At 50.4% G+C, this 66,461-nt stretch overlaps 4 protein-coding genes across 4 annotated transcripts; 1 reads left to right on the forward strand and 3 right to left on the reverse strand.

Annotated features, from left to right (window-relative positions):
- Positions 1-6,888: 6,888 nt before the first annotated feature.
- Pnma8c (PNMA family member 8C) lies at positions 6,889-7,500 on the reverse strand. The gene has a single exon (XM_051207247.1). The coding sequence runs from the start codon at positions 7,498-7,500 to the stop codon at positions 6,889-6,891; it is 612 nt and encodes a 203-aa protein (XP_051063204.1).
- An 11,752-nt stretch (positions 7,501-19,252) lies between these two features.
- Pnma8a (PNMA family member 8A) lies at positions 19,253-20,696 on the reverse strand. Its single transcript, XM_051207003.1, has one exon. It carries the CDS (start codon positions 20,566-20,568, stop codon positions 19,270-19,272), a length of 1,299 nt encoding a protein of 432 aa, XP_051062960.1. The 5' UTR covers positions 20,569-20,696; the 3' UTR covers positions 19,253-19,269.
- An 11,494-nt stretch (positions 20,697-32,190) lies between these two features.
- Positions 32,191-34,676, reverse strand: Pnma8b (PNMA family member 8B). Its single transcript, XM_051207186.1, has one exon. It carries the CDS (start codon positions 34,230-34,232, stop codon positions 32,220-32,222), a length of 2,013 nt encoding a protein of 670 aa, XP_051063143.1. The 5' UTR covers positions 34,233-34,676; the 3' UTR covers positions 32,191-32,219.
- An 18,873-nt stretch (positions 34,677-53,549) lies between these two features.
- Positions 53,550-60,455, forward strand: Calm3 (calmodulin 3). The gene is made up of 6 exons (XM_051207209.1): positions 53,550-53,697; positions 57,596-57,626; positions 59,534-59,677; positions 59,780-59,886; positions 60,059-60,194; positions 60,287-60,455. The coding sequence occupies exons 1-6, from the start codon at positions 53,695-53,697 to the stop codon at positions 60,313-60,315; spliced, it is 450 nt and encodes a 149-aa protein (XP_051063166.1). The 5' UTR covers positions 53,550-53,694; the 3' UTR covers positions 60,316-60,455.
- Positions 60,456-66,461: the final 6,006 nt, after the last annotated feature.

A 66,461-nucleotide genomic window follows, 5' to 3' on the forward strand; every position in this document is an offset into this window, starting at 1 on the left:
TCCACACTCGAAGACAAACACCTGAGGGTTTCCAAAGTTTACAAAGTATCTTAACTTCACTCCCTGCCTTCAGGGTTCCCTTCCTTACAAAGATCCCCCAGACTAAGACAAACACCTGAGGGTTTCCAAAGTTTACAAAGTATCTTAACTTCACTCCCTGCCTTCAGGGTTCCCTTTCTTACAAAGATCCTCCAGACTAAGACAAACACCTGAGGGTTTCCAAAGTTTACAAAGTATCTTAACTTCACTCCCTGCCTTCAGGGTTCCCTTTCTTACAAAGATCCTCCAGACTAAGACAAACACCTGAGGGTTTCCAAAGTTTACAAAGTATCTTACTTCACTCCCTGCCTTCAGGGTTCCCTTTCTTACAGAGATCCCCAGACTAAGACAAACACCTGAGGGTTTCCAAAGTTTACAAAGTATCTTAACTTCACTCCCTGCCTTCAGGGTTCCCTTCCTTACAAAGATCCCCTAGACTCATAATTCTAAGAAAAAGAAAAGTTAATTTCTTACTAGTTTGGTTCTGTAATAATTAGAGTCAGACTGAGTCCCGGAAAGAACCAAGGGCGTGGCTCACTGGGATTCCAGCTTTGGGAAGGCAGAGAAGATCAATTCCAGGTTATTAAGACCTTGATATATATATACATATGTGTGTGTGTGTGTGTGTATGTATGTGTATATGTGTATATATATTATAAATGTAATATTTATATTATATATATATATGATATATAATAAGGGCAGGCCAGACTGCTCAGCAGATAAAGGCACTTGACACTAACTCTGAGTTCAACCCAAGGATACACACCTTGGGAGGACAGAACCAACTCCCTGTCCTCTAATACACACACACACACACACACACACACACAAATGCAACAATATTTTTAAAAAAAAATAAAAAGAACAAAGTAGGAGAAAAATGGCTTCCCCTTTTCTCTTCAGGGACAGGTAAGGACAGTTTACCTGAAGAGCTATTTGGGGGTTTTGAGGGAGGTTTTTTGTTTATTTGTAGCACTGAGTGTCTTGGAACTCCTTATATTGATAGACCAGACTGGCCTTGAACTCACAGAGATCCTCCTGCATCCACCTCCCAAATTCTGGGATTAAAAGAATGTACCACCATGCCTAGCTTGAAGGATAGGACCTGTCACTGTTTTGTGGTTCAGTTAGGGTTTTTTTTTGGGGGGGGGTGTATCTTTTGTTTCATTTATTTTTATCAATTTCTAAACAAAATTTATTTTACATGTAGGTGTGTTCTGTCTGCATGTATGTATGCGCACCACTCGCCTACCTGGTAGGGTTGGGGGAGGATAGTTGGGGCAGTGGGTCCCCAGACACGGAGTAAGATGTAGTAAGTCTGGGGACTGAACATAGGCCTTCTGGGAGAGCATTGTGCTCTTCACTGCGGAGCCCTCTCCCAGCCCCTCATACGCAGCCAACTCAATGCATAGTCGAGATTGACCTTGACTTTCTGATTCTCCCGCCTCTTCCTCTCAAATGCTGGAATGAGGGGCACGTGCCTCCAAACCCAGTGTTTGCATCATTGAGGATCGGATCAGGGGCTTCTTTCGTGCAAGCTAGGCAAACAGGCACTCGATGGCAGAGCTACATAAACAGGGTTTTTAAAAAGAAAGCGGGGGGCGGGGGTTAAAGCAGGGTTTCATGTGGCCAAGACTGGCCTTAAACTCATCTGTCTCCTCCCAGGAGTGGGAATCACAGCCCAGCACACCCGTCCGTCCGTCTCTCCACCACTGTTTTTATTCTAAACAAATGGTCCCACCTTCCACCTCAGCCCTAGAAACCAGCCTGGGGCCCCGGGGAAGCCAGCCAGGTAGAAGAAAACTCGGTGTTCCCAGTTCTGTCCGCCTGTGGCATCAGATAACATCTCTCTTAAAAAAAAAAAAAAAAAAAAAAAAAAAAAAAACAATTATTAGGCAAAACTCATCAAAGGAGTTTCTGGAATTTAAAAAATAACGCCTTTGTGTGTGTGTGTGTGTGTGTGTGTGTGTGTGTGTGTGTGTGTGTGTGTGTGTGTAGGCCAGTTGCTGCGGATCCAGCTCAAGCCACCACGCTTGGCCAAAAGCATCTTTATCTCCCTAGCCAAAGTACTGACCCACTTTTTTTTTTTTTTTAAGCAACCAGATCATTTTCCCAGAGGAAGACGAATGTGGCTCCCCTTACCTCCCCAATATACTCAGGACACACTGGCTTCATCAGCACCATTTTTTTTATTAGTTTGTATTTACACAGTAGAGTATCAACCACAAAGAACAAAGAAGGGTAAACCCGCTTCTCTGATGGAGTTTGGGGGGAGGGGACGTTGTAATCTTCTACCTGACATCTGCAGCAGGGATGCAGGTAAGCACCAAATTGTTCCTGTCACACATCAGCCTGCAGGGCACCGTCGGGAAATGTCACCTGGTCCCAACAACCTCCCAAGGATTCACGGGCAGCATTTAATAGTGGTCCGCGCTGCCTGTCACGGGTACAGTGGCCATGTGAGAAATACCAGGAAACACATGCATGTCTCTGGCTGCAAAATGAGAAGAAAAAAAAAAGTGACATTGTCCTTTATTATGCAGCCATTGTGCCTTGATGTTAAACAGCACGCATCAAACAGACATGCTGGAGGCTGTGTGACATGTACGTAAGATCAGGCTAATGTAATAATTGACACAGACACACAGTGTTCTGGCAATGGGAACACCAGGGCAGCGACTGAAAAGTTAAATATGGAGTCAAGAACTTCTGTTTTTCTTTTTCTTTCTTTCTTTTTTTTGGGGGGGGGGGTGGGGGAGGAGTGGTTCTTTGGTTTTTCAAGATAGGCTTTCTCTGTGTATTCCTGTCTGTCCTAAAACTTTCTCTGTAGACCAGGCTGGCCTCTAACTCACAGAGATCTGACTGCTTCTGCGTGTGTGCGTGCGTGCGTGCGTGCTTGCGTGTGTGTGTGTGTGTGTGTGTGTGTGTGTGTGTGTTCATGCATGTGCATGCATGTGCTTGTATGCGTGTGCTGGGGTGGATGCTCATGCCATCCATGGCTCTCATGTGGAGGCCTTCCACCACATGGGACCTGGAGATCAAACTCAGGAGGTCAGGCTCTGCAGCAGACCTCTTTCCTGGCTTCAGCATCTCAATAGCCTAGAGAGCAAACAAGCTTCTCAACCATGGATTTGTAAGAAGTTCAAAAGTGTTTGTGGAGACAGCAAGGAAAGCTCTATCCCACTGCCGGCAGGTCACTGAACCAAAAAAAAAAGGATCTTGAGGCTGGTCCCAGAGAGAACCAGCTTGGGAAATGGATAGAAACCAGTGTCTCCGTTTGGGACTGAATTGGAAAATTGCCTTGGTGTCTTGATTTGCTGAGGACGTAAGAACAGAGACAGGTGTTTCCCATGGTATGGCTGCCCAGACGGGAATGTAGAGAGCCTTCGGCTGAGGAGGTAAGTAGTAACTTCCAAGAAATCGAAAAGGGGGATGGAAAAACCACAGATAGGTCTGCGCACACGTGGGTGTGATGGTGCACACCGTTAGTCCCAGCATTCGGGAAGTATTTGCAGATGGATCTCCCTGCTAATTCAAGGCCAGCCTGGTCTATATAATGAGTTCCAGGCCTTTCGGGGCTGGACACAGTTTAGTCTCAAAGCAAAATTAAAAAGATGTATCTGGTGCCCTTGGAAGTACAGCCCTGAGGGAAAGATGGAGGAGAGACTCCTACCTATAATGCCAGCACTTGGGAGGTGGAGGCCAGACAATTGAAGGAGTTTGATGCTAACAGAGAGCTACAGTATCCCCTACCCCCCCAAAAAAAAACAAGATATGGAAATCTCCATGTTAAAAGATAGTAGAAAACTCAACACAAATGCCTAGGTAATTCCAACCCTGGGGGCGTGGGGCAGGAGGATCATGAGCTAAATAGAGGCCAGTGTATACAGTTAAGTTTCCGACCAGCATAGGCTGCATAGCAAGACTCTGTCTCAAAATAGTAAACTTTTGTGTGTACACAAATTACATTTTTTAAAAAAGAGGGAGTTAATTTATTTATTTTATGTACATTGGTGGTTTTGCCTGTGTGTATGTATGAGAGTATCAGGTCTTGGAGTTACAGACAGTCATTGAGCTGCCTGGATGCTGGGAATTGAACCCTGGTCCTGTGGATGAGGAGCCAGTGCTTTTAACTTCTGAGCCATCTCTCCAGCCCCTATAAATTACATTTTTGAAAGGCACTTCTCCTGAAGCTGTCGTAGAGCCCTGAAGTAGTAGATGTTTGTAGGTGTCCCAAAAAGAGACATTATCTCCACCAATCCACAGCTGGATTTCACCGTTTGTTTTTCTGAGGGGGTCCCTGCAGATGTCATACAGGGAAAGGAACCGCTCGTAGAAATAGGAATGAAAAAGCTGGTGCAGATTGATTTCAGTCTGGATCAGATTTTGGGGAGTCTAAAAACAGGCAGTTTGTTTCCAATGTATTTATTTAAGCCCAGTATAATTTGGGGGAAAAAAGTTCTCTGGTGTAATACAATCCCTGTTGCACAAGGAAGTGTAATTGCATGCCATTTCTTCCAAGAAGATGGGTTCTGGAGATAAGCTACCTGTGCTAGCTGAAGGGCCTAAGGGTCTGGCCTGGTCTTATCATACAGACAGCAAAGGGGTCATTTGGGCTTTTAGTCGCCTCTGGCCATGGTTGTGGGAGCCTGGGGGAGCCTTTGGCTATCAGGGTCATTTAGATCACTAGCCACTTCTGGTCTTGGTTGTAGGAGCTTGGCCCAACAGGTAACACAGATCGATCGCCAGGCTGTCAATCACTTCCAATACTCAGCTTTCTGGAGGGAAGAACAAGTTTTTCCCCTTTCCCCTCGGAAAGACAACCCTGCTTGCTTAACATTCCAGGCGTCTCTGGAGATGTGTGAGCATAAGGACATTCCTGCTGTGCTCCTGACATTTTCCTTCATCTCTACCCTCAGTTCCTAGACTTCAGGACTCATTCTTTATTGAGACAGAATCCTCTGGAGCTCAGACTGCCCTCAAACTTGCTACACAGCCAACGCTGGCCTCAAACTTTTTTTTTCTTTAAATTTGAAAAGGTTGTTTTACATGTCAATCCCAATTCCCTCACCCTCCCATCTTCCCATATCACCCCCACCAAACCCTTTCTGCTCCCCAGGGAGGGTGAGGCCTTCCATGGGGAGTCTTCAAAGTCTGTCATATCATTTGGGACAAGACCTAGGCCCTCTTACATGTGTCTAGGCTGAGAGAGTATCCCTCTATGTGGGATGGGCTCCCGAAGTCCATTTGTATACTAGGGATAAATACTAGAGGCCCATAAACTGCCCTGTCCTCCTAACTAACACCACATTCAGGGAGTCTGGGTCGGTCCTATGCTGGTTTCCCAGCTCTCAGACTGAGTCCATGAACTCGCCCTTGTACAGGTCAGCTGATTCCGTGGGTTTCTCCAGCCTGGTCTTGACCCCTTTGCTCATCGCTCCTCCCTCTCTGTAACCTGGCCTCGAACTCTTGATCCTCCTGCTTTTAGCTCCCAAGTGCTGAGGTCCCATAAGCCATCATGGTTGGCTTGGTGACTTTCTCTCCCTCAGTGGGCTATTTTTTCTAGGAAAGAATGTCTCCCCTCTAAGACATGATTCCTGGGACTTAATTTGGGGAGACCTACATGCTTATCTCAGGAGCCAGTCGGGGTTGTAGAGTCTCACCCCTGACCCTCCCTTCAGTAAGGGAGAGTTGCCATGTATTGGACAGCCACAGCTCTTTAGGGACACATAAAAAACAGAACAGCAAACTCCTCAGTGGGGCCTGATGTGCCAGTCGTGGCTTATGAGCTGTCCTCAACATCAAGCCCCGGCAATGGCGGAAGAATAGTGATCTTTGTTCCCAGCAAAGATCTTCACCGGTTTGGGCAAGTCTAGTAAAAAACATTTCAAAAGCTTGCCATCATGGATCTTCTCTTCAGGCAACGGCTAGCAGGCACCTCTGTGGTCTCAATGGCAGCAGTTACAGGTACTGTTGTGTACTTGGCTCCCTATAAGGGGCTGGCCCTGCTGGCTTCCAAGTCGCTACACGCCTCTGGGACCCTTGTCAATCAGAAGTTGCTCTCCTTCACTCAGGCAATACCCTACCCACCCCCCCACACACACACACACTGTTCCTTTGACAGTCTCAAATGTTGCCCACGATTCCTCAAATACAGAATTAGAGCCATGAGGGTAAGGTTAAAAACCATCGCGTGTCCTGTACCTGGCACATTGTAGGTGCTCAGGAGAATTGTATTGGTTGGATGGATAAAGTGTCCCATACTCAGCCATGTATATGATCCCTCAATTTTATCTAAATTTACTTCGATGAAAACTTTGCTCACTTAGATGTATCCAAGTAACACGGTTACTACTCACGAGTGTCACAGACTGTTGGGGTTTTTTCACCCCTCTTTATTCCAAGTGTTATTCTAGGATTCAGCCAGTAATAAACAGACATATGTAGAGTGAACAGGAAAATAAAAATAAAAATAAAAAGAGATGACCCATACCCAACCGGATGTTAGCCATGCCACTCAGCTGTGGTCCGAAAGTTAACTCAGTACCAGGCTCACGCTGCAGCTATTGCTCATTAACAGTTTGCCTAGACTCTCCTAGTGAAGCGGCTGGGTGCATGGTTTCAAAACCCTAATACAATGCAATAGGTAGCATTCAAGTACCATACCCAACTCTCGTGTGATACTCATTCTGGTTCAAAGGTCACCCACTCACTAGTCCAGCGCTTACTCTCAAGTGCCAAAATGCAAGGTGCCCTTCCCACAGCCATCCCATACCCGCTCGGATGTCTCCCACCCTCCCTCCGCACACCCCGCCCCCCCTGCACACACACTAGTCCAACATCGCCTTACAGCTTATCAGAAGCCCGCTGTCGGCGCCGACTTCTCTTGTTTTTCTTTTTGCCCTTCTTGCCCTCGTCAGCCTTGCTCTCCTTCTTTGGGTCCTCTAGAGGGGGTGTCCCACCCCCCATGGCGGTGAACCCCTTGTCTGCATTCTCCTCCTGAGGAGACAGGCAGCACTTCCTGGAAAGTAGCTCTCCAGGACCTACTGTGGTGGGACAGAGCTCTCGCCTGAGGGTGCCGGCCAAGTCCTCTACCGTCCTGCCCTCTCTGCGCAGGAACAAATTGAGCTTGGTGAGGAATTCGATGTCCTGCCATTTGGGCATGTAGACCACTCTCCACATACCGCCCTTGCCCTTGATCTCCCTGGGAACCACGTCGTAATTAAGGTCCTCTGCCAACCTAATGATAGCTGCCTTGGATCTGTCTTCCTCTAGATAGGCCTTCCCAGCAACTTCGAACTTGCCCAGTGGTTTGAGGGGGGTGCGTATGATGTCTTCAAATTCCTGGTGGCTACAGGCCTCTGGGATCCCCAGGATCATCAAGGACTTGTAGCTGTCCACCTCCAAGGCCTTGCATCCATGTTCTAGCAATGCAATGTCCTGGACTCCAAATGCCATCTTGCCCAGCTCCTTGAGGCAGCTGTACGAGCGCTGTTGCGCGGTGGAGCTGTCTCGAGAACCCACGGAAGGATCCAGGGTGCGGAGAGCTGTTTCTGAGGAAGATGACAAAACAAAACAAAACTACGAGGCCTCGCAGGTGAGGAGGCTACTAATAGGCCCAGTTGCTCCAACTCAGTCAAAGGGCACTCAGCCTTCTGCAGCCTGCTCCCTCTGGGCTCACTCTTGGAAGTTCCTAGCAACTCACATCAGCCGTCAGCCACGGAATTGGAGCTCGGTGGTGGAAGCTCCCAGGTCCAGGGTAAGGCCCTTCCAAGGGGAGTTTGATGATGCAGAACGGTGGCCTTGATGATCTCTGTGGACCCGAGCCGCTGGTCTCCCTGCTGCTGTTGCCACCCTGAGTGTCGTGGGTGGCGACTTGGCAGGTCTCATTGCTGGCCCAGAGGTCGCCCTCACGTGCCCTGTGACAGAGTTAAAGACCAGGATGTGATGGTGGTGGCTGCACTTGCTCCGCAGCAGTGACGTCATTGCTTCTTTTGAGCTGCTGCTCTGCGGTCTCCATGGCAACCGATAGAGCATCGTCTTTGCCATTGGCGGGTACTGCGGCACTGAAATCAGAAACCAAGGCAAAGAGGGAAGAGAAGGGTCAGCTCCTCACTTCCATCCTCAGGCAGGGCGTGGGCAGGGAGGCAAGGAAGATACAAAGTAAGCCTGAAACGTGGTTTGGGTTCAGAAAGTTAGGGTATAGTTAAAGAATAATGACAAAACCGGTAAGGACACGGAAGCCAGCTTGAATTCTATCCACCGGCCAATTCAGAGAGTTTGAGCATCCCTTCGAGGATTCTTTCTTCTTCTTTCATCCTCTCTGTCTCTGTCTCTCCGTCTCTCTCTGTCTCCCCCCCTTCTCCCTCTCCCCTGCCCCCAGACATGACCTGATGTCTCCCAGGTTGGTCTTGAATTTGCTATATAACCAAAATTTTGGACTTCTGATCCTCTTGCCTCCCTCCACTTCTCAAGTTCCAGGGCTAGCTAGCTATTACATGTCTGCACTGAGCCTGGTTTATTCAGTGATGGGTATAGGACCCAGGACCCCTAGCTGCCAGGCAAGCTTTCTACCAACTGAGTTACAATCCAGCCAGAGCATTAATGTTAAAAGCAAGAGATTGTAACAGAATGATACTCCCCAAATACAGTAAGAACAGTTGGGTTCATGTAAATAGAAAGTTATTTTTTAAAGTCTTTCCTTTTTTAATTAGTGTGTGTGTGTGTGTGTGTGTGTGTGTGTTTATGGTTGTGTGTTCTGCCTGTGTATACGTCTGTGTACCACATGTGTGCCTGGTGCTATGGAGGTCAGAAGAGGAACTGGAAATACAGTTGTGACCCAACCCTCATGAAAGCTTCCAACTGAACTCAGGCCCTCTGGAAAAACAGGAAGTGGATATGGAGAGGTGGCTCAGTAGTTAAGATCACTGGCTGCTCTTGCAGAGGTCCTAAGTTTGGTCCCCAACATCCACATGGTGGCTTACAACTACTTGTAGCCAAGGGTGGGGGCATACACCTTTATTTCTAGCACTCAGGAGGAAGAGAAAGGTTGATCTCTGTGAGGTCAAAGCCAGTTTGTTATACATAGCCTGATCTACATGGTGAGTTCCAGTCCAGCCAAGGCTACATTGGCACTAAATAAACAAATACGTAAGCCAGGCAGTGGTGGTGCATGCCTTTAATCACAGCACTGGGGAGGCAGAGGCATGTGGATCTCTGTGAGTTCGAGGCCAGCCTGGTCTACAGAATGAGTACCAAGACAACCAAGGCTACACAGAGAAACCATGTCTTAAAAACCAAAAAATAATAAATAAATAAATAAATAAATAAATAACCTAATTACTTGTAATAATAATGCACTCCCTGGTCCCTTTAGGCACCCATACAGGTTCTCTGTCTCTCTCTCTCTCTTTTTAAAAAGATCTTTAAATATTTTAAACATAATTGTACATAAATCGATTGTTTATGCAACATGGGAAGCAGTGTGAATCTAACCCTGTGGGCACACTTCCTTTCTCAAATTCCCAAGACACTGGGCTGGGACAGGGCTCAGTTGAGCATTTGCTTAGTACCTTCCAGGCTCTGGCTTCCATCACATCACTGCAAAAGTCACATGGAAAGAGGGTAGGAAGGGGCTGGAGAGATGGCTTAGCAGCTAAGAACACTTGTTCTAGCAGAGGACCTGGGTTCAGTTCCCAGCACCCACATGGCACCTCACAACCATCTGTAACTCACATAAAACTATGTGTCTTTAAAATTAAGTAAAAATAAAAGCACACATACTCTTAAAAGAAGAGAGTTGGGGAGAGAGAAATCACCTTCAACGCTTCTATATAAGCTTTGTGTGGTGTGTGTGTGTGTGTGTGTGTGTGTGTGTGTGTGCTTGCACACGTGTGCACAGTTGCATGCAGGTCCTCTAGGAGGCCAGAAGAGGGCGTCAGGTTCCCTGAAGTTGCAGTTGCAGTTCAGGTGGTTGTGAGTTGTATGACCCGGATAATGGGAACTGAACTTGGGTCCTCAACAGGAGCAGGATTCATTCTTAACCCATAAGCCATCTCTCCAGCCCACTCCACGTCATGTCTATGCACAGCCTTGTGCGTTGTAACCCGGAGATGCGTTCTCCCTCAAAAGTGCAGTAAGAATGTTGACCCTTAATATTTGCTACTGGGTTTATGAGTCCTTGGCACTCTGCCGCATGTCCCTGGTTTTATTAGGCACATTCCAAACTGAGAAGCCGGCAACAGAAAGGCTCGTTTATTTGACAGACTAGTGTTTACTGAGAAACTACCTTTCACCCTGCTGTGGGATGTGCCAAGCATAGCTGAGTGTTCAGACTGGACAAACTATGCATTTAGAGCCCAGTCTCGCGGTTATGGCGGGCTTGCTGTGTCTGTTTACAGTTGGGGGGAGGAGGGCCACAGCGTGTTTGCCAGAAAGAGTCAAGGCCCTGGTATGGAGTGAATAGAATATACTGGTTGGGCTCAGTGAGCCTGGAACACATTTCGCTACCATTTAGGTGTTGGTGCTGGCTTCATTGCAGTTACTCTGGAGAAGTAAGAGCTTAGGACATTATTCTTATTCTTTCTAGTAGTTGATGAGTCCACTGTCTTTCCAAGCATACAATCTCCTCAGCTCTAGGCATCACAGACACGTCTCCTCCTTGCCAATGCTTACTACGCTCTTCTTTCTCAGGTCTAACTATGAGCCATGCTTCGTGAATCTTTACCGTTTGGTCCAAGGTTGGGATCTCTGACCATCCTGGAAACACACAGCCTACTGTATCCACACCATGATTATAGCCAAAGGTGCTGTGCTGGTCCGGTCTGTAAGGATTCAGGCATTATGCTGGCCTGCCCCTGTCACCTGGCAGAATGCACTCAGGCAGTGCCCTGGTCAGCCCAGGGTTCCAAGAGTGCTAGTCTGCAGGCAGGTGCAAAGGACCCTTTAAAAGTCAGACCCCGCCCACTTACACTTTCTTTACTCCTTGCTCTTTGCAGCTCCTTGTTCTCTTCTCTTCTGCTCCCAGTGTCTCTTCCCTTCTCCCTCCCTCCCCTTTGTAAATAAACTTCTCTCTTAAGCTCTGTCTGTCTGTTTGTCCCTCCGCCTTGGTCACCCTCAGCTGCTATGGAACCCCCTATGCCCTCCCGCGTGGTCCCTTAGCTTGGGACACCCCCCCCTTCTCCAGCTTTATCCTATAACTGTAACTAAAGAACAACAGTCTATGTTGCTGTGACAAAATACCTGCGGCGGGATGCTTACAGAGGAAAGAGGTTTTGCTGCTGTCATTTGACTGAGGCTGGAGAGACAGCTCTAGCGGTTAAGAGCACTGGCTGCTCTTCCAGAGGACCTGAGTTCATTTCCCAGAACCCACATGGTAGCTCACAGCTGTGTGTGATGAGATCTGGTGCCCTCTTCCGGCCTGAAGGGATAAATACATGGAGGCAGAACACTGTACATTATAAAAGAGGAAACAGAGGGAGATGGCTTGGGCTTGGGTTTAGGCTGAGATCACACAGTTGGCAAGGTCAGGACCATGAGACAGCAGAGCTGTAGACCCTCCACCTGCATGGCTTCCCCTTCCACTTCTCTGATCCTGGAGGAGCAACGCTTACAGATCAGCTCTTGAGGGTTGGGGCTGGCAGAGGTGCGTGTCGGTATGGCGAGAGAAGAGGCTCTGGGAGGTCTGAGGCTCTTGGAGGTGACTCCCAGATTCTGTCCGGGTTCTGGGCGCAGGACAGAGAATGGTTGTTGTGAGGGAGGGAAACACAGAGGCCGACAGGCCTCGCTGGCCCTTCCCCAGCCTCAGCTGCAGCAAGCACAGAGTTATGCAGGCCCCCTCAAAGCCCAAGGGGCCCGCCAGTCCGCTGCTGGGTGGCCCACGTGACCTTCCCAGCAGGCACCTGGTAAACCGGGCCCTCAAATGCAGCCTCTCCTGGGTGGAGAGAGAGCAGGTGGTTTCGGACTGGGGCCCAAATGACACTAGCTACTCACAGCAACTTCGGAGGCCTGGGGTGGGGGCACTGAGTGGGGTGGGGTTAAGCCCTTTTGGGCCTCGGATGCTGCTGGGGAGTTTTCAGCGGGTAAAGGGATGTTTTCCGGGTAAAGGGGTGTCTGCAGACTGGTTGAAGCTCGGGTATGGCAAGGGGAGTTGATTCTAGACTTTTTATCCCCGACAGTGTTATCACAAATATCCCTGGGAAGGCTTAAGGCAAGAGGGTTGTGTAAGGGGACCGGAAGTCGAAGGCCAGCCTGGGGTATTAGTGAGAGGGAGAGGGGAGTGGAGGACAGAGGAGGCGCTGCAGTGTGGGGGGATTGCCTAGCAGGCAGGGAGCCCGGGGTTCCATCTCCTCCTTGGGTTAACTGTGTGTGGAGGTGCACACCTGTAATCCCAGCTGCAGGAAGTGGAGGCAGGAGCATCGAGAGTTCAAGGCCTGACCCACAGCTAAGCACTGAGCCAAACTCCTGAAACCCAGTTACAGAGAGAGGAGTGATAAGCAAAGGGGTCAAGGCCAGGCTGGGAAACCCACAGAGACAGCTGACCTGAATGAGGGGGAGCTCATGGACCCCAGACTGACAGCTGGGGTGTGGCTCAGAGGTAGAGCCCCTGCCTAGAATCCCCAAGTGAGGGGCTGGGGTGTGGCTCAGTGGTAGAGCCCCTGCCTAGAATCCCCCAGTGAGGGGCTGGGGTGTGGCTCAGTGGTAAAGCATTTCAGAATGCCCTGAGTTCCAGCCCAGCACCATATATATATATATATATATATATATATATATATATATGAACTATATTTAACATATCATTATTTTATAACATTTCATTATTTCATGTGAGACATTTGTATTCCCATATGCAGAAACAGGCATAGACAGATACATGAAAACAAACATATTTATACTATGTACATACAGCCAAACATATATAGACACATAGATGCAGACATGCATCTCCAAAAAGGCATGCATATACACATAAATACAAAGAGATGCATGCTGGTATACACAAATATTTTTTTCTCTTGGAAGGAAAATGAGAACCACTGTGGTCACTGGTTTTAGGGGTTGGTAAGGGACAAGCTGTGGGGGTACCCGGTGCTTTTAGTTCTGTACTGTTCAGAGGCAGGCAGATCTCTGTGAGTTTGAGGCCAGCCTGGTCTACAAAGTGAGTTCCAGGACAGGAAGGGTCACTTCTTGTATTTGTCCTTATATGGCTCCTTTGAAAATAAAGACCAAAACACATGACCTAAAAATAAAACGTGTTAGAAGCCAGGACTGTATTATATGTCACAGGTATGATGAATCTCTCTATGTTTTGCTTTTTACTCCTCTTCCTCTGGGTCTAATATAAAACATTTCTTTCCTGTGATTTCTTCTTGGATATCTGCCACCAAATAAGACACATAGGACCTGGCCAGGACACTTTTCCCTCTGGCCCCACCCCCCTCTGCAGGAGCATGTCATTGCCTGTAAGGCTGCCCAAGCCAGCAGCTGCCACATGGTGTACATTTCTCCCTATCCAAGAATGGACCGAGGCTCTGCCAAGGATGTCCTTCCTCACCCTCGATGATGTAAGAATGTATAAACAGCATGGCATTGTGTAATGGGTGTGAACACACTGCTTACTGTTCTAGAGGTCTGGCCAGGGTGATTTCCCTTGTAAATGGTGGCGATGTTGTACTTCTACTGAGAAATACAATTTTTTTTTATTTTAATTCCCCATCATGCCACTCTTGAATTCCTCAGGATCTGTGGGAGCAAGCTGCAATCAGCACTTGTATGAAACCTGGAGCAAGGAAGAATGATACTGAAACAAAAAGTAACATCTTTCTTTTCAAAAACAAAGCCTTGGGGCTGGAGAAATGACCCAGCAGTTCAGAGCACTGGCTCCTCTAGCAAAGGACCTGGGTTCAAATCCCAGAACCCACAAGGCACTCAGCCATCTGTTAACTCCAAACCCCAGAGATTTGATGCTCTTTTCTGGCCTCTGTGATTACCAGGCATGTACAGAAATACATGCAGATGACACATCCACACACATTAAATAAATAAACAAAGAAATATTAAGGGCAGCATCTCACTGTGGAACACACGCTGGCTTCTAATGCACAGAGAGATCTTGCTGCCTCAGCCTCCCAAATGATGAAGCTGGGCAGGCATGGACCACTGTGCAGTGGGAATCTTCTAGAGTCACTGTATCTAGGGTAAACATTAGAACGAAACAGTTGTTTCTCTGTGTATCTAGTGTAACAATAGAATGTCTTAGTGTTTGCAGAAGGTACCTAGACCTTGAAGAAACTGAGTAAACAGCTATTCTCCTGCCTCAGATTCCCAAGTGTTAGGGTTATAGGTATAAACTCCCATGACCAGCTTAGGTTTTTCCATGCTGGAGTTTAGAACCTGGGACATGTTAGATGAGTGTTTTAGTACTAAGCTACATCCCTGGCCAATATCCGACCCTTCACACCTTTTGAGACAGGATCTCACATAGCCCAGGCTGGCCAGAATGTAACCCAGAATGACCTCGAACTTCAGATCCTCCTGTCCCTTGACTTTCTGAATGTTGAGAAGATGAATTCTAGTTTATGCAGGGCTGGGGATTGAACCCAGGACCTCGTACATGCTAGGCAAGCTTTCTTACCACTCAAAATCTAATCTTTTGTGATTATCTCCATACCAGGGAGAAAAAGAAATGTTTAAACTCGAATTAACTGTATGGAGATGTTAGGGAGAAGGACTTTTATTTTTTACACACACACAGACCCACCCCCACTGCCCATTAACACACATGGAGGGGGAGAGGCATCCCATAAGCAGGTATGGTGCTGTAGCAGTAACTGAGAGCTCACAGTTTGTTCTAAACAGTTCCACAATGTGGGGACCAAACATTCATGTATATGAGTCTATGGGGGGCATTCTCATTCCAGCCACCACACCCACTGGATTTTTTAATTTAATTTTTTTTGTTGCAATTCTTAAGATGTTTAACAACAGAGCTCACTGGAGGGCGAATCTCACCCAGTCGGTGAACTTCAGGGTCATTGAAAGATCTTATTAAAAACAAACAAAAAAAAAAAAAAAAAAAAAAAAAAAAAACCAGGTGGAGGGCATTTGAGGAAACCATCTAACGTCAACCTTTGAACTAAATGTGCATGCCCTCGCACACACGGGAATATCCCACATGAACATGTATCCACACACACTAAGGTGCACTCCACATGAACACGTGTGAATATGTAAACATAAATCCTTAAGATGCTATTTCTTTTTCTTTCTTTCATTTTCGAGACAGGGTTTCTCTGTGGCTTTTGAACCTGTCCTAGAACTCGCTCTGTAGACCAGGCTGGCCTAGAAATCAGAGATCCACCTGCCTCTGCCTCTTGCATGCTGGGATTAAAAGTGTTTGTCGCCACGGCCCAACTGAAAGACTTCTAAGGCTGGGCATGATAGTTCATATCATTAATCCCAGCACTTGAGAGGCATGTGGATCTCTGGGAGCTCCAGGCCCGCCAAGTCTACATAGCCAAGACCGTGGTCCAACACACACACTTCTCCCCTCCAAAAATAGGCTTCTGCCTCGGGACAGGAGAAGTGGCTCAGCAGGTTAAAAGTGCTTGCCTTAGAAGCCTGTAATAGATCCCAGGAACCCAATGTAAAGGCGGAAAGAGAAAACTGGTCCCAAAGCTGTTCTCTGAGCAGCATGGAGTGCATTGTCACACACACACACAAGCACACACACCACGCATACAGGCACATACAGTTTGTTTAAAGCCCTCTGCCTCTGCCAAGGGGTGGGAGGGAAGAAAGAGTTCTCACTTCCCAGGTACTTTCTAATAAAGTGGCATCGACCAGGCCTGATGATACAGGTCTATAATTTCATCTACTTGGGAGACTGAAGCAGAAAGGTCACAAGTTCAGCGCCAGCCTGAGCTACACTGAGCACACTGAAACCTAGCTTGAAAATAAAACATAAAAAGGCTAGTTATATGGCTCAGTGGTAGAGCCCTAGCCTAGAATCCCCCAGTGGGGGGGGCTAAAGGTGTGGCTCAGCAGTGGGGTGCTATGTAGTATGTGTCAGGTCCTAGATTCAATCCCTAGTACCAAAACGTAAGTAACTAAATAAACTAATACTTTCAGATCATTCAACATTATTTTATTACCTATTCTAGAAACCATAAGATCACTGAGGACATGGATGGCAGGCCACAACAACCAAGAAGAAATAGCTTCTTCTCTTAAGGGAAATTAACGGTGGTCACATGAATGAAGCTCTTACTGCTCATCAGGGAAGAGCTTCCTCCAAGCGGCCATCCTACATACACCTTCCTTCGACAAGACGACTACTCCGAGACTTGATTTGCACGACTTTATTTTACACTCACACATTTACATTCATTGATGGTTGCACTAATGCGCTACTTCAACAAAGGAGTCTCCAGGATAATCACAAGCAATGGGCCTGGTGGTTGACTGATTCACCAGCAATTGTGTAACAACCAGTCAGTTTCTGGATCAGGAAAACTGCAGTGACAGGAGAGCGTGAAAACTCGCAAGGGCTGAAGGAAGTCCAGCTGTGTACCAGGTTAGCCCAGATTAGCGAGGGACTCTGTTGTCAATCACAGCTCAACACACAGATGCGGACTCTGTCACGGAACACACAGGGAACCAACTCCCCTTCCACTCCCACCCTACCTTTCTCCTCAACGTTGGCATCTACAAGAAACTTAGAGTTAGGAAACTATTTCAAGAGCAAGCATCTGAATTTGGTTCCCAGAACCTGTGCAAACAAAACAAAACAAAACAAAGAGCCAACATTGTACAAAACAAAAAGCCAACATTGCAACGTTGTAGCACAGAGCACAGACTCTTGCTCCAGTGCTCCAAGGTCCCTGGGGTCCACAGCCCGGCCAGCCTCCTAGCCAGTTTCAGACCAGTGAAAAGTCTGTGTCTCATAAAAAGGTGGATGGTGGCTGTGGAGTAGCATAGAAGGCAACCTTCTGCCAAACACACACACACACACACACACACACACACACACACACACACACACACAGAGAGAGAGAGAGAGAGAGAGAGAATACAATTATATACAAAGGACAGTGCCAATGACTAGTTACAGTTATCCTATACACACAAAGGAATATTCCAGTATTTTGGATTATAACACAGTTGAGTCGTCTTTTTCCTACACTTAAAAAAATGTTCCTATTTACTTGTTTATTTTGAGACAGGGTCTTACTCTGTAGCCCAGGCTGGCCTGAAACTAGTAGTAATTCTCCTGCCTCAGCCTCCACATGCTGGGATTGCAGCTACATGTCACTAAACCTGCTTTATTTCAAAAGTCAAACTTTATTTATTTATTTACTGGCATGCTCGTGCCATGGAATGATTTTTGAGGGTCAGAGGGGAACTCTCGGAGTTCCTTCTCTCTTCCCCTCATGTGGGTACTGGGGATCAAACCCAGGGACTCGGGCTTGGTGGCAAGCCCTTTTCTCAATGAGTCATATCTCCAGCCTCTCTTTAATGCCTTTAAACACAAAAAAGGAATCCTCAGGACGTGGCTTAGAAACCACAGACAGTGGTGATGCCATCCTTGCCCCTTGCCATGGCAGCATGGTCTGATTTAATGGCACTAAATTCGGAGGACAGAAATCAGTCCATTTTAAAGAAGCTTTTGAAAAGGCAGAGATCTTCCCTTTCTTAGTAGTATGTGAGCAACTGACTTAAGCCTCAAAGACGGGGTCTTGTAGAAGTCAACAGAATTAGAACTAAAAACTGACTTTTCTCTACCAACCTCTCCTCTCCCCCACGGACTTCCTTGAGAGGGCATTACCCCAGTCAGGAACTAAAATGCCATTTGTATTCCATTTTGTTTTTTATTGATTCTAAAGATGGAACCCAGGACCTTGAATATGCTAGCAGGAGCTCTACCACTGAACCACACTCCTGGCCCCTCACTGGGGGATTTCCCCAGCCCAGAAGTTCACCATTTCAGATAGGTTGGCTGGCCAGCAAGTTGTTGGGATCTACTTGTCTCCAACACCCAATGCTGGTGTTACAGGTCAGGGCAGCCATGCCTGGCCTTTTTACACACCTCCTAAGGATTAGAACTCAGGTCCTTGTGTTTGTACTGCAAGCCCTCTTACCCACTGAGCCATCGCCCCTGCCTTTGGTTTTCTTTAAAGACTCTGAAATCTGAAAACTTCAAGGCCAAGCAAGATGTTTGTTTCGTTTTGTTTCCCCAGAACTAACTCTTGGGACCTAACCAACATCCAGTTAGGTTGCTGGAGGACAGAAGTTGAAGAATGAATGCACAGAGCAAGCTGACTTACCAAATGCTAACACAAGGGACAAAATGGCCACCCTGTCCTTCTGGACTTCAGGCTCTGTGGGTGGGCTGGGCCTCCAAAAGAAAAGGCAGGAAGTAGAGGAGAATAAGGGCTCAATATTGGTAGGCAAAACCATGAGCCTCCTCTGGGGAAAGAATGTTCTAGAATTCTCTGAAGCTACTCATGGCCTCTTCTGCCTGAGAAGAAGCCCAACTGAGCAAGAGACACAAAGAGAGTACCCACCTCCAACAATTCTCCCCTCCTAAGGCCTTGCATCTATTACCTGTGTGGGTCAGACATGCACACATATAACAGGCCCCCAGATAGTCCAAAAAATGTTTGCTCCCGACTTGAAATGTCTTCCTTGATACTCTTCCATCTCCTCAGGCACAGGGTTCCCCAAATCATAGGTTTCTGGGATCTGTGGATAAATCAGAGCATCCCAAGAAAGGAAGCAGGGACAGGCATAATTAGGTATTTACTGCCTGGGGACCTCCGGAGTCCATGACCATGGCCACACCCACCCCACCCCACCCAGCCAGGCCCTGGAAGCATCAGCCCTAGAGTCCTGCACCCTAACAAACAACAGAATCTCAAATCATAAAGTTTCACGTAGTCCAGGTTGATCTCAGACTCTCAACCCTCTGCTTCAGTCTTCCAAATGCTTACAAGTATGTGCCATGACTACATGCCCCCAAACCATTACATTGATAGGGAGGGAAGTGGGTGACGTAGTCATGGCTTGGCAGGGACCCCAATGATGCCTAGCAAAGGCTGTTGGAGGGATGCCCAGGCTCTCACAGACTAACCCTGACCTGGGCGAGTGTGAAAATTTCCCCTAATGCACTGGCATCCTGTGAGCCCTTCTGACCCCCTCCTACTGAACCCCTACTTTAACTGACCATTTCTATATCCACTCACCTTTGGAGACACGAGGGAAGCCTCCTGGCTTGGTCTTCCGAGCTCTGGATGTTGAAGCCAGTGTATCTGCAGGCTGGGCACCCCCAGGAGCCCTTTGAGCCGACATGGCCCTTCTAGAACCAAACCCTTTCTTGGAAATTACAGGTTTGTTCTTGGTGGCTTCAGAATCAACCAGAACATAAGAGAGCGAGCCCATGCTCAACTTCCTCTTCTTCCTCATGGAGGCAGGGATCTTGTTCCAGGCCCAAGTCATGGCTTTCTTCTTTGGAGGGCTCTTGGGACTACCACCTTGATCTGAGTCCTCCAGACTCCCAGAACTCTCTGCTGTGGCCATTGTATTCTGAGGAAGATCGTTAGGATCCTTCCAAACTCGTTCCTTCTTCCAAACTGTCTCCTCCTGCTTCACGGAGGGCTTTTTGCTGCTCTTGACAGACTCTGGGGTCTCTGAGCTTTGGACAGCTGCAGCTTCAACGCTTTCCAAATATACCTTGTTGTTGTAATTGGTACCTTGGGGTTTTCTCCAGCATATTGGTTCTTGCTTAGGATTTTTTTTCTGCTTCCTTCTCCTGGAGCGAATCTTACCTCCAGCCCTGCGAGCTAGAGGTTTTAGAGCATCACCGCGATCCTCCGCGCTCCTCCAATAGTTTTCATCCTCCATCTTGAAAGCCGATCCCACCTCTACGCCCAGCCCGGGTTCCTTCTTTACCCTCCTCTTCGCTGTAGAAGCCCACGTTGCCATCAACTCAGCTTCCTCAGACCTCGCTTCTTCCTCCCGATTACGGATTTCAGCATCCATGTAGAAGATAACCTGTACCACCGCACCCAGAAGCAGTCCCATAGCTTCTGCCCAGTTCGGTGGAGGCTGGTTTGAGTTCGGGAATGATGGGTGGTGGTTAAGCCTCAAGAGGCGTACCACATCCTCCCAAGTTCGTCCTTCAGCATCCAAGAATTCGTTCAGATTTTTTAAGAACTCGGCGTCCTGGGTAGGGTCCCTGCAGACCACTTTCCAGACACCGCCCCTCCCTGGAAACTCGCGGGGTATAGAGCTTAGATTCACACCTTCGCTGACCTCAACGAGAGCAGCCTTTACATTCTCTTGCCGCAAAAAAATTTTATTGAGCACACGGTACGTGCCCAGTGGCAAGAGGACCCCGTTCAAGGTTTCCTCGATTTCTGCGTGGCCACAGTGCTCAGGGATGCCAGTGACCAGCAGAGACCTGTGGATATCCAGTCCCATACCTCTGCACCAATCCTCCAGCAGGCTCATGGCCACAGGCTCCGACATCTTCCTGCTCTACCTGTGCTGGGAACAAAGGATCTATGAGGGAGGGGATGGAGGTGAGGTGGTCGCCAAATAAGAATTTCGCAGGTGACAAGACGGTGAGGTCAGGTTCCCTAAAGATGACCAGAAGCATAGATCGCTCTTGTCTTCTACGCAGCTGGTCTTGCAAGAGTCTTCTCCCTCCCCCCACTCCCCTCCCCCTCCCAAGACCCTCCTCCCTAACCTGGGCCCCAGATGCTCACGTGTTCGAAATATGATGCAATCAGCCCTAGCCTCTCCCTGGAGCCTGGAACTCCGCAGGTTCACAGGGATGGTTTGGCCACCCCTGCTTCTTTGCAGTCCAGGCAGGCCACGGACAGGGGCTGGAGAGCAGTTGCTTCCTGAGAGCAGGTCCCGGACCCAAAGAGCCAGGAAGTTGTGCCAGTCTGCACAGGTCACACGGCCTTGATCCCCTGAGCTCCACCAAGCTGATGTTGAAGAGCACTCATGCGCACTTACTTCCTGCACAAAGTCCTCAGATCTGCATCCCGGGCGGTCTCCATGGCAACTCGCCACTGGTTGCTAGGCATCCTAGCGGCCTGCCCTGGGCTCTGCAGTTGGGCTTAATAGGAAAGATGGACAAAACATGTGGGCATGCGACTGTTCAGATGTCCACTTAAACCTCTGGTAGAACAGACTGGTAGAACACTTTCCTAGCCCTGGAGTAAATCCCAGCACTGCTGAATAAGTAAACAAAGAAACGAAGAAAGAAAGAAAAAAAGCTACTTACCATATGAATTTTACTAAACTTGAGGTGGCTTAGATGAAAATTCCCATGACTGAGGTTGTGTTTGAATTTGACCAACCTTATCGCAAGACTCTACAAAGAAGGAAACTTATGTGACCCCAGAAACTGAGATTTACCCCATACACTAACAACAATTGGAAGACTCTGTCATCAAAAAATGAAACTGAGGGCCAGGCAGTGGTGGCTCACACCTTTAATTCCAGCACTCAGGAGAGAGAGGCAGATAGCTCTCTGAGAGTTCAAAGCCAGCCTGGTCTACAGAGTTCCAGGACAGCCAGGGCTACACAGAGAAACCCTGTCTCAGAAAACAAGAACAATCACCAAAATAGAAACTGAAAGTCTAGGATGGTGGCCATGTGAATAAAATACTTGTGTAAACAGGAGGACCTGAGCCAGGTGGTGGTGCCCGCCTTTAATCCTATTACTGGGGAGGCAGAGGCAGGCAGATCTCTGAGTTTGAGGCCAGCCTGGTTTACAGAACGAGGTCCAAGACAGGCTTCAAAACTACACAAAGAAACCCTGTCTTGGAAAACAAACAAACAAAAAAGTAAGGACCCGAGTTCAGATCCCCAACACTCATGAAAGAAGAAAAATGTGGCATCACAGGCCTTAATTCCAGTGCTGGAAACAGATATAGACAGTACTGTAGGAGCCCCCTGACCACAGAACATGATCCAGGCCAGTGAGAAATCCTGCCTCAAAAATTCATGGTAGTGCATGCCTGTAGTCCCAGCACTCAGGAGGTAGAGACAGGTAGGTAGATCTCTTGAGTTCAAGGCCAGCATGGTGTATATAGCAAGTTCCAGGCCAGCCATGGCTACATAATGAAACCCTGTTTCTTTTTTCTTTTTCTTTTTTTTGATTTTATTTATTTTATTACATATAGGAATGCTCTAGCTGCATGTACATCTTATGTATGGAAGAGGGCATCAAATCCTGCTATAGATGGTTGTGAGTATCTATGTGGGTGCTGGGAAATTGAACTCAGGACCTCTGGAAGAGCAGCCAGTGCTCTTAACCACTGAGCCATCTCTCCAGCCCTGAAACCCTGTTTCTAAATAAAAGGGGAGAACAATCTAGAAGGCACTGACATTGACCTCTGGCCACCACAGGGCACACACATGCAAGCAAACCCTCCTCCAAACACACAAACTCACAAATGATGCATTTTGATTATACAGTTTCGATGAAATGTAGGCTTGGAGAAAGTCATATTTCTAAAACTCTGCATTTCAGATTGATGTCGTTTGTGACTGTGTGTGTGTGTGTGTGTGTGTGTGTGTGATATTCATGCAAGATTGCATGTGGGCATGTACCGACGCACACATGTGGAGGTTGGAGGACAACTTGCTGGAGCCAGTCCTCTCCCCCCCACATGGATTGGATGAAGGCCCCAGGCTTGTATGGGGAACACTTTCACCCACTGAGCATCTTACCATCCCAAAACCTGTGCCCCATTTGTCATTCCTTGTGGTTGTCATATGTAAAAAAAGAAAAGGAATAACATTGAAACAATAAAAATGAGGTGTAAAAATATTTTAAAAGGCAAATGATGAACCAATATTATGTACACACACACAGATGTGATGGAATCCAAAATACTTAACAGATAATTATATTTAAGGGAAAAAAGTTAAAGTGTGTTTTATGGCCAGGTGTGGTGGCTCACACCTTTGGTCCTAGCACTCAGGAGGCAGAGGCAGGCAGATCTCTGAGTTCCAGGCCAGCCAGTGCTAGATAGTGAGACAGACTCTCACACTGGAGTGATGGCTCACTGGCTGCTCTTGAATAGGACCCAGGTTCCATCCCCAGCACCTGAAGGGTAATTCACAACCATCTCTAAGTCCAACTCCAAGGAATACTTGGTTACCAGGCACACACATGGAGCACATACATACACACATAAAATAAAAATAAAAACTGCGAATGTAGGATCTCTGAGCTCTAAGCCAGGCTGGTCTACATAGTGAGTTCTAGGACAGCAAGGGCTACACAAAGAAACCCTGTCTTGAAAAAAAAAAATACCAAAAAGGTAAGGGGGGAGGATATAAATGTAAATAAATTAAATTGAAATGTACTTATAAAGCCAGGCATAGTGGTGTGTACCTGGTACCCCAGCAGGAGGATCCCACAAAGTTCAAGGATTGCCAGGGCTGCAAATCAAGGACCAGGCCAAGTAGGGTTTCATAATGACTCTGTCTCAAAAATTAATTAAAAGCCAGTGCAGTGGTGCACACGTGGAATCCCTTGGTAGGTGGATTAAGAGTTCAAGGTCATCCTTACATGCATTTTGAATTTGAAGCCCAGCCTAGGCTTTGTGAGAACCTATCTCAATAAGATAAATAAATATAAATAAACCATGTTCGTGTAGGAAAAAATATTTAAATATATATGTCATGTGTTTATATACACACAGTGCTTAGTAGAATCAATTGTATGCCTGATCTCACATTAAGGAGCCACACTGGTTGCCAGAGGATTTAAAAATAGTTCTAAAGTACCCCTAATAGGAGTCCTGGTTTCCATGACGACTCATGGTCCTGCGGTTTCCATGACAACACTCTGCGAGCAGTTTCCAAGACAACACATCTCTGCAACACCAACCTCTCCATGCACCTCTGCTTTGTGTTTAGGGTTTTTCCCCCCACCTTCTTCCTCTCTTTAGCCTTTGGGTTTCTTTTGTGTTTAGTTGGTTTTTGTTTTTGCTTGGAGATGAGATGTTACATTGCCCGGGCTGGCCTCATACTTGCTATTTAGCCAAGGATGGCCTTGATCCTGACTGTGCCTCCCCAGGGCTATTGCAGACGTGAGTCAGCATGCCGGGCTCATTTCTTTTGCTTTGACTTCAAGGTCTTCCTGCATCAGTGCCCCGAGTCCTAGGATGGCAGGCCTGTGCCACCATAGCTGGCTAGACTTCAGGTTTCTTTGTTACCCTACTACGTATTTTAGTTGAGAATCCATCAAATTTCTGAAAATGCCAACTCCAGAGAAGGTTTAGGGCTTGCCTTAGTTTTTCTATTGCTGTGATACATACCATGATGAAAAAGCCACTTCAGGAGCAAAGGGTATATTTCAGCTTGCAGTTGTAGTCCCTCACTGAGAAGAAGCTGAGTCAAGAACCTAGAGCAGGGGCTTAGGCTGAGGCCACAGAGGGGCGCTGTTGACTGGCTTGCTCAGTTTGCTTTCCTATAAACTCAGAACCTTGAGCCCAGGGTTGGCACCGCCCACAGTGGGCTAAGCCCTCCTACGTCAATCAAGAAAAAGACCCAGAGGCTTGCCGACAGGCCGGCCTGATAGGGGGCTTTTCTCAGTGGAGCTTTCCTCTTCTTAGGTGAACCTGGCATGTGTCTGTCAAGTCAACAGTAACAAATAATAATCATAGGCACAATAAACAAAAGTAACCAAACCGTGGTGTATGGATGGATGCCTCCTAGATTCTCTTTTTCCAGTGTGCTATGCTAATGCACACATCTCAGGGACGGGGATGGTTGATGTTCAGCATCTCCTCCTCTGCTGTCAGGGTTTCCCCTTGCACTCAAGCTCTTCCATTCAACTTGGTTCCTCCCAAGCCCACTGTCCTCACCATAAAACACTCTGACCCAGAGCAACTTGGAGAGAGTCCTAGTTCGGGTTCCTATGGCTGCAATGAAACGCCACCACCATAAGGCGAGTTGGGCTTACATTCCAGCATCACTGTTCACCATGAACAAGTCAGGACAGGAACTCAAGCAGGGCAGGAACCTGGACGCAGGAGCTGATGCAGAGGCCATGGAGGATGCTGCTTATTGGCTTGTTCCCTGACTTGCTTTGTTATAGAACCCAGGACCAGCAGCCCAGGGATGGCCCCACCCACCATGGGCTGGGCCCTCCCCCACTGATCACTAATTGAGAAAATGCCTTATAGCTGGATCTCATAGAGGCATTTCCTCAGCTGAGGCTCCTTCCTCTGATGACGGTAGCTTGTGTCAAGTTGACACACAAAACCAGCCAGTACAAATTTATTGTGTGTGTTTGTATTCATACATGTGAGTGTGTACAAGGGTTTGTACATGTGTGTGCAAGCAGAAGCCAGGAGTTGACATGGGTGTGTCTTCCTTGAGGCCAGAAGGTAGTGTCTGAGCTCCCTGGAAAGGAAGTTACAGGCAGTTGAAAGCCACTTGGCGTGGGTGCTGGGAATGGAACCTGGATCCTCTAAAACATTTCCTAGAATGTTCCATGGGTGAAAACCTGAGCCCCAACAGTGTAAAAACACATTCTTAAGAGATTCATGGATGGGCTGGGGAGTGGTGGCGCAAGCCTTTAATCCCAGCACCCCAGAGGTAGAGGCAGGTGGATCTCTGTGAGTTTGAGACCAGCCTGGTCTACAAGAGCTAGTTCCAGGATAGGCTCCAAAGCTACACAGAGTAGCCCTGTCTCCAGGCTGGGGTGTGGCTCAGTGGTAGAGCCCCTGCCTAGAATCCCCCAGTGAGGGGCTGGGGGCGTGGCTTTGTGGTAGAATCCTAGGTTAGCAGGTATGAAGCCTTGCATTCTATTTGCTGCACCACAAATATATATAATCTTGGAATGTGAGCCATGGTTAAACTGATGACTCATTAGGTAATATGTATGCTTCACAAACATTTGGACCTAAGTTCAAATCCCCAGCACCCATGTAAAACCATGTGTGGTAGAACAGATCTGTAACCCCATCACAGGAAGAGAGATAAGGGGATCCTGGGGACTCACTGATTACAATTCTAGCTGGAACGTGGAGATGCAGGCTCAGAGAGAGGCCTGATCTCAAAAACACGAAGTGGAGAGCGATGAAGGAAGATGGCTGATGTGGACTTCTGGCTTCCACGGGAATGCACACATGCACAAACATGTATTGTATGCCAAAGATTTTTGCCAGCCCTGTACCTCACATTTTTTTTTTGAGACAGGGTATCTCTGTGGCTTTGGAGGGTGCTTTGAAACTCACCCTGTAGATCAGGCTGGGCTCAAACACACAGAGATCCCCCTGCCTCTGACTCCAGGGTGCTGGGATTAAAGGTGTGCACCACCTCCTGTCCTGTCCCTTACTTGGTATGGCAGGGTCTCCCATTAACCAGGAGCCTGTCAGTTTGGCTAGACTGGCTGGCCAGGACCAGGAACACAGCTGTCTCTATGTCTGCAGTGCTGGGAGTAAACTACATGCAGGACACACCCAACTTTTTGCTCCAAATGTTTGTATGGCCAACACTCTATCAACTGAGCCGTCTCCCTAGCCCTATGGCAGATGCAAATGAGGCCGTGAACTCGTGAGTTTCCTGCCTCCAGCTCTCCAGCATTAGCCTACTAGACAGTGCTTCCACCGAGGGTGTAAGGCTGTACAGCCTTTAGGAGGCAAGGTCTGGCTAGCAACAGTAGGTCACTGGAGACAGGTTTTTGAAGATCCTATCCCTCCATGTTCCATCACTAGTATCTCAGCTTCTTGGTTTGTCACCATGGCAACAGGCTCTGTTACTACTGCATGTTGCTATGCCTTCCCCGGCACTATGGACCAAGATCTCTCTGAAGCTATAAGTCAGTATAATGCATCCACCCTCCCCCCCCCCGCCACCCCGTAAATGTTTCCGGTAGATACTTTGTTACAACAACACAGAATAAACTAATACAGAAGGTGTTGAGTATGTTGGTCATCTAAGGAGGTGTAGGTGGTGCCTACAGACCAGTCCTAAACGTGGCTGGTTGATACCTCTGAACTTTTAGTTCTAAAGGAAAGGGGTGTCCAGGGAGGAAGTCCCAGAAGCCAGGCTCTAATTCAGCCTCTATCTGTACCCACCCCACTGCCTCTTGCTGTCACCAAAAGAGGAAAAACGGTACAGAACCCACCCACAAACGGACAAGCGCTGTCGCCCCAAATCATCGGAGACTTCCTGCATCCTCTAGTTTCCCCTTTTTGCCTGTATGCATTGGAGGAGCTTCCTCATACAAGCACACATAGCACTCCTGAATGAGGACACAGGGCGGACGGAGCTGAGCCACCTGCTCCCAGGATGCTCCTTCTGGGTGCAAAACAACCCAGTGTTTATATAGCTCCTGGAGTCAAGAAGGGCATGGCCCAGCGTGGCGGTGAGCGCCTTTAATTCCAGCACTCCGATATAGAAGCACCAGACCTCTGTGTGTTGGAGGCCACACTGGTCTACACACCTGGGCTACATAGAGCATCAGATCCCAAGGTACAGAGAGACACTCGGTCCCCAGAGTAGCCATTCTCAGACTGCCCATACCCTCACAGTCACCTGGGTAACAAAAACAAATTTAGGAAACCCATCCCCGAAATGGCTGGGTAGATGGGGGAATCAGGAATATGCATTTCTCGCAAATTCCCAGGAGCTGCTGAAGCAGCCAAGCTCAGGCCCTGATCCCATGTCAATGCCAATGTCACAGGAAACTGTAGTGAGCGTGTGGTTTGAACCCGTGATCCCTGATCGCCCCCCCCCCGTGGTACAAGGGGGCCCCTGCAGCTCTTGTGAGATGACGCCTCTGCGTACCAGAATGCTAAGGGGAGCAAGCATCATGAGGGAAGTGGAGGGTTCTGCACTAAGGATCTGGGTTCTCTGTGGGCACCAGACTTTGGATACCGGAAGGAGTGACGTCATAGTTCCCCAGAACCCCAGAACCCTCAGTTTCCCTTTGTTGCACCTACTCACGACCCCAGGAATCTACAGCACCGATGTCCTTGTCTGAGGCAGCATTAAGACAAGATAGATGAGGTCCCGGGCAAGGACACACATCCATAAAATCTGCCTGGACCACCGCACCCCCAGCTTTCTCTTCCTAAGCTCCAGTCTCTATAATTAATTCTACTGGCCAGCAACCCTTTTGTTTTTGGGTTTGTTGGTGGTGGTTGGTTGGTTGGTTTATTGAGACAAGGTTTCTCTGTGTAACAGCCCTGGCTCTCCTAGACCTCACTCTGTAGACCAGGCTGGCCTCGAACTCACAGAGATCCTCCTGCCTCTGCCTCCTGCGTGCTGCGTGCTGCAATTAAAGGCGCGCGCCACCACTGCCGGCCTCTTCTGGAATTTTTAGTGGTCTTTTTTCTTGAGTTTTTCATTTGGGGTTTTCGTTTGCTTACTTGTTCTTTTACTGTTGTTGGGGGCTTTTTGTTGTTTGGTGTGGAGTGTGTATTGGAAGAGGGGAGGTGTTTGGACATGCTCCTGCTGTGGTTGTGTGTAAGTCAGAGTTTAGCTGCGGGAGTCAGTTCCCTCCTTCCACAGCGAGTGCTGGAATAGAACTCAGGTTCTATCCTGCCGCCAAGCTCCTCCATCGAAGGCTGGGTCTTGCTTGGTAGCCCCTGCTCGCTTGGAATTCCTGCCCCCACCCCACCCCGCCTTGACTTCCTGAGTACCAAGCTAACTGATCTCTTGATGACGCTGCTTCCTCAAAGCCCAGCTCAGATCCTTGCGCAGAAGGCGCGGTGATTGCATGCTGATAGTCCTAAACTTGCTTTGTGGCTTCAGCTTTGCACTGCCTGGGGCCGGTCGGCCTGTGCTCCCTCGGGCATGTACCCGCCACAGGCCTCGGTCGCCCGTCATCCTCAGGCTTCTGCCTTAGGGGCCTTTTCTAGACAGCAGTCCTGGATATCTAACACATAAATCTTGCCCTTTTCTGTCCTTTTCTTGTCCTGTCGCCCCACCCAGGAACGCACCTGTTCCCAGGAACGCAGCCTGGAAGAATCCGCATTGCGCAAACTGCGCCGTGATTGCCTCTTCCGCCGCCAGGGGGCAGCCGTGCCCCACCCACCTACGCCAATTAGGGCTCCCTGCAGGTTGCACCCGCTCCTCCGAGCACGGACTATGGGTCTGACACCGCCTCCCCCCACCCCACTCCGCGAGGACCTCAGGGCCTCCTCCACAGTTCCTTCTGGTCTTTATTCGACCCTCGGCTCCCTCCAGAGACCATATCGCTCTGGAATGTTCCTTACCAAGCGCACTTAGAGTCCGGTTTACTCATCCCAAAAGAGTTAGTTCCCCGTTGAAACCAACTTCAGCCTAGCGGTACTACTCTGCTTGCTGCGCGCTGTGATAGGCGCTGGGAACAATGTGGGATATACCCCACTCCCGCTGCTGGGAGCTGACTCTAAGTGGCTCTGCTTCCTGTCCGAAGTTTTAGCCCCAGAGTTCTTTGCCAGGGGCTGTTGAGCTTGGATGATGCATTAGGGTTGGAAAGTTGGGGAGAAAGGCTGCTCGGTCCTGAAGCCAGCAGCAGAAACCTCACATGGACAGTACCAAAACCTCTGGACCATCTTCAGCAAAATGCCTCTGTTTGGGGTTTCCAGACTCCAGTGACCTGGGCTCCGGGGTATTGCTGGCTTTTCAGAGGGGTTACCTCCAACCCAGGGAGAGAGCTGTAGTTTCATCTCTGAGCCATGTACCCACCTTCTTGTTGCATCCCTGAAAGGGCCCATAAATGTGTCAAGGGACAGTCAGAGCTCTGACTACGGAAAGCGTCAGTTTTTAAGTGGGGTCATCGGGAGCCCTCCATGAGAATGCGGCATTTGAAGTGGGGAAGGGATTCCAGGCGGCAGGAACGGCCTCTTTGAAGGCCCTAAGGTAGGAGAAAGCAGGATTTCTTAGGATCTAGAGGACCGAAGCCACAAAACGACCCAGAAAGGGTTGTGAAAAACGAGGCAGCGATCGTGTATGGACCACAGTGACAGTGTGTGCCTAGGAGCAATGTGGTCACCGCTGGCCATGTGAAGTCCACGTAGATGGGACTGCCAAAATAATACGAATGTTTCGCTTTATTTCTTTCAGATTCTGTGTAAATTGAATTGCCCCTAGGTGGCCAGTAGTGACAGACACTATTGGACAAAGAGGGTCCACATGTCTGTAAAATATCTGGCTTGGAGCCAAGGTGCCATAGCAAGCTCTTCTAGGGTATGGAGAGAGGAGTGACCAGGTGTCAGATGTGGCCGCCAAGACCGTCCCCATAGGCCACCGTGTCCATTCCTGGCGTGAAATGCAGACCAGGCTAAAACCGAAAACTGTACTCACTGCAGGACGTCCCTGTGAGGTAGAGACCGGGCAAGGCTTGGGGAAAGGGGGCTGTGAGGACAAATGTGAACTTTGTGAGGGTCTAGGGGACTGAAGGGCTCAGGAAAAGTGGCAAGGTGAATTGGAGTGTGGACGGGTATTAGACTCCACAGAGAGCCATGGGATGGAGGGGAGCAGCAGCTGCCAGGGATGTGTGTGTCAGCCATGACAGCAAGGCTTGTCACGCAACTGGGTACGAACGCACAGCATTGTTCAGACCACAGAGGAAACAACAGCCCAAAGATGCTTCGTTATGTTTCACTGGAGGATCCCGGGTCACACAGCACACAAGGACAGGTACCTATAACTATGCAGGGAGAAGGGGCCCTCCCCAGCCACGTCATTCAGGAATTCCACCAGACCCCAAGTCCAACAGCCCACCCGAAGACAGACTTCCTCTCCAGCCGCAGGCCACTCTGGCCTGCTTCTCCATCTGTCCCTTCGTCATCACTGGTCATGAGAAGCAAGGAGAGGCTGATTCCGAGTACAAAGAGGTACCCACAGCCCTTGCAGTTTCTGTATGTCCCTGCCATGAGGTTGGACTGTCCAGTCTGGGCTGTGAGGACAGGTCAGGTCAGAACTTCTGTAGAGGGTCCAGGTACCACGAACCGTTCACTTCCTGGGGATAGAAACTTAGAGACACACACCACACCACACACACACACACACAGTTGAAAAGTGCTGTGCAAGGAAAAGCATTATCTACACAGCAAAACACAGGACTGCCTGAGCAGCCAGGGCTGCAGCACATAGCCCTACGGGAAAACACACGGCTGAAGTGGCTGCTCGGGGGGGACAGCAGAAGGCTGGAGCCTGGCCAGTGTCAGCCAGGCTTACTGGGGGATGGGTAGCAACACCAGGATGGGGTAGAGCAACTGCTTCCTACGATAGGGACACTTGACCCTTTAAGGGGATCTGGGGTATTTACTGCACGTGGTGGCTGGTGGGGATGGACAAGGGACTCGGTTGTCATATGAAGTCAAGAGTTACAAGGGCGAACAGCTGAGGAATGGCCAGGGACAGCTGGTGCCATGGAGCTGGGGTGCCACGCATAGTAGCTGGGGTAGGGCAGGGAGAAACCAGTAATCTGGATTTCCTGTAAATGTTCCAAATCAGAACACATTGGCAGTGTTACCAGTTCACCCTGTGGACAAGGGCTGGTGGAGGAGGCTTGGTCTCCACCCATTCCCACCTGCCCCTCTTCTCCCCCCTCCCTCTCCCTTTCCTCACACCCCTACCCGCTCCCCCCTCCCCTCCTTCCTCCCATTTCTATTCCTCCTCCTCCCAACCCCCTCAGACTTTTGCTTCTGGAGTACCTTCCCCTCAACACACACACACACACACACACACACACACACACACACACACAAAGGCCCTGAGCCCTTCCAAGCTCAGCTAATACTTATACTACCCGACACAGTCAGGCCAGAGGTGGCTCACAGTCGATTCCAGCTGTTTGGCCAGAAGCAGGTGCCTGGAAGGATGTGTGTGGGTGCCACACTGGGCCCTACAGATGTAGAGCAGAGCCCCTCGGGGTCTTCCAGGCCCACATCTCCTCTGCGCCCACCAGCGGCCACTGCATCCGAGGATCTTGTCTCTTTTCTTTGTGGGATCAAGGCTTCGGCCATCACGATCGCTCGCGCCATCTGTTCATGGAACTAAGAGGGAAGGCTGGGCACGGGTCATAGCCAGCCAGGCAGAACACAAAGCGAATGCACGCGGTTAAGCAAGAGGGGTTAGCAGGGGGGGAGAGAAATGGGGGGGGAGTCCACACACAAGAAACAGGGCTCGTAGCGACATCTGTGGCACTAACGGCATTTGGGTGCCCGCCTGGGGCCCCGACGTGCTTTCTTCCCGCGGGTAGACTTGGGAACGGCAGCTGGCTGCCCCTTGGCCTCGCCTGCCCTGGCACGGGCCCCCGCGCCTGCGGATCCCTTCTTCTGCTTCTTGTTGTTACCCGCGTGGTCTTCGGTTGTAGCCCCGCTCCCCACTTTCTTCTCTGGAGTGACGCCCCGGCCACGACCTCGGCCACCCCTGCGGGTTTTGCGTGCCCTGGATGCGGTGGCGCCAGCAGGAGCCAGGCTTTTGGAGCCGGTGCGCGCTCTCTTGGCGCGGGGCTTCTTGGACACGCTGTCTCCTGGTTCTGATTCTTCGCTGTCAGTGTCGTCGGAATCCCCCTCGGATTCTGTGTCTGAATCGTCGTCCGATTCCTCGTTGGATTCTAGATTCTCCTGGGAGGCCAGGAAAGCCAGGACATCGGATAAGCCACCTTGGCTGTGGTCACACTTCCTGCCGCCGCTGCCGCCGCTGCCCCCGCTGCCCCCGCTGCCCCCGCTGCCGCCGCTGCCCCCGCCGTTCCACCTGCTGGCTTCTTCCTCCTTCACAGCTTCTACCATGTCTTGCGCAGCCAGGAGGGCCACCAGCTCCAGGAGGCCACCCTGGTGGCCCTCAGCGGTCCAGCCTCGGAGGAGACCCAGCCCAGACTTCTTTCCCTTGGGGCAATTCTCGGCTTCGGCCAGAGTAGAAATACATTCCAGAAGGTTTCCGTCTTCCTCCGCCTTCCTCAGGACCATGGCGTCCACCTGGCGGCCTGCCTCCTCTACCTTCACTCTGGGCCCAGACGTGTCCTTGGACATGACGGACAGGACTTGAGGAAGGACATCTTTTTTTTCTTTTTTATCGCCCCAGCCTAGGGTCTCAATCACAGACGCGATTTTTAGCATTTCCTCTCGGGCAGAGGGGTCGGCAGGGTCGGTGTAAGCCACGATAGCCACAAACTCGGGGTTGTCCACCCCTCCTTTCACCCCCTCTCCGTTTTCCAGAGACTCGCCGTCGGAATCATCATCGTCATCGTCACCATCATCCTCTCCCTCCTCTCCCTCCTCTCCCTCCTCTCCCTCTTCCTCCTCTGCCTCGCTGTCTGCTTCCACCACCGGGGTATCCCTTACAGCCAGGAGCGCGACTAAGTCAGGGACACCGCTCTTCTCATCTTTGATGTTCAAGCAGATGGACTCTGTCCCAGGGAGGTCTTTCTCGATCTCTTCCTTCTTAGCTTTGTCGGTGACAGTGACAAGCGCCAAAAACTCTCGGGGGCCCTCTCCTTCGTCCTGGTCTCCCCGGAAGGCCCACTTTTTGGTGAGCTCTTTGGCAGCTGCTTGGAGCGTGGCATACAGGGCCCTCTGGTCCTCATCTACGCTCAGGTCCTCTGCATAGATCTCCTCTATGACAATGCCCAGGCTGTCATCGGATGAGTCGTCCGACTCACTCCTGGCTCGGCGCCCTCCCCGGCCCCTCTTCTTGCCCTTCTGAACTGTGAACTTGTGGCTTCTAGATCTGCGCTTGCCTCCCCGACGGCCCCGACGGTTTCTGGCTGCCCCTTCGGAGGAGCCAGCCTTCTTGGCCTCCTTCCCCAACCCCTTGGCCTGGGCCTGGGCCTCCAATACCAGAGGGATGGCTATTTCTCTGAAGTCATCCATGGGCCTTTCATCCAGCAACAGGCGCCTCATCTGCCTCAGGACCCGCGCATCTTGTCCGCGGTCCTTACTTAGGATCTTCCAGATCCCATTATCACCCCGGATGTGGATGGGGATAGCAGAGTGATCGATATCTGCCCCAAACTCCACCAAGGCGGCCTGAGCCTTCTCCTTGGTCACAGCTCTCACAGTCCGAAGCCTGTAGCTGCCCAGGGGTTGCAAGCTGGGCCTCAGAGTGTCTTCGATGTCCGCCTGCTGCAGGCGCTCAGGGATGCCCGTGATCAGCAGGGCCCTGTGGACCTCCACTTCCAGCTCCTTGCACCAATCTTGCAGAAGGTTCATGGTCATGGCGCTGCCGGGTGAAGGCTAATCTTGGGGCGGGAGGGAGCCCGAGGAAGGGGTGGACTGCGAAACACAGGTTGGGTCAATCCTACTCTGGAAGGGCCACCCGCAGGGTTAGAGTTCAGGCTCGGGTTTGGGGGCTCCGGGCTCTAGCTACCTGCTGCCTAACAGACGCAATGATCTTCCCCCGGGGCAATCCGAGGGTCCGCAGGGGGCTTACGTGTCCGGTCTTCCGGCTGGCCCGAGCTCCTTTGTCCCTGACAGCCTGGGTGACTGGCTATCGATGGTGGGGTGCAGGAGGGCGACGATCAACGCACCTGGTGGGCGTGAGGGGTGGGAGCGGCAGCTCGCCTGCGCTCCGGCGGAGTCTGGAGCGAAGCGCGCACCCTGGTCTAGACGCTCAGCGGGGCCGCTGCAGCACGGCAGCCTCAGACTGCGCCTGCGCAGACCCAGTCCCCTTCCCCCGCCCCCTCCTGCTAGTCCCGTCTCCATAGTAACACTGCAGGCAGCTGCTGGGGTCTGCGCTGTTGTGATCGCAGCAGCTGCTCTTAAAGGGCCAGGTGGGAAGGAGGGCTTAGGGACTGAAGCGGAAACACACGGATCAAGTCACGGGGCTACACACCACAGAGGGGGATCGGGCTATCTTAAGGGGATGGAGACCTCCTTGGAAGCCATGCTTCCACAAGGGGTGTTTACTTTGGTTTTGTTTTTTGAGGCAAGGGTCTCCTATAGACAAGGCTAACCTTGAACTTGCCAAGTAGCCACCACAAATGACCTTGAACTTCTGATCCTCCTGCTTCCGCCCTCCCCGCTAAATACTGAGATTGCCAGCCGCCAGCCGTGTGTAATCGACTTCTTGCCTGCGTTATTTTTTTAATGCCTTTCTGGGGGTTCAGGCCAGGGTTCCATGCATTCTATGCAGGCACTCTACCAGCGGAACTACATCCCCATCCCCCTGGGGACAGAGGCAACTCTGATTTACAAAGCTTTAACTTAAATTGTTCTTTGGAGGGTGACCTTACACTGGCTCTTTTTTGATGGCATAGAGGTCTCACTAGCAGCCAGGATGCCAAGCTGTTCTTTATGAGCCCAGGGCCATCATTTAGGGTATGTGGTACTCAGTAAATGGGTATCAGACTCACCTAGGGAGACTACTTTCATTCATGAATGTTCCTATATTCTGTTTTTGAAACAGGATCTCACTTTGGAGCCCAGGTTTGCCTGGAACTATGTAGCCTGGGCCAGCCTCAAACCCACAGGTCTGTCTGCCTCTGCTTCTTTTCCTGAGTGCTGAAATTAAAATCAGAATCATATGCCAATACACCCAAATCCTTTTGTTTTGTTTTGTGTTTTTGAGACGGCATCACTATGTAGCCCAGGCTGGACTCAAACTCCTGGCACACTCCTCCTGCCTCAGCTTACAAAATGCTGGGATCATAGGTGTGAAACACTATTCTCAGATCTTCCAAATTCTTTTAAATCTTTGTTTTATTTAGTGTGTGTGTGTGTGTGTGTGTGTGCGCGCGATGCACATGTGTGCCCCAGCACATGTAATTGAGAAAAGAGGAAAACTTCCAGGAAGTCAGCTCCCTCCTTCTATCATGTAGACCCAGAAACTGAACTCTGGGGTACCCACTGATCCATCCTCACGGCTCAGTCCCTTAAAGACTCTTGAGCTTCCTGTCCCCATACTCTGTAGGGTCTAGTGGGCTAGCTGTTGGATTTATACACTATCCTTATCGCTTTTCCAGCTGCGGCTCTGAGAATCTTCTAGAACTTCTCCAGGCCTGTTTGCTCCTCTGTGAAAGGTGACAGCCATTGTTGTCCCTCCTAAGGGTCCTTCTAGGGACCCTAACCCATGAGAGGGCAGGGGGAGGGGGCTGGCTTACACTGCCCCTCCTTGAATAACGGCTGTGTGTATTGTTTATTGAAGCTTGCCATTACATAAGCAATAGAGAAATGAACGGAACAGAACTACCTCAGGTTCCCACCCTCCTCTGGCTTTTGTTATTTGCTTTTTCTGTAGAAAGAAGGTTGATGGCACTGTTCCCATGGCAACCGGGTGCTGTGCAAACCGCTCACCTACCCTTTATTTTCCCTGCTTTTCATCTTCCTGATCCTAAAATGGATGTCCCTAGGACGGAAACGCCATGCCAGCCTCAAACGCAAAATATCTGCATGATGTGACATTTTACAGTGGCCATCATCACTAAATAAAACATGAATTTTATGAATAGATATCATTTATCACTAAAAAATATTTATTTGTGTGTGTGTGCGCACAAATACCTATGAGCCTCTGCAAGGGTAGAGATTCAACTCTCTTCCCTCCACCACATGGGGCAGGGTTAAGCTAAGGTCTTCAGGCGTGGTTATCAAGCACCTTTACCCACTAAGTCATCTTGCGGTCCCCTAGTTCGAGTTTTGTTCATCTGTTTTGAAACAGGCTTTCACTCTGTAGCCCAGGAGGCTGTTCTTGAACTTTCAGCAATCCTCCTGCCTCAGCCAACCACTGCTGGAGTTATACAAAGTGGCCCACAGCATCTGGCTGTAGGCTGTGTCACCAAGCACACGTGTCCTCACACAAAGCTACGAGACGGCCATTGTACATTCTCTTGTCCATAATGAGTCTCTTTGGAACAGCCACAGATGGCTTCCAGGAATTCATTCCGAGGAACTCACTGGGGATGTGTGTGTGTGAGGAGCTCATGTAGGCACCGGAGTGATTTGCACCCACAGGACAAGATGAGAATCCTAAGTTGGTGCTTTTTCACATCTGCCGTAAACAGCTTTGGGTAAAGCTCACATGAAAATGAGATCCATACAACAAATAAATTCACCCATCTCTGTATATGATTCAGGGCAGGGGAGATGGCTCAGCAGGTAAAGGAACCTGCTGACAAGCCTGAGGACCCAGGTTCAATTCCTGGGACCCACAGTGAAGGAAACCATTTGGGGGGGGGGTCAAACTTTCCTTTGACTCCTGCATACATGTGACAGGCATTTGTACACACTCACAGACACATAGTAACAGTAAATAAAATTAAAAATTTTTTTTTCCGAGACAGGGTTTCTCTGTATAGCTTTGGAGCCTGTCCTGGAACTAGCTCTTGTAGACTAGACTAGTCTGGAACTCACAGAGATCCACCTGCCTCTGCCTCTTGAGTGCTGGGATTAAAGTTGTTTGCCACCACCACCAGGCAAAATTAAAAAATGTTAATCAAATAAATGAGCCTTTGAGATGACTCAGCAGATTAAGGCATTTGTCACCAAGCCTGAGCTCCATGCTCAGGACCCACAGAGTGGAAGGAGAGAAATCTGCTACAAGCTATCCTTTGACCCTGCCTCCCCCAGTATCCCCAAGCACACACAAAATAAATCAATGAGTGACTAAACAAATAAATGTAATGAATTTTTAACTAAGAGGTGTAAAGTGTACAAGTCATTGCTCCCACGGTGATACTTATCTGTCAATCTGTCTGTACACTAGCTTGAAATCTGTAGGAGAAGGAGCAACATTAAGAAGTTTTATTACACAGCCCTTGCTGGCCTGGAACCCTGCTACTTCAGCTTCCCCAGAGCTAGGATTGCAGATATGCACATCTATACCCAGCCTGAGCCTCCAGGATTTCCAGTTGTTTTGTTTTGTTTGAGGTACAGTGTTGCTGTGTAGCCCAGGCTATCCTTGAACTCAGGCTCTTCCTGCCTTGGCTCCCAAGTTCTGGGAATACTGGTGTGTCCTACCATGGCTGGGGTTGGGTCTTTTTGTTTTTCTTAAGTAAGTTTGGTGGAGAATTAGGGACTCAGAAACTCCCAGGAGGTAGGCTGTGGTCCTGAAGAAGCGGAAGCCCCTTCGTGTGCAAAAAGCTCCAGAGCATCCAATGAGGATGGACTTGAACCCTGATCCCTCTAAGCAGAAGATCAAGGGGGACCATCCGGGGACATCCAGTGCCACACAAATGTCCTTTCCAGCCCTCCCCTGGGCACTTCCACTAGAGTCAAAGCCTCTGGATTTAAGAAGGACTTATGCCTGGCCTAGCAACAGCTCCTCAAGTTCCCATGGAAACAGCTGGAAGAAAGGAGCATATAAAATGTTTTATGAAATTCTCTCCTGATTCCTGTGTTTGAGGGGAAAAAACCAAGCTAGGTATGAGACTGCAGGCCTGGCATGCTAACACCTAGAACCCTGGCACCCCAGGACAACTGACGGAGGAGTGAGCAATGCCAGTCCAGCCTGAGCTACATGAGGCTGGCATTGAGATGACTTAGTCAACACAACACTTACTGCATAGGCACAATGAACTGAGTTTGGTCCCACAGCACCCACACAAAAACTAGCAAGACTGTGCACACCTGTGCTGAAGATGTAGAACCTGCGGGGGGGGGGAGGGGGGAGGATCCCGGGGGATCTCTGGGCTGAGTCAGTGAGTTCCAGCTTCAGCAAAAGGCCTTGTGCTGGCTTAATGGGTGGTGATGCTTGCTGCCGAGCCTGAGGACCTGTGTTCGATACCTCAGAAAAGGCGAGAGAACAAACTCCTGCAAGCTATCTTCTAACTTCTGCTTTCACGTGGCGCACACACAGATACACACACACATACACACAAATGAAATGATTTTCTTAACATTTTTGTTTGTTTGTTTACTTGTTTTTTTGTTTTGTTTTTGTTCAGTTCATTGGTTGGTTTTTCAAAACAGGGTTTTTACTGCATAACAGCTTTGGCTGTCCTGGAACTCGTAGACCAGGCTGGCCTCAAACTCACAGAGATCTGCCTGCCTCAGGGTGCTGGGATTAAAGATGTGCACCACCAGGATGTTTATCTTTTTTTGGTTTTTAATTGAGGTGGAGAACGATTTGAGGAAGAAACGTGATGCCAACCTTTGGCCTACACACACACACACACACACACACACACACACACACACAGGGTTGGGGTGGGGTGGGCTGTGCATGCTCTAGCCATGGTGGAGTGAGAATTCTAAAACAAAAGCATTAGCTGTCCTTTTCACTGCCGTTCTCTTCCCAGGGCTCAGTGGAATTTTCCAGAGCCTGTGTGGTATTTGCTATTGCAACTCCAAGGAGGGAGTAAGTGGGCGGGCTGTGGGGTGACACATGAATGAGATTTGCAAAAGCATCATAGGAAAAATTCCCCTCCCAGGCCCAGGGAAAGGCACATAAGGGGGTGGGAAGGTTGTAGGAGCAGGAGAGCTGGGAAGAGTGCCCAAAAACTCTGCCTTTCGGGTATGACGCAGCACACGCGCTCCCAAACCCACAGCACAGCAGCTGTGGCTGTGTGCTCAGGGCCTGCACACACTCAAACACACACACTCACACACACATGCACACTCACACACACACTCACACACAACACTCACACACACATACACACATACACACACACTCACACACACACTCACACACACACTCACACACTCACACACACACTCACACACAACACTCACACACACATACACACACACTCACACACACATACACACACACAACACTCACACACTCACACACACATTCACACACACACTCACACACACATACACATACACACACATTCACACAAACACTCACACACTCACTCACACACTCACACACAACACTCATACACACATACACACACTCACACACACATACACACACTCACACACATTCACACACACTCACTCACACACTCACACACACTCACACACTCACACACAACACTCACACACTCACATACACACACTCACACACTCACACACACTCACACACTCACACACAACACTCACACACTCACACACACTCACACACAACACTCACACACTCACACACTCACACACACTCACTCACACACACACATACACACACACTCACACACACTCACACACACTAACACACAACACTCACACACATACACACACACTCACACACTCACACACACTCACACACACTCACTCACACACACACTCACACACACACATTCACACAGAGTCATGAGAGTAGGGGGAACTAATTGGAAAGAAGTAGGTTCTCCAGGAATGAGAGGGGGGTAAGAAAGGCAAGTAATAGGTAGCCTGATCACAACACATCAAACCCACGAAATTGCCAAATTAAATTTAAAAACAAAAAGAAATAAAACACACTTTAAGTAAGAAGTAATGAAGTTTGTTGGAGGGCCTTCATCATTTTTCACCCAGTCAAAAATGCAAGAACAAGTGTAACTTATTTGAGACACGTCTCTCTGCATAGCCCAGACTGACCTCAAACTCAGTCCCTTCAGCTTCCTAGGAATTGGGATGGCATGGATAGCTGCTGGGTTTCTTTCTTGAATTTATGATCCTGTCTCTACCTCCAAGGACTAGGATTGAAGGGCTTCCTGGAAAAAGGTCAAACATATTTGGATTGGTTTATTTAGTTTTTGTTTTGGTTTTTCAAGACAGGGTTTCTCTGTGTAGCCCTGGCTGTCCTGGGACTCACTCTGTTGACCAGGCTGGCTTCAAACTCACAGTCCACCTGCCTCTGCCTCTCCAGTGCTGGGATTAAAGTCTTGCACAGCCATCCAGCTTGTTTTGCTTTTATGACAGTTTATTCATTTTGTCTGTCCATCTAGGCAAGCTTGCACAGAGGTCAAAGGACAACTTGAAGGGGCCACTTCTCTTCCACCCTGTGGTCCCTGGGATTAAACTCGGGTAGCCAGGCTCCTCAGTGAGCACCTTTATTTACTGGGTCATCTCCTGGCATTTGTTTCAATAGCGTAATCATAAAGCCTTCTACAGAACAGCTACCCACAAAGAAAACGTATTTAAGCAGGGCTATGTGCGGTGAGACTCGACTTTAATCCCAGTACTGGGGAGACAGAGGCAGGAGGATGGCTGTGAGTTCCAGGCCAGCCTGGTCTGCAGAGGGGGGGGGGATGGGAGCGGGCCTGGGGCGTGCCTCAAGGGTTGAGAGCACTTGTTGCTCTTGCAGTGGACCCCGGTTGGGTTCCCAGCACCCTCATTGTGTCTCACAATCGCCCCTTAACCAGCTTAACCAGGAAGCCTGATGCTGTCTTCTGACCGCTGAGGGTACCAAGCACACATGTGCTTATAGATACATGCATGCAAGCAAAACATTCACACACATGAAATGAAATAAATTAAAAAAAAAAAAGACTGTTGATGTAGCTCCATGGGCAGACTGCTTGCCTAGCACACCTAAAGCCCCGGGTACCACCCAACATCACAGACAAGGTATGGTGATACACATCTGTAATCTACACTCCAGTGGTAGAGCCAGGAGGATCTGAAGGTTCAGCTCTTCCTCAGCCGCTCCTGGAGTCTCAGGCCAGCCTGGCCTACATGGGAACCCATCTCCAAAGTAATGAAAATACTTAGGGATGGGTGATTTGGCTTCTTAGGTAAAGGTTCTTGCCCCTAACTGTTCCATCCCCAAACCCACATGAAGGAAGAAGAAAACTGACTCCTGCAAGTGTCTCCTGACCTACACACACACACACACACACACTCACACAGTCACACACTCACGCACACTCACACAGTCACACACACACACACGCTGTGGCACACTCCCTTGCAAGAGAATACATACACAATAAACAAACAAATAAAAAAGAGGGCTGTAGGTGATGGGGAACGTCTTTAATTCCAGCACTTGGGAGGTAGAGGCAGCAGATCTCTGAGTTCCGGGCCAGCCTGGTCTACAGAGTGAGTTCCAGAACAGTTAGGGCTACACAGAGAAATCTTGTCTCAAAAAAAGAAAGAGAGAGAAAGGGAGAGAGAGAGGGAGAGGGAGAGGGAGGGAGGGAGAGAGGAAGGGAGGGAGAGAGGGAGGGAGGGAGGGAGAGAGGAAGGGAGGGAGGGGGAAAGAAGGAAGGGAAGGAGGGAGGAAGGAAGGAAGAAAATAAATAAATATATGGCCATCTCTGACAGCTAAAAGAAAATGAAAAAGACAAATCTAGAATTTTCTCAGAGTCAGAGGCGGCACTGCATTAGAGACGACGTCACACTGTTCCCTGCGCCCCCAGATAAGCAAATGATTGCGGGCTTGTTTTCCCGCAGCAGGCTGTGACTGAGAGTGTGGGCGTGTGGGCGCCCAGAGCACACAGGTTGGGCCTCTGCCGCCTCTTCCTGCTGTCTCTTCAGCCCCACCGGCACCGTTACCCTGGCAACCAGATTAGAGCAAAATCAATTTAACCTCCTCGCTTCTGAGTCCTGGTGGAGGAAATGCCCCCCCTCCTCCAGAATGCGTATATAGAAAAGCTGTTTCTTTTTCAATTAGTTAATAATAGTTTATTAAAAATTAATTAATTAAAACAAAGAACTGTTGATCTCGCCTGCCTCCGTGCATTTAAAATGACACACACTCTCCTGTTTGTTTGTTTGTTTGCTTATTGATGTTTTGAGACAGGGTCTCATGTGAGTCTTAGATCCCTGATCTTTTCCGGAGGAACGTGCCCCACGGTGTCCAGTAACGGTGTCCAGTAAAACACTCCTTTAAAAATCAAGCAAGTAAACAAACAAAACGGTTCTTTTTTTTTTTTTTTTTATGCCAATGCTTTATTTTTCACATGCTCTTGGAAAGTGGGCATCGCTGCCAGAGAACAGTACACGCTTGTGGAAGCTGAGGCAGGAGGCTCTAGGCTATATACATCAAGACTTTGACTCAAAATACAGTAAGTAAATAAATATATACATTTAAAAATATGTGTGTGTGTCTCATGTGTATGCGTGAGTGCAGTGCTGGAGATCCTGGTACCTGTGAACCAGCTGACTCTCGGGTACTGGCACCTGAACTCAGGTCCTCTGGAGGAGTAGCAAATGCTCTGCTCTTAACTACTCAACCATCTCTCCAGCCCCTCCCCCCCTTTTCTTTTTAAATTGTAAAGATTTGGTTTTTTGTCAGGCAGTGATGGATTTCTGGAGTTCAAGGCTAGCCTGGTCTACAGAGTGAGTTCCAGGACAGCCATTGTGGTTATACAGAGAAAGAAAAAAGAAGGGAAGGAAAGGAAGGAAGGAAGGAAGGAAGGAAGGAAGGAAGGAAGGAAGGAAGCAGGGATTGTGGGACTCGCTGAGGAGCAGGTTCTGGGAAATATGGAGGAAGGAAGAAAGGAAAGGAGAGAAGGGGGAGGAGAGAGCCTTCCAAAATTCAAGCCAGGCATGGTGGCTCATATCTGTAATCGTAGAACTAGGGAAGCAGAAGCAGACAGATCTCTATGAGTTACAGTCCAGCCTGGTCTACAGGGCGAGTTCCAGGACAGGCTCCAATGGTACAGAGAAACCCTGTCTTGAAAACAAAACAAGATGAAAACCAAACAACAACATTAAAGACAAAAATAAACTTTGAAAAAACACAAGGGGTTTATGTAATCCATAACCAAAGCACTGTGCAAGCCCTGGAGAGAAGTGAGCATCGGAGGACAGGGCTGGGACTCCAGGAGGGACAGGAAAGGATGCTCCAGCATTCTAGGGCTTGGCACCATCATTAGTATCAGGCCCCAAGGCTTTTCGACTGTTGGATCCCTAGGTCTCTTGTCAATAGGGAACATGGTCTTACTGCCCCTGAAGGAAAATCATCCTACAGGCATATTCCCAGTCACAGTGCTTGGAGGACACACATGTGCTGGCAAGGTCCAAGGTCCATGGGCTCAGCCCAAGATAGACTCAGGGTAAAGAAGTCCCTAGCTTTAGTTCTGTTTTTGTTGTTTTGTTTTTCGAGACAGGGTTTCTCTGCGTAGCTTTGGAGCCTGTCCTGGAACTCCCTCTGTAGACCAGGCTGGCCTCGAACTCACAGAGATCCTCCCTGCCTCTGCCTCCCGAGTGCTGGGATTAAAGGCGTGCGCTGACTTTGTTCACTTCTGATGCAGTTTTTAGTGTTCAGCCCATTTATTGTTGCCCATATGTCTATGCTTTTTAGGACTGACCACTTGTATTGAATAATCAATTAGTTCATCCCTGGGGAAGACTAGAATTCTCTCCCTCCGTCAGCAATTATTAATTGTCTAGAGTTCTTCGGGGTGTGGGAGCCTCCGGAAGTTTTCCTCCACCCACGGTGGCATGTCAACTGACGTCTGTTCAGGTCTTGCTCAGGTGGCTGTGTTGTTGAGATTTCATGGGTGCAGCTCCTCTGTCATCTACAGAACGCACAGGGATTGTGCGTTGTCATGGACACAATCTCAGAGCCCCAGCCTGGCATGACAGGGACCGTTACAGCAGCCCACCACTGTTATAATACAGAGAGCAGATGGCCATGGGGTGTCCAGCCTCCACTGCTACAAGACAAGCCCTACAGCTAAGGCTCGGGAAACATCAAGGAAGATTTTGCTCAAACACAAGGAGGGGTTTGACTGGCTTATCAGAGATTTAGTAGCCCGAGATTCTACCAGCAGAGGGAAAGTACAGTGCCCAGGATATCTCAAGAGGAGTCATCGAGACTTTGGAGCATCTGGGGGTCATACTTCAGGTGTTGGAGGGGCCGTTATTAACACACCAATAAAGAACTTTCTGCACCAGGCCTTGAATCCCAGCACTTGGGTGGGAGTCAGAGGCAGGCCTCTGTGAGTTTGAGGCCAGCTTGGTCTATAGAGTGAGTTCCAGGACAGCCAGGGCAATTAAGAGAAAAACAAAATAACAACAAAATAAACAGCAAACAAAAGACCTTTCTGGATGCCAGGAAATGAAGCAAACCGTTAAATTAGCACCATTCCATCTGGCAGTTCAAACAAAATCAAGGACTAGGGTGTAGCTTTGTTGATAGGATGCCTGCTTAGCATGATGAAACCCTGGATGTGATCCCCAGCAGCACATGAAGCCAGGTGTATTGGTTCACGCCTGTCGTTTCAGAACTCCTCAAGTAGAAGTAGGAGGATCGGGAGTTTGCAGCCAGGAGGATGGGGAGTTCGAGGCCAGCCCGGCTACCTGAGACCCTGTCTCGAAAAGATAGCAATCAAGCAAATAAATAAAACCCAAAAGTGGGGAGAAGGAGGTGTGTTTGCCCCTGCGTGTGTTTGGGGGGAAGGTACCATTTTGCAGAACGCAGTCAGCCTGAGGACTGTTTATGTAAGTCTGTCCTTGAAAGGATAATTTGAACAAAAGAACCTGAGAGTCTCTCAGAAGCTGCTGCCAGCTCTGAACAAAAAGAATCCCCCAAAGAAGCCCGACTGCTGATTGGTTGCTTCCCTTATTATCTGTTGCTATGGTGACACAGTGGTTTAACCCTCACCTCGGTTTTGTAAAGAATAAATACATGACGGTTTCTCTATAAAATCGGAAAATGGTTGTTCCTCTTCTTCGGTGGAAATGAGGAAAAGAGAGTACTACGCATTTCGAGATTTAGATTTTTAACAAGAAAATAGAGGTTCTTGTCTTACATAAATGAGCAGAAACACAAACTCGATGTGGCGTAGATTTAAATCCTGGTGATGGCTCCCAAATGCAGAGCGCCATCTGGCGGTCCATAGTAGAATACCATGAGGGTATGTGTTAAAAGAAGACTGACTCTCCTCTTTAAAAGTGTGCCTCCCCTCTTTAAAAGTGTGTGTGTGTGTGTGCGTGCGTGTGTGTGCGTGTGCGTGCGTGTAGAACAGAGAACAGCTTGTTTTCAGAAGCTGGTTCTGGTTTTCCATCATGGATTCTAGGGCCCAAACTCAGGTAGTCAGGCTTGACTGCAAGTGAGTGACAATTAACCAACTTCTTGATACCCTTTTAACCTTCATGTTTACATAAATAAACTCAGCAGTAGAGTCGTCCCTGCCTAGAATCCCCTAGTGAGGGGCTGGGGGTGTGGCTCATTGGTAGAGCACTTGCCTAGAATCCATTAGATTCTGGATTTTATCCCCATCCCCATAAACAAACAAAAAAGCAACCAAGTAACAATTAACATCTTTTATTTCCTTCATTTGTTTGATTTGGTTTTGGCTTTTTTCACAGAGTCTCACTCTGTAGCTCAGGCTTTGCTAGAACTCGCTATGTAGCCGAGGTTGGCCTCAAAATCAGGTGATTCTCCTGCCTCTGCCTCCTGAGTATTGTCATGACAGGTATGAGATCCCATGCCCAGCTTCATCCCCTGGTTTTAGGGTAACTAGGTGTCTGTGGCTCTCACCAGAGGACTTCTGGGGCTGCAGGTACCTCAGTGTGGACCTCCGATTCCAAACACCCCTTGCAGAAGGATGTCCTCAGGTCTTAACTGGCTGTGTGCTGGAGATGGTTCCCTCCCTCCCTTCCCCCCTCCACACTCCCTCCCCCAGTGACTCTCCCTAGTAATCTCTTACAACAGCAGTCAGAAAATGGGTGGCACAGCCAGATTCTTCTTGGATTCTCATCCGACTCCTGATCACCCTCCCTGTTTGCTATATTTTTTTCCCTCTCTCTCTCTCTCTCTCTCTCTCTCTCTCTCTCTCTCTCTCTCTCCCCCTGGACATTGTCATTCCAAGCTACATTCAAAGATCACGGAGGGACCTAAACACTAGGAGGCACGTTATCATAATTGTGCCCATAGCGCCACCTGGTGGACCATGGCGGCTAACGGTAAGGGAGAGGGGACATTTATGCCATTGGGTTCTATGGCTCAGTCAGTACCTATCATCTCAATCACTCAGGATGTTGAGGCAGGAGGTGGGATACAAGGCCCACCTGACCTACATAGGTAGTGAATGCAAGGTCTGCCTGCACCTCTTGTGAAGATGCAACCTCAAAACTAATAATGAAGTTGAGCACTCAGGAGGCACAGGCAGGTGGATCTCCATGAGTTCGAGGCCAGCCTGGTCCACAGAGTGGGTTCCAGGACAGCCAGGGTTATGTAGAAAGACCCTGCCTCAAAAACAAACAAACAACAACAACAAAAAACAGGATCGGAGCCTCCTGGTGGCTCAGTGGGTTAGGGGATTTGCTGTGCAATTCCGATGGCATAAAATTAGAACCTATAGTGAAAGGAGAGAACTGACTTCAGCAAGTTGTCTTGTCCTCTGCACATTTTCTATGACCCACACAAAGATAGATAGACAGACAGATAGACAGAGAGATAGACAGACAGATAGACAGAGAGATAGACAGACAGATAGACAGACAGATATAGAAGTGAAAACAAACTACTTAAAAAAAAAATAAGCCAGCTGGGCGGTGGTGGTGCACACCTTTAATGGCAGCACTTGGGAGGCAGAGGCATCTGGATCTCTGAGTTTGAGTCCAGCCTGGTCTCCAAGGGAGTTCCAGGACAACCAGGGCTACACAGAGAAACTCTGTCTAAAAAACAAACAAACAAACAAGCAAAAAAATGTAAATAAATAAAAGTAAAGATACTGGAGATATATGGCTTAGTGGTGGAGTGCTTATACTAGGTTCTGGGTTCAATTCCCAGAATCTGAAAAAAAAACTGAAATAAATGAAGACAATTCTTGGAATTATAGTTAAAGGAGTCTTGTGAAGTTCCAGCATAAAACGTTACTATACCCTGAGGTAAATCGCTGCCCTGAATAAACCAGTGGTTCTGATTGGCTGTCTGCCTTCCTCTGTGGCCATGGTGATAACCTCTGATGTTGTTAAAAGAAACACGTACTTGCAGATTTTTCTCGTTGATTATATTATCCCACAAACAGAACAGAAACCAAGGTCTATGTTTTTGCCCTCCTTGAGGGTCAGGGTTCCATCAACCCTGGTAGCGACGGGTTAGGAAAGATAGTAAGAATCTTTACTAGAGCCTTCTGGTGGCAGGTGTGCGAACTGCAAGACACCTTTTGGACTTCTCAGCCTATGCCCTTCCGGTTCTTCACCCATCCTTCCCTGTAGTTCCTAACACAGAGGTTAAGTCTTCTGCCTGAAATCACACAGCTAGGAAACAAATGAGTGACTATTTTTAAATTTAAAGCCAGGTCTCGGGGCTGGAGAGATGGCTCAGCAGTTAAGAGCACTGGCAGCTCTCCCAGAGGACCCTGGTTCAAGTCCCAGCACCCACCTGGTGGCTCACCACTGCCTGTAGCTCCAGTCTCAGGAGATCGGAAGCTTTCTTCTGGCCTCCAAGGGGACCAGGCAGGCACGTAGTGCACAGTCATATATTCAGGCAAAACAGCCACACAGATGGAATAAAAATAAGAATGCAAATAAATAAAGATGTTGATTTTAAAAAGCAAACAAACAAGAAACCCAGGTCTCTCTGACAGAGCACTTCACACACATACTTTACAGGGACCACAGCAGACAAATCGGCAAGGAGACACTCAACAGCCAGACATCTGAGATTGTCGTAACTCATGTTCTGAAGTGTTGACGTCCTATGCTCCAGGAGCACAGCCCCCACTACACCCTCCTGATAATTTTTTGAAGAAAATTTTCAGAGAGGAAGAGACTGAGGTTCAGAGATGCCCATGAAATCACTGACGATCACACAACCAACAAGGATGGGAACCTGAGCTGGGAACTTGCCAGAAACTTCTGCACTCCCTAACACTGTTTAGGAAGGGATGTAGATGGCAAGCTAAGTGTGAGCCTGACTCAGCGCAAGAAGTGATCTCTGGGCTGAGAGCTGTGGCTGAGGCAGGGGGACTGCCATGGGTTCAAGGACCACATGGGCCACAGGAAGAAAAGGAGGAGAGGAAGGAATGGAGGAGAACACTGCAGGATGAGTGACTTTCTCACATGTAGTTTGCATGTATCTAACTGCAGCATACTATCAATATGTAACGGAAAACTGGAGAGGTAAAGAGGCAAGAGGGTCTCTGTGAGTTCGAGGCCAGCTAGGGCCACAAAGTGAGAATACATACATACATACATACATACATACATACATACATACATAGGTAAAAAGAACATATTGGGGGCAGGAGAAATGTGCAGTGGTTAAGAGCATTTACTCTTTCTTCAGAGGACCAACTTCAGTCTCCAGAGCCCACAATTACCTGTAACTCCAGCTCCAGGGGATGCGGTGCCCTCCTTTAATACCAGAACATACATGACATATACACACAGTAACACACGTACAAATTAAAATAAAAAAAAACTGTAATTCACTCTTATGTTAATGTACATTAGCATTTTGCCTGCTTGTGGTTCTGTCTGAGGGTGTCATATTCTCTGGAACAGGAGTTACAGACAGCTGTGAGCCATCTCATGGGTGCTGGGAATTGAACCTGGATCCTCGGGAAGAACAGTCAGTACTTTTTACCTCTGAGACATCTCTCCAGCCCCCTTTGTTTTGTTTTGTGAGACAGGGTCTCACTATGTAGTCCTGGCTGGCTTCGAACTCACTATATAGACCAGGCTGGCCTCCCACTCAGAGATCCAGCTGCCTCTGCCTCCTGAGTGCTGGGATCAAAGGCAAGTGCCACCATGCCTGGAACGTTTGAAGAAAACAAATCAACACCTTATTTTTAAAATGGGCAAGAAGTTGGAGTCAACCTTCTCCAATGTACACATACAAGGTGTGGCCATTACCATTAGTTATTAAGGAAATGAAATACAAACCACAATGGGAGGCTGTGCCATACCCTCTAAGAAGGCTGTAATTAACAGGAGAGATAAGGCCTGAGGATGTACCGTGGTTTGTAGAAAAACAAGGCTCCCAGGTTGAGAGAGAAACCTTGCCTCAAAGGAATAGACAGAGGGTCAGTGGACACAGGACACTCTCTTCTGGTGTCATCCAGCAGCACAGGTACTCACACACTCGGACACACTTGCACACATAACCACACAGACACGTGCACACATAGAAAGAAATAATCTGTGACATCTGCTTAAAGAAACTGCCTTTGGGGGCTGGAGAGATGGCTCAGTGGTTAGGAGAACTGGCTGCTCTTCTTGAGGATCTGAGTTCAACTCCCAGAACCCACATGGCAGCTCACAACCATCTGTAACTCCAGTCCTACGAGATCCAAATCCCTCTTCTGGTCTCCCCAAGAACCTGGCATGAACACTGTGCACAGACATACATGCAGGCCATATACTCACAGACATAAAAATAAAAATTAAAAAAAGAGAGAAAGGAAGGAAGGAAGGAAGGAACTTCCCTTTGGCACAGGGTCTGACTACATAGCCCAGACTCAGATTTTCAAGCTTCCTGTCTCAAAACCAAACAACAGCTGGTCCCAGGGGTGCATATAATTTCCACTTGCATACTTTGGTAGAATTCAGACTAGGAGCCACACCTAACTGGCAGGTCATTTGGGAAATACTGTTTTAACTCTGATTGGCAGTGCAGCTAGTAAAAACAGCAATTATTCTGGAAGATGGGAAGGCCAGAGAACATCATAGAATATAATGTGTGTGCTGCTGGGATCCTTCACAACATCTTCCAAGCACCGGCAGCTCAGAGTAGTGCTGGAATGCAGGCTTAGGGCTTTGGTAGTGTTTGCCTAGCATATAGAAAGTTCTGAGTTCAATCCCAGCCCCGATTAAACCAGGCATGGTGGTGCATATCTATAATCTTAGCACTCATTTATAGAGGCAGGAGCTTGAGAAGATTAAGAACATCCTTGGTATGTTGTGAGTTAGAGGCTACCCTGGGGTACATGAGACCCTGTCATTCATATATATATATATATCTAGGAGATGGTGGACATACCCCTTAATCCCAGAACCCCAGAGGCAGAGACAGATGTATCTCTGTGAGTTCCAGGCCAGCCTGGTCTACAGAGCTGTTGTGGAATATTTGCACACTGTGTGAAGATATGCTGTGTTGTGTTATTGGTGTAACAAATAGCTGGACAGCCAATAGCTAGAAGGAGGTACAGGCAGGGAGCCTCAATTGAGAAAATTCCCCCATCAGACTGGTCTGCGGGCAAGCATTTGGGGAATCTTCTTCGTTGATGACCAGTGTGGGAGGGCTCAGGCCAGGCGCCACCCCTGAGCGTGTGGTCCTGAATGGTATAAGAAGGCAGGCTGGGAATGCCATAAGGACAAGCCAGGACACAGGGTTTCTCCATGGCCCCGACTTCAGTTCCTGCCCTGACTTGGGGCTTTGACTTCCAGGACTGTGTGAACATTTTTTTTTTTTTTTCTGTTAAGCTTAGCCTTTAACGGCTGAGCCATGTCCAGCCCAGGAGGACACATTTTAATGTCGTGTGTCAGTGGGTCTCAAGCTTCCGCCGAATGACCCCTGAAATACAGTGCCCCATGTTGTGGTGACCCCCAACCATACAATTGTTTTCATTACAAATTGTAATGCAAATATCTGATGTGACCCCAAAGGGGGTGGAGGCCCTCGTGTTGAGAGCCACTGTCACATGTAGTAATTCTTGCATTATGGGCTGCAGTTCAAATCAACGTCAACTACATCTTTCCTTCTCTCTGTCTCTGCTCTGTGTCAGTTTTATTCCCTTCTGCTCTAGACACATTTTCTTTCCTAAAATGAGAGCAGATTTGGGAGATGGCCACAGGCAGCATCCACAAAAATAAAGAATTCTCCCACCACAGCCTCTCTCTCCTTCTCTCCCTCAAAAGAAGGTTTTCTGATCCAGAAGCTCCAGATCCAAAAACCCAGGGAAGGGCTCTCACGGGTTCAGCCTACATCCTGTTCTGGATAGGCCATCATTACTCCAAATCAATCACGGTGTCGAGGAGGCGATGCACAAGAGAATGTCAGCCCGTGGCGCACATCCCAGCACTTGGGAGGCAAGCAGATATGACTTTGAGGCTTGCCTGATCTACAGAGTGAACAGGGCAGCCAGAGCTACACAAGAGAACTCCTGTCTCAGAAGAGGAGAGAGCAGGAAGGAGAGAGAGAATAGAATGTCCGCTCAAACGAGGGAATTGTACAGTAGTTAGGTGTACAATACTATATACTGTCTTGGAATTCACACTGTAGACCAGGCTGGCCTCGAACTCATAGAGATCTACCTGCCTCTGCCTCTGCCTCCCGAGTGCTGGGATTAAAGGCGTGCGCCACCACGCCCAGCTAATACAGTAGTCTTAGTTGCCCTTAGTATCAGTTCTTTCTCTTCCCAAGTCCTGAATCCTAAAATAAGAAGTGAGTCTAGAGGATCAGAGAATGACTTAGTGTGGTGTCCCCAGCCCAGCCAAGTACCAAATCTCTGCATACGGCGATGCCAAACGTTTTTTAAATGAGTGAATGAAGAGCAGGTTCTGCATCCAGAGATCGTTCTGGGTACAGATCCTGAGAAATCAAGAGTCAAGTGGAGACTCCTACATACTGCTCTAGTGCACCCGTTTAGATTCACATTTGTTTGTTTACGTTTATGTAGCGTGCATACGGAGGTCAGAGGGCAACTACTTGTGGGAGTCTGTTTACCCTTCCACCCTGCGAGTCCTCAGGGTCGAGCTCAGACCGCGGCCCTTGAGTCAGTCATCCCAGAATACTGTACGGGTAGAGAGAGGGTGGAACCTTCAGGAGACTGACCGAACCTACAAGACGCGGCCACTGCGATGAGCCGGGCCAGGCGCGCGGCTCCCAGGCCCCAAGGGTTTGGATTAAACCATCTTGCTCAAGGGGAGAGGGAAGGAAGTCCTGCGTCTTTCTCCAGCCCCTTGGCGACTTCCAAGCCGCAGAGACAAGGCACTTGCGTCTCTAACACCCATACCGTTTCCGTCTTCGCCTCTTAGTGCCCCTCATAGCCACACACAGCTCGTGCAGCCTCCCCCTACACACACACACCCATACACACACACACACACCCATACATACACACACCCATACACACACACACACCCATACACACACACACCCATACACACACACACCCATACACACACACATACACCCATACACACACACCCATACACACACACACCCATACACACACACATACACACACACACACCCATACACACACACACATACATACACACAACACAGCTCGTGCAGCCTCCCCCTACACACACACACATTCACACACACACCCATACACACACACCCATACACACACACCCATACACACATACACACACACACCCATACACACATACACACATACACCCATACACACACACACACACACACACAAACACGCACACACACACACACCCGCGCCCCGCGCAGTGGCTCGCCCCAGTTTTTGACGCATTGCAGGGAAGGCCGGACCAATCGGAGCTGCGTTCTCATTTCCGCCCCCGAGGCGGGTCCAATAGCGGCGTGGCTCACAGAGGGACGCGCGGCGCTCTCCGCCGACCGGTGCCCCTCCGCCGAAAGTAGTCCTCGAGGCCGGGAGCGCGCGCGCGCGCGGCCCCGGCGCCAAGCCTCGGTGAAAGGGGCGGGCTGCGCGGCCCCGGCGCGGAGGGATCCGGAGGCAGCCGCAGTGCCGCGGGGGCGCGCGCGCGGGCGGGGCGGGGCCGGGCGGGGCGGGGCGCGCGGCTGCCGTTGAGGGACCGTTGGGGCGGGCGGACGGGCCGGCGGGCGGGCGGGCGGACGGGCGGCGGCGGCGGCGGCGCGCGCTGCGGGTAAAGAGTGTGGAGGCGCGGACGCGCGGCGGAGCTCGAGCTGCTGCAGCTGCTGCCGCCGCCAGAGTAACCTCGAGCTCCGGACACCCGGCGCCTCGCCATGGTGAGTGAGGCGGCCGAGCTTGGGAGGGGACCCCCCCACACACACACACCCCGAGATGGCGAGGCAGGCACAGGCCGGGCCCCTCGGGATCTCCCAAGCGGCCCTTGAGACTTCGAGAAGCTACTTTACCGTAATCAGGTTGAACTGGTGGGACGCCCCCTCCTCCCCCAAACAGACAATCTGAGGCATGGGGAGCACTGGGACACCCCACCACCACCCCCAAAGCAGCATTCGGATCCATCACGGGGACGATTGGTGTCAGAATCGCGTCCTTACCCCGACCCCGGGAGGAGAAAATAGGAAACACCGGCGATGCAGGTTTTGGTTCCTGGGAGGATGAGGGAGGCTCTTCTTGGAGGGGTGGCCGTGGGTAGCGGAGCCTGAGTGGGAGAGAAGGGGGATGCCCATCGGTTCCTAGGGGGTGTTCTGCAGAGGAGAGGCTAGATGGGGTCCGGGGTCGCGTCTGCACACTAGACCCCGGTGGGGGAGGGGTCTTTGAGGACGAGCATCGCCGAGGAGCAGGGTCAGGTGCAGGCTGAGGCGAGGAGCCCCAGGTGGGTGGCAGCAGAGGTTAAAGGATGCTTTTGGAGCCTGCGGGGACCCAGAAGGAAGAGCGAGGAGGATTTGAGTCCTAGAGGTGTTTTAAAGGAATCGGGATGTGATCATGGGCCGTGGGGGAACCGGGGAGCCTTGTGGAGAACTTGGCTAGGAAAGATTCTGGGGTTAGGGCTGTTTCACTAGGAAGAGAGATTGAAGGGAGGGATGGTGAGGCGTGTCTTGTTTGGGCCGGTGAAGAAACGGGTTTCCAAGGTGAGGGATGGGGGAGGACTTGAGTTTGGGTGGTGGGGGTGAGATTGGACAGGCTTCTCGGGGAGTGATGGAGGAGACAATGAATGGTAAACTGGGGTAGGCCTGGCTTTGGAGGTGAGTGTCCCCGGGGAAAGGTCCCTGCACAAAGGCTGATGAGTCTGGGTTGGTAATGGGCTACCGCATCGGATCTGAGGGACGCTGTGAGGGCCCCTTTCCCTGGGAAGAATGGGGCTAGGCCAGGCTGAAGGCACCACGGCAGTACCAGCAGGTGGGCGGAGCTGTTCCTGTCCTTACTGCAGGAAATGGGAGTGGGGTCAGAGTTTGGGATGCACCAGATGAGCTAGTGTGCTGAAGCCAGGAACCCTAGGCCCCTTCGCTGTCCCTTTCAAGCCAGGAGAGCGCCTTGCTCCTCCAGTTCCATGCCCTTGTTGCTCCTTGCTGTGACAAATGACAGTGCAGTACAGTGTGGTGTCGGTGACAGAAGCCTGGTCCCATCCCCTGAGGGTGGGGGCTGAGCACTTCTCCGGAGAAGACCTCCAAGGGACCCTCCCGTTGGTTTTTAAAGGCCTCTTCCCCAGCTCCCCACAGCTAGAGCTTCTAGAGGCAAGACTGCTGAGTACTTCTCCCTGGTCCTGCCACCCACAACCCCCCCAACCCCCCAGGCTCAGCCTGAGAACCGTGTGCACCACCCTCCCTGGCAAAGCTGGGGAGGACAGGCAGCCGCCACCATGTATCGAATCTCATACTGCTGACACAGACTCTTGACACCACCCATTTTCCTTGCCAAAGGGGCCCGGCAGCTTGGGCAGCTGCCAGCAGCCCCCACTCCCCACCCCCAAGGAGGGTCCCAGCTTTGTCCCTGACCAGTTTTTCTGTTTGTAATCAGCAAGGTATGGGAGGGAAGAGTCCCTGTAACTGGCCTTGGACTTCGGCCTGAGCTCTGTGGCTCCTCATTGGCCCGGGTGAGGGGCCCTGGCCTTGGTTTCTCAGCTCACTTAAGGCAGTTTTCTGGCACCTGCTGGGGCCAGGGGCAAGGCAGAGAAATAATCCCCTCTTCCCTCCCCTCCTCATGCTGCTTTTCCTCGTCCAGCCCCTCTCTGGAGCCTGATATGACTAGCCGGGTTATTCTACAGTGAAAGCTAACAATCTGGGCTGGGAAAGGCCTCCAGCAATAGTCAGCCTGACTTCTTGGGCCATTAGTTTTCCAGGCCAGCAGCCCTGCCTTGATATCTGTGGCCTCTCCTTGATGGAGCAGGGGAAAGGGCTCCCGGATGTCAGGGAGTGTCTGACAGGCCCTCCACAGAGCCAGAGCCACGCCTGTTTGCAGCAACCCTGACAGTGCCTCCCCTGCAGCTTCCATAGCGGCCTCCAGAGCCACCCTTGCCATTCCGCCACCCTTGCCATTCCGCCACCTGGTTGGCCTTGCCCCACCCCCCTTTTAGTGTCTCCAAAGGGAGAAGAGAGCAGGGCTCCTTGCAGACAGTGCCCTGTGATGGGAAGGTCCCTGAGGGGGCTGGCTTTTCCCATACTAGGCTCATGGAAGAGAATGAAAAGCAGCTGGGCTCTGTAGCTGTCCTCTCCGTCCTCCCCGCTGCTCCTCAGTGCTCCCTCCTCCCCTCCCCCAGCCCAGGCTGGCCTCCAAAACCAGAAGCCCACTCTCTTCTCACTTCTGGGAGCAGCCAGCAGCAGTGTCCTCAGGTGTCAGAGCCAAGGGGTGGGCCCAGGCGCCTTCTCCCGCCCTCGCCCGCAGCTCAGGAGGGCAGTTAGAACGAGGGCTGGTTGCCCCCGGCCACCCGGTCAGGGTTAGGAAGCCCACCACTGTGAGTCACTTGCTAGCTGTGCAGAAGAGTATCCATTTGGCCTTTGCTGTGGATACCTTCCTTCTCTTCCTATCCTCCTCTGCAGGCCTGTCCCCATCTCCTTAATTCTCCAGTATTTCACGGCCAGGGCTTGATGTCAAGACCCTCTTCCTCAAGATCCAACAGGACCCAGATGTGTATCATCTATGATTATGGAGGAGGGCAGAGTCAAGGGTTAAGGGCAGGCAGTGGTTTTTGACCCCTGATGGAAGCTCCAGAGCCTTAGTGAACCATGGGCGTGCCTGCCATAGTTCACTTCCGTTCCAAGGGCCAGGACCCTGCTGTGCCCTTGGTACCCCTTGGAAAAGGAAAGGAAGCATCATGGACTACAGTGGCCCAAGGATGGTGGAAATTTCGGCAGGATTCATACACCAGATAAAGAAAGTTGGCCTTATAACTGTTCAAAGTTGGGATCCAGCCCCCATATCGCTCCTCCCTCTAGGACCTCCACACCCCAAATAACCAGGGCTCCAGTGAAGGAAGAGCTGAGTGCTTTATCTCCTCCACACAACCCTAGGTATGGGGGGGGGGCTGTCTGCCATGGCTGGGCAGGCCTCAAGTAGCCCGGACTGAAAAGGGTTAAAAACTGCAGCACCAAATCAGGAAGGCAGACTTCTTTGCCACCATGGCTGCCTGCTGCTTGCCCAAAAGTAACAGAACAGAATGGGGCCCTGCACCTACCCTGCGCATGGCTTGGCATGACGGGGTAGGGCAGACCCCCCCGACCAGGGTTCTTTCAAGCCCTGCAGCAGCTTGGAGACACCAGTTAAAAAGGAGATGTTGCAACTTACAGTCTAGCTGCCTGGGCCTGGTGCCCCCAAATAGGTGATGGGAGAAACTAGCAAAGATACCCCAGATAGCCTCCTTCCTCCCTAGTCAAGGACCGGCCTGTTTTGCTTTGGAGTCTTCTAGAGCACTTGATGAGGCCTCTAGGGCAGCTGCTTCTTGCCTCAGCCTTTGGGGCTCCGGGAACGAAAGTTTGGCACAGCGTGTACCCGGCCAGGTTGGGCTTGGGCAGCCCTGCTCCCGGGGCTGAGGGGCTCCCTCACCCGCCTGTGGTTACAGCCCGTCCTGTCTCCTGACCCACGTGTGTGCATCCTGACTGCCGCAGGCCCTCCCCTCACCCGGCAGGGGCACCTTAGGAAACTGGCCTCAGCAGGGGGGGCCACATGCCGGGCGGGGCAGCGGGTGGGTAGCCCAGTGACTTCCTCTCCTTGCTCCTTTTCCAGGCTGACCAGCTGACAGAAGAGCAGATTGCAGGTGAGTGTGCCACTCTCCGAAGCTGGATCTTAGCTAGCCCCTGCCTGATGAAATGTGTGTCCAGGTCACCTATGCCAGCCTGTACCTAGGATGTTGGTGGATGTGCTCAGCGGGGCGCTGCCACAGTCCTCAGTCAGGCTGTGGGGGCTGTCTCTCCTCCGCAGACAGCTCACTGGGGCCTTGAAGTGAACCTCTGCAGGACCCACCCAGGTGGCCCTCCCAGTTCTGACTAGCCGACTGACGCGGTGTACCAAGCCTGCCTTGCGGTGGGCCGGCCGCTCTCTGGCTCCCTTTTCCCTCTTCCAGCCCTGTCTTTGGGCAGTGGAGCTTCCCAGACCCCACCTGGAGCAGGCTGCCCCTCTGTCTCCATCACTGCCTGCCTGTGTGGTACAGGCCTGACGGCCGGCCGGGCCGGGCCTGGCCATAGCTGTTCTGTTTTCTTTTCCTGTTGTTGCCTGGCACCAGGATCAGTTCCTAGAGCACAGGACTTGGTTTTGTTGGTTGTTGCCATATCCTCAATGCCTGGGGCATACGAGGCACCCCATAAATTCTTCATGCATAAACAGTAATCGTGTGCTTCCCGTAAGCTAAAGGAAATCCCCAGACCCCATGCCATTTATTTTGTGACTTCTCCCAACGCCAGCCCCGGGAGGGGAGGGAAGACCAGCCGTAGGACTGTCTCCGTGTTTCTGCCCCTCCACAGCCTGAGGCAATTCCTGGGATAGCGCCTACCCTCAGGTTGCTGCAAAGCTGACCAGAGGCCAAAGTGAGAGGAAAGGTCTCTGTCCCCAGCTTTGCTGGCTCTGTGACCTGCTTTCTCAGAGTCACACTGCGGCCCTGAGCCAGTAGACACAACCAAGGAAAGCCAAAAGATTAGACTTATTGTTTATTGGTCAGGAGCTCATGGGTCATGTGACCCACTCTGTACTGCCTGCCCCCCCCCCCCCAGCCAGGCCTCAGCACAGGGAGATGACAGCATCCCCCAGGAGACTTGCATTATTTCCGCAGAGCCCGGAAGCTCAGGTCACAGCTCCCAGCAGTGTGTGTCCCTCCCACCCTACCTGGTAACATAAGCACAACTCACTTTTCACCCTGAGCCCATTAGCAAAATGTCCACCACTCCCGCCCCCGCCCCCGCCCACACCCTCTTGAGAACAGGCTGCCAGGCATCTGTTCTCAGAGGCTTTGAGGGTGGGGAGCTCTGGGTGCCAAAGTGGGCCCAGGGGGAGGGCAGGAGCCACATGCTTCTCCCCTCTCCTGATGCGGTCAGTCCCAGCTGTGGCCTTCCCTCTCAGCACCACACTCCTCACCCTCCTGGCTTGGCAGCCACCCCCCTTTGCCTCCCATCCCCTCAGCCCTGCACACTGCCCATCAGGCAAGCCCTGCAGCAGATCACCCCTACTCACTCATCAACACCCCCACAGCCTTGACTCCTCCTCTGGAGGCTGGTAGCACCCACGGCTGGGGACTGGGCTGGCGGTGCTCAACAGAAGGAATTTGATGCCACGTTTTTCTTTGAGGTTGGCCAAAAGCCTCTGCAGCCTCCCCTTCCCCCCTGCCAGGTGGTTGGCCTTGGCTAGTAAACTTCAAATGGAGAATCGTTTTGCCTCCTACCCAGCCCACCATCACTTTGGTCCAGTGCATCATTTGAGAGAGAGGCCAAAGCCAGGGTCTAAGAAGAAATAGAGGTCTATCAGGACAGCTGTCAGGTCAGATCACTCGGCTAGATGGGCTGAGGAGACAGACAGCTCGGTGCTGAGGAAGGGGGGGGTGTGAAAGAAAGCAGGAAGGAGGTTCACTGAGGAGAGGGGCCCTAGCCCGAGGCCTGGCCCTGCGTCTTCCTCCTCCACCTGGAAATAGGTGACTCTAAACGTTCTGGCTCCTGGCATATTTCTTTCCTTCCCCAGAGTTCAAGGAAGCCTTCTCCCTCTTCGACAAGGATGGAGATGGCACCATCACCACCAAGGAGCTGGGGACTGTGATGAGATCTCTGGGCCAGAACCCGACTGAGGCTGAACTGCAGGACATGATCAATGAGGTGGATGCTGATGGTGAGCTCCCGACGCCAAGCCCACCCACGCTGCTCACTCGGGACTGTTACCCCTACAGGGCCCGAGGTAATGCCTGCCTCCCTCCCCTCCTCCCCTCTTCAGGGAATGGGACCATTGACTTCCCAGAGTTCCTGACCATGATGGCCAGGAAGATGAAGGACACCGACAGTGAGGAGGAGATCCGAGAGGCTTTCCGTGTCTTTGACAAGGTAAGCAGTCCTGCTCAAAGCCCTAGACGACGCCAGCCAGCAAAGCCAGAGCCCCTCCGTGCTTCCAGAGCCCCCTCGCCCAGCATGCGGGGGAGGCACTGAACAATCCCTGCCCACCTCAGCTCTCCAAGCAGGGGACCCTGAGTGACAAGCCTTTGTCCCCAAACCCCAGGACGGGAATGGCTATATCAGTGCTGCCGAGCTGCGCCACGTCATGACGAATCTAGGGGAGAAGCTGACAGATGAAGAAGTGGATGAGATGATCCGAGAGGCTGACATTGATGGAGATGGCCAGGTCAATTATGAAGGTGAGTTGTGTTGGGCAGGTCCTCCACGCCCTGGAGCTGGGGGGACTGTGGGGGCTCGGCTTGTGATGCATCAACTCTGTCTCTTTTGGCAGAGTTTGTACAGATGATGACTGCAAAGTGAAGGCCGGGCAGCTGGCCATGCCCGTTCTCCTGATCTCCTCTCTTGCTCTCCTCTCTCCGACAATCCCCTGCGTACCCGGTTCTAGCAAACACCAATTGATTGACTGAGAATCTGATAAAGCAACAAAAGATTTGTCCCAAGCTGCATGGCTGCCCTTTCCCTCCCTCCTGACCCTCTATGCCCCTCATCGCTTCCTTTGGCCTCCCCTCTCCCATTCCCGTTTTCCAGGCCTGATGCACTCATACGTTGAACCCCATTGCCCTGGGGAGCCTCTGCCCTCCTCCTCCCCCTCTCCCCCCTCCTCCTCTGGCCCAGATCGCTCTCCTCCGCTTTTGGTTTGTGTCCCTGTTTGCCCTTCTTAGGGTGCTGGGGTGGCCACCAGTCCTGTCCCTACCCTGTGGGGAGGGGAGCGAGGCCTTTGCCAAGTGGAGGAGCATGTCCTCTGCCATAGTTGCATGTGCCCCAGCCCTGATTCTGTGTGCAAACCCAGCAGCCTGTAGGGTGGGGTGTCGAGGGGGTGTTCCAGGACTGGGAGTCGAGGAAGTGTGGCAGTGGCTGATGTGACCCAGGGTGGGGGTGGGGAAGGGGCAGGAAGGCCTTGGGAGGTAACATGCTTTCACTACCGGAGGGGGACGGACAGAGCACTGGGGTCTCCTGGCGCTGTTCTGAAGCCATCGGGTTGGCTTTCTGAGGTCAGGCTGGGCGGGGCTGTCGTTGGCCATGCTGCCCATCCTCATCCCTCCAGCGATCTCGCCTGTCCTGTAAATACCTGGTGCTAACATCCCATGCCGCTCCCCCATGGCGCCCCCAGCCACCTGCCCAGTCCAGGGCTGCTCCAAGAATGATGTGGGGTTGGTCGCTGTGTAATGTGCTGGTGGTCTTCTTTTCTTCCCCTTTCTGCCCCTTAAAACTTTGATTTTTGTCCCGAACATGCCGGGCCAACTAAAGGGTGGGGAGAGGGTAGACAAGCCCACCATGCTCACAAGAACCAACCTGCAATAAACACTCCTGTGGGCCGCCGCGCAGAGCACGCAGCGGGCACCCCCTGCCCCTCTGTGGTGACTTGGCATTGCTTTTTGCCCGCCTCTGCCCTCGCCCTGCCTGCCCCACTTCCCAGCAGAGAGCATGATCCGCGCCCTTGCTTCTGACTCTAGCCTCTGGGACATGTCAGTCAACGTGGGCAGTTCAGTCTGGGTTCGTTTCCTTTCTCTGTTCTCATCTGGCCCCCAGGGCAATCACGTTGCTTTTGCTGGGACCTGCCCAGCTTTGAGACTCTTCTCCATCCCTTGGCAGCAGCCTTGAGGGAGGGAGGGACAGGGCATATCGGGAGACCCAGCCAAGAGCTGAGGGCAAGGGCAGGTAGGCGCGAGGCTGTGGACTTTGCGGAATGTTTCGGTTTTGGTTTTGGTTTTTATTTTTTTATTTTGTTTTTTAAAAACCGGGCAATATTGTGTTCAGTTCAAGCTGTGAAGAAAAATATATATCAATGTTTTCCAATAAAATACAGTGACTACCTGTCTGGACTCTTCCATCTGTCCTCAGCCTTCTCTGTGGACAGGGCGCCCAGGGCAAGGTTCTGCCCTGGCCTGCAGTCTGGGTCTGTGTGTGTGAGGACTGCAAATAAAGTCCACCGTCAAGAGAGCGCCCAGAGGCACCTGACCAAATGGGAAGGGAGGGTACTGCAGCCAAAGGGAACCATGGAAACTGTGAGGGGCTGTAAAAACAGCACAGCTGGGTGAAACAGAGGGAGATGAGGGCCATCACGGGTAGGCCTCACTGGTGGCCCCCAGCTGAGCCAGGGCAGCACTGACAGCTTGAGTAATAGCAGGCGTGCACCAAGGGGATTGAACTTGAGCGGTTGTGACCCAACCCTGGGACAGGCCAGTCACCCTGAGTTCAAGACCAGCCTGGGCTTCAGAGAGACTCGGTCTCAAACACACAAAAAAAAAACCGGAATGGTTGCAAAGCACAGGGGCTCACTGACTTCCTGTACTTTGTGTAGAGAGTGTCCCCGGCCACTGGGGCTGCAGCAGAGGGCTGTGTGTGACTGTGCATGGGAGAGCCCCCAGCAGCAGACCCCCTCTCCCCCCACCTGATTTCAAGGACTGGGCTTTCCTAGAGGCTACTCTCATGGGGGTCAGAGGTGGCTCAACAGATAAAAGCCTGCCAGCCCAAGGTCGGTGCCTTGAAGCCATCTAAAAAGCCAGATGCCGGGCACACATCTGTAGTCCCAGCACTCCTGTGGTGAGATCAGAGTCTGCACAGACTGCCTCAGAGAAGGTTAAGAACCCACTGACCACTTGCAGGACAGCATGTACACACCTGCACTCCTACAAGATGGATGAGGCCACTTGGGCCACACCCTGCTTAGTGACTTCTTCCCTGGGCCTCAGTTTACTAAAATGGAGAATCATTCCTGAAATATTAAAAAATAACATCCAGGTCGTGCCACCCCGAGCTGGAATCCCCAGCCTGCTTGTGCGCATGTCCTGGCTTAGCTGCAGACAGGAGGCCTAAGCAGGTAAAGCCTGCTTGGCTTTCACCTCTGCTACTCACTGGTTTCCAGATGCGGAGCACTTAGCCACAGCACCCCACCGCCACCGTGGACCCTCACCAGTTGTTTGAGAAGACTTACTACTCCAGACAGGCCACACTATTAAATAAGTCACTCAGCCCTTTCTCATTCTTTACAAACTGAAGAAGACGTGCGTGCGCCACGCTCAGCTTCCAACAGTCCCAGGGCAAACACCAAGAAAGCGCCTGTGGGGGGAGTCGTGGCCATGTCAGTCCCCCAGATCTATGCCAACCGGGACCTGGCCTGAGACAGGAGCCAAGGAGGAGGCGCCAAGCAGAGTCTCCTCACTTCCCGCAGAGTTGAACAAGCTGAAGCCACTTGTGCTGTTCTCGGTGTGACCAGCAGATGGAGCCATGAGGACAGAAGGCTTGCTGCTCAGGGCCTCAGGACTGGTGTATGTTAGCTGTTGTGTTACTTTAACAGTTGTATTTAGCTTGTTTAGCAACCCAGGAAGCCCTCAGCCACCACTGTCTGGCCCTGCACCCCAGCATGACTGGTGATGTTCCTAACGAGTGTGTGTTCTCTTTATAATACAACCGTAACCATTAACTGCCAGTAACTCAATGGTGTCTGCCTTCACAGCCTTCTCCATCCACCATGCACCTAGAAAGTTCTAACTTTTGTTCTCCGGGACCTTTACTCATTAACCCCATAGGTTCTGGGACACCATATAGAATTACACCCATAGGGTCACAGCCACTTTCTTCAACCTGTTGTGTTTAACTTTGCTTTTCTGTGCTGGGGATGGAACCCATGGTCATGAGCATGGGAAGCAAGCCACATTCCCAGAACTTAGCTGTGTGTTACTTTTTAAAATTATTTAGGTATGTATTTATTGGGGTTTTTTGTTTGTTTTTGAGACTGTCCTTGAACTTGCTCTGTATATCAGTCTAGCCTCAAACTCACGAAGATCCGCCTGCCTCTCCCAAGTGCTGGGATTAAAGGTGTGTGTCACCACCACCTTGCTACATTGTATTTTCTTTAATTTGGTTTGGTTGGGTCTCATGTAGCATAGGCTAGCCTGGAACTTGCTGTGCACCTGAAGATGACCTTGAACCCCTGATGCTCTTGCCACCACCTTGAGTACTGGGATTACAAGTCTGCACCGCCACCCCCAGCTTCTTTACCAGCTGAGCCACACCCCCAGTCTGCCTTTGATTTCCTTGAGACAGGGTCTTGTTATGTAACCTGGGCTAGCCTGACTTCAGGCAATCCTGCCTCTGCCTTCCAAGAGCAGAAATGAAAGGTCAGATGCCCAGCATATGTGTGTGAGTGTGTGTGTGTGTGTGTGTGTGCGTGTGTGCGTGCATGCGTGTCAATCCAGTGCTAGGAAGAAGGAGAGGGGTGGAGAGATGGTTCAACAGGTCAAGGTGCTTGCCACCAATCCCGAGTTCGATTCCCAGAACCGACATGGTGGCGAGAGAACTGGCCCCTGGAAGCTGTCTCTGACCTCTGAGACACTGCAGCACACACACACACACACACACACACACACACACACACACACATACACACACACATACACAGTGAAAAAGACTGGTAATGAAATGAATAGAGAAGCTGTATAACTAATAAAGTCAAAAGACATGGGAGTTGGAAGGGGTTAATTGGGAAGACAGGCCAGCAGAGGGGAGGGAGGAGAATGACAGGGGGTTATGGGGTAAACTGACCGCAGTACATCGCACATGTATGGAATGGCGACAGAGCCACTCCCAACAGGTGCCTGGGTCTTTTTTCCCTACATCCATATCTCATGTTTTATCTGTCCACAGCACAACTTGTAATTTGGTGCTTGAGACGCTTCCCGTAACACATACTGATGTGATTATTCAGTTGTCCCTCCCACCGGACTCTGAGCAAAGTAGGGCCAAGGCTATATCCATTTTGCTCCATCAGACACCGAGTAGCCTCTGGCTCACAGAGGGCTCAAGGGAAAGTATGATGAATTAGTAACACATGAGAGGCCTGAGAAACCAGTGAGGCATTGGACCTCAGAGTTAGAACTTAAAACAACAGAGACACTCCCTGCTACTCGGCTGGATTGCTTCCTAAAGCCTTAGCTCGGTGCAGCCACTGCCTCCAAGAAGCCCTCGGTGGTGTCCCTATGCCCTTACCGAGCCCTTGAACACAGGGCTGTCTCCCCACTGAACAGTGAGCCCCAGGAGGACAGAGCCAGGGTTGTGTGTCTGTCATTGGCATGTCCCCAACATCACAAGGGACTAGCCCAGGTGGGTGAGAGGGTAGACATAGGTATATTCTGGCAGACTGCTATCAGGGGACTGAAAGGCATTACAATGAGCAGAAGGAGGAGGCAAAGTGTAAGTATGACCTTTGTTCCATTTTCTAGGGTGCTAGGGGTTGACACCCGAGGCTCACACTTGTGAAATGCATGCTCCACCCTGAGCAGGAAAGCCCCTGCCTCCACCCTGGTACTGAAGATTGCAAATAGAGCCCAGGGCCCCAACTAGACAATCGATGACCACTGAACCGCATTTTATTAAGCCAGAGCTGTCCTCACACGCTCCATTGCTGGATAGACCTGGACCTCCTAACCACCCTCCTTCCTCTCCTTGCAAAGCAGAGATGACAGGAGTATGCCACCATGCTCTGCTCCTTTGTTTTTGAGCCCTGCCTTCCAGTGTAGTTTAGATCAGCATCCACCTCCCCAGCACCGAGACTAGAGGTGTAAGCCTCCTCGCCCAGGAGAAGACAGGGTTTCTCTGTAACAGACCTAGCTGTCCTGGAAGTCACTTTGTAGACCAAGCTGGCCTCGAACTCACCGAGATCAGCCTGTCTCTGCCTCCCAAATGCTGGGATTAAGGGCATGTGCCGCCACCACCACCACCAGCAGCCAGCTGACTTTCTATTAATAATTTCAACTAATATACTACTATCCTGATGGGATTGATATGAAGCTAGGCATGGTGACAGCTTAGGAGGGAGGTAGAAGGATCAGGAATCCAAGGTTACCCTCTGCTGCATGGCAGCAGTTCCAGACTAGCCTGGGCTTCATGAGAACCTGTCTATACTTTTTAAAAGTATCCTGGGATGATGGTTCAGTGCATAAAAGCTGCAGTGGAACAATCAGGTCCAGATCCCAGCACCCACAAAGCAAACTGGATGTCCCAAAGCACCTGTAACTCCAGCTCCAAGGAAGCCAGTGCCCTCCTCTGGCTTCTGGATATGCAAATGTACAAATGCACATTTAATGTACATGCATGTGGGCTCGTTCTCTCTCTCTCTCACACACACACACACATACACACACACGTCAAAGAAAACATGAACGTTTCTAGAAGCTGTCACTATTTTTCAGTATTACATTTTTATTATGTTAAAATACCCGTAAACAAAAATTATCATTTTAATCATTTACCACTCACAGCCAATTATAGATTCATCCATATTTAGGCCATTTACGCTGTCAGGATTGTTTACATACTGTACCTTCCAGTACTTACAGGCTGGTCACCTCAACCTGGTTTGTCTTAAGATTTTGTTTGTCGTTTGTTTGGTTTTGGTTTTTCAAGGAGGCAGGCTTTCTCTGTGTAACAGTCCTGGCTGTCCTGGA

This window comes from Phodopus roborovskii, unplaced genomic scaffold, assembly GCF_943737965.1.
Source record: "Phodopus roborovskii unplaced genomic scaffold, PHOROB, whole genome shotgun sequence".
NCBI classification, from domain to species: domain Eukaryota; kingdom Metazoa; phylum Chordata; class Mammalia; order Rodentia; family Cricetidae; genus Phodopus; species Phodopus roborovskii.

Bases quoted from the DNA above. Each gene is read 5' to 3' on its own strand.
- Pnma8c (XM_051207247.1), bottom strand. From the start codon at position 7,500: ATGGCATTTGGAGTCCAGGACATTGCATTGCTAGAACATGGATGCAAG.
- Pnma8a (XM_051207003.1), bottom strand. From the start codon at position 20,568: ATGTCGGAGCCTGTGGCCATGAGCCTGCTGGAGGATTGGTGCAGAGGT.
- Pnma8b (XM_051207186.1), bottom strand. From the start codon at position 34,232: ATGACCATGAACCTTCTGCAAGATTGGTGCAAGGAGCTGGAAGTGGAG.
- Calm3 (XM_051207209.1), top strand. The intron at 59,678-59,779 runs GTGAGCTCCCGA...TCCCCTCTTCAG, and splicing joins CAATGAGGTGGATGCTGATG to GGAATGGGACCATTGACTTC. The intron at 59,887-60,058 runs GTAAGCAGTCCT...CCCAAACCCCAG, and splicing joins CTTTCCGTGTCTTTGACAAG to GACGGGAATGGCTATATCAG.